This window comes from Dromiciops gliroides, chromosome 1 (genome assembly GCF_019393635.1).
Source record: "Dromiciops gliroides isolate mDroGli1 chromosome 1, mDroGli1.pri, whole genome shotgun sequence".
Classification (NCBI taxonomy): Eukaryota; Metazoa; Chordata; class Mammalia; order Microbiotheria; family Microbiotheriidae; genus Dromiciops; species Dromiciops gliroides.
Genome location: NC_057861.1, coordinates 60,419,101 through 60,491,189, shown reverse-complemented (window position 1 = coordinate 60,491,189; position 72,089 = coordinate 60,419,101). Strand labels below are relative to the sequence as shown.

Sequence of the window (72,089 nt, the reverse complement as noted above, 5' to 3'; positions counted from 1 at the left end):
TGTCTGATACAGTAGGAATTTAGTAAATGTTTACAGAATTGAAGTCAAAGGAAATTTGAATTCCTTAAGCTGAACAGTAACAGTCCCCATTCCCATCAATCAAAAGATGAAAAACAAGACTGAAGGGATACATAATATTCCTAATGAAATATTCCCAAGTGAATTGCCTGGTACTTTCTAAATGCTATATATCATAAAGATTCATGAAACATTAGAGTCTCCATTTAAGAAGTTAGCTGTATGAGGGGCAGCTAGGTGGTGAAGTGGATAGAGCACCGGCCCTGGATTCAGGAGGACCTGAGTTCAAATCCGGCCTCAGACACTTAACAGTTACTGGCTGTGTGACCCTGGGCAAGTCACTTAACCCCAATTGCCTCACTTAAAAAAAAGTTAGCTGTTAGGCATAGTGAGATAAGATGAAGCTGTTTATTTCAAATTTTAAAGAAAATCAAAATATTTTCCATCCTTAGTTATGACAGATAATTACATCTTAAAATAAAGAGCAAGGGGGCAGCTAGATGTCCGAAGTGGTTAAAGCGCTGGCCCTGGATTCAGGAGTACCTGAGTTCAAATCTGGCCTCAGACACTTGACACTTACTTACTTGTGTGACCCTTGGGCACTTAACCCCCATTGCCCCGCCAAAAAACCCCCAAAACAAACAAAATAAAGAGCAATGAAGAAGAGACTTATAACTAGATCTAAAAATTTCATTGCTTTAAAATACAAAATAAATTTTGCTTTCCTTTTTATAACACCATGGCCAAAATTTGTGAAACTTTTTCTTTCAGTGATTCAATAGCAAAGAGAACAACTGAAGAACTTAATACTGCATTTTTTTCTCCTACAGTAAAAATACAATATTGACAACAATCACCCACTGCTGGTGCACAAGGGCTCCTTTCAGAAACAATTTTTTTTTAAATCCTATCTTGCTTATTTAATTCCTATTAAGTACAATTAGAATTCATAACTAATTTCTACACCCAACTTTAAGTTTTGAAAGGAAGCACTGTCAATGACCGTGATAGTCTAAGGATATTTTTAAAAACAGACGCTGTCACAATTTAAACTTCTTTCAAAAAGCAGGGACTAATTATCAGTTAAACTCACAAAATCTCAACAAAGGCAAAACAAGGTTGGTTTTCACCCAGAGGAAACACTTTATTCTTATTTTCCATTGAAATTCCATGCAAATTTAGTATTCTGCTTCCCAATATCTCACAATATTCAATTTATCAATCTGTCCCTAAAGTTATCCTTCCATGAAACACTCAACAACTTTCAATCTTAAACCAAATAGTTTTCATTTTTTAACATAAGAAAAAGCACAAAAGATAAGCAAAGGCAGACTTTTCTGAGTTTTCTGTGTTAAAAAAACCATTGTTTTAAATATAAAGCTATTCGATTTTCAGAGCCACTGAGAAGAGTCTATGGCTATTGCGATCCCACCACAGCAATATTCAATACTTGGACGACAATGAACTTATCAAATCATGACTTTTCCAAAGAGTTTTCTTAAACCAAATCTTACCAAATTCAAGGAAAATTAGCTTCAATCCTAAGGACAACAAACACTACTGAAAATTGGATGTATTTTAACTGACACAAACATAAAGCAAAACAACCCAGACAGCCTACATCTAAACCCTTCAAAAATTCTAAAAAGAAATAAGCAGGCTGTGCCAAAAAAGGTTCAATTCAAAAAACAGTCACCACAAGAAATCATGTTTATAAGCATGTCAGTTAGTCAGAGAACCACTTAGGTCAGAGAGCCACTTAGGAAAGACAGATGACTCATTCACTAGCCTTAAAAATATATATTTACTCGAATTCGCAGATCAAAAAGATAACTTCTCTCCCGTTCACAAAGCTGGATTCCATTTTAAGAAAAAATTAATTTCTTAAGATTCTCCTATTCTTTGAGGATTCATAAAAAATACAGCCACATTCTAATTGTAGAAACACAAGCGATTCCAAACGCTAAACAAAATCAACAAGGAACGGAAATGGGGCTCTCAACGGGTCCCAAACCGTCGTCCCATTACTGCCATTTCAATGCCACTCAACTTGGGGAACACATTCCTTCTCCCCTCCCCACCCCCGCCCCGGTCCTGCAAAACACCTCAAGGCCCCTCTGATACATAAGCATTCCAAAAGGCTGGGCGGAAATAGGAATACAGGGAAAGCGCAACACAAGAGGGATGCAAGGCCAAGCTGAGTCGGCCTCGGAGGCCGGGTCCGCACAGGCCGCCCAGCTCCCGGTCTGGGTGCACGCCTCCACCCCGGGAAGGGCATCGCGGGGCGCTAGGCCCACGTGAGATATCTGCAGAGATGGAAGAGGACCTCGGGCCCAGGGGTGGGAAAGTCAAGGCCGAGGCCCTGCCCAGGCGGGCCGATCTCAAGCAGATGTCGCGGGGATGAGGGTGTGGGGAGAGGGGCCAGCCGGGCCATATCCCTCCCCCCAGCCCCGTCAACCGCCGCTCACCAGGGGCAGCAGCGGAGGCGGCTCCCGGCTGGGTGCCTCCCGCCGCAGCACAGCCAACCGCGCCGCCGCCGCTTCCTCCTGCTCACTTTACAAAATGGCGGCGGCAGGAAGTGCCATCAATCTCAGCCCGCCCCCTGTCCCCCTCGCCTCTCTAGAACTTGGGCCCGGCGTTCTCCGCGCCCCCCGACCGGCCCCCGAGCTTCCAGCACAGACACGCACCCTCCCCCGTCTTACGCGGCCGGCGCAGCCCCGGGCGGAGGTCCCTCCTCACGTGCGCCAAACGGCGGCGAGCAGAGCACTCGGAGGGAGGGAGACGAGGGGGGGAGGAGACAGCACTTACGCTAACGCGCAGCGACGAGCGGGGGAGACCTCCCCTTACGCCAACGGCGCATCGCCCCGTCCCGGCACGGCTGTGCGCAGGCGGCGCAGAGTAACCCCCGGTGGGCCCGACCCGTCTGCGTAGAGGACATAGCGGGCTTCAGGCACCCCCGTTATGGAGGCAGGCCGGGCGGCGGCCGAGAGCTTGGATGAATTGCGCTGAGGGAAAGGTGTCCCGGTCCCTCTTTCCCGTGCAATGCCCCAGGCTTCTCCCATCTCCCCCGCCCGCGTCCCCCCGACCCTCGGCGGCGCTGCGCAGAATGGCGTAGGTGTGTTTGGCGCACTGGCCCTATACGCAATGCAGGTTACGTTTGGCAGGAGACGTAGTAAATGTCTAGAATCCGACAGCCTTTCCCCCCACCCTCCCCCCGCCCCACTCACCCGGGAACCGCTTCCTGGCCAACCCTGCTGAGCTTTGAGGCCCGGTCCCCAGCTCCCCGCCTGCCCGCTTCCCGCGCGCCGTCCTTCAGTCATAGGTCCGTTGCCTCCCTCCCTGAAGGACAATACATTCGCCTTACCTGGGACTAGGGCCGCACACTGCCGCCGCCTCTGCCGTCGCCTCGTCCGGGGCTGCACGGCACCGGGGCCCAGCCCCGCGGCCGAGGAGCGCGGGGCCCGAGAGGCGCCGCCGCCGCCGCCTCTACGTGCACACACAGGGCCCGGGCCCGGGCCCGGTCCCCCAACTCCACGGGCACCTCCGGGAGCCGCTGTTTCAGCTCTCGGGAGCAGGAGCCCAGAACAAACAGCTCCGCCGCCGCCGCCGCCGCCGCCAGCGCTCTGCCGTCACGACGCACGCACTCGCGCGCGCACGCAGTCGCTCCACTTGGACACGCCCCTCCAAAGCCTCGGACTCCGCGAGGGCGCGCCTTACGCTGCCCTCGCGCAACTGTTCTCTGTAGCGTCCGCAAGTCGGCTGACTGCGCATCTGCCCCTGATTCTGCGAGCTGAGGGAGGGAAGCTGCGAGGCTAGAGCCGCCTCACCCTGGCGTTAGAGGTTTCCCAGCCTGGAAGGAACGAGTGAGGAGCCAAAAAAAAACCCCCCAGGGAATGGGGGGGGGGGGGAGTGTCAAACCGGCAGCCAGGGAGACACAGAGATGGGGAAGGTAAGGGAAGCGAGTAGAGGGGCAGGAGGGAGGGAGAGGAAAGGAGGAATAGGAGAAAGAAGAGGGAGGACGGAAAAGAGAAGAAAAAGAATGGAGGGAGAGCAAGAAGGAAAAATAATGGGAGAGAAAGGGGAGGAGAGAGGGCAGGGAGAAGGAAAGAAAAGAACAGCAGAACGGAGAAGGAGAGAAAGGAAAAGAAAGGAGTCTAGGGAAGAATAGGAAAGGAAGAGGCATTGGAAGGGGGAGGAGAGGAGAAGAGGGAGGAGAGAGTACGGAAGAGTGGAAGAGAGTAGGGGAGGGAAGAGAAAAGGGGGAGGACAAGGCAGAGAGCAGGAAGCTGGAAGAAGAGGAGAAAAAAAGGAGAGGGGAGGGAGGAGAGAGGAAGAGAGGGGGGGGAGGGGGGGGGGGGGGGGGGGAAGAGGGACAGGGGAGGGAGATGAGGAGAAAGAACCAGAGGAGGGAAGAACTAGAAGGGAGAAGAGGGGAGGAAGAGACATCATGGGAGAGGTGAGGGAGAGAGATAAAGAGGAGAAAGGGAGAATGACAGAAATTAAAGGAGACAGAAAGAGAAGAGGGATCCAAGGGAGAAAGGAAGAGAGAAGATAAAAAGCGAGAGAAGTGAAGAGGAAGAAAGAAGTGAGGAGAGGGAAAAGAGGAGGGAGGGGGTTGAGGAAGTTAGAGAGAAAAGGGTTAAAGGGGGGGAGGAGGAAGAAAGTTGAAAAGAGAATAATAGGTGGGGAGGAGGAGAGGAGAAAGGAAGAGACATCAAGAGGGTATAAGAGAAGTGAGGAGAGGGAGGGGGTATCATAGCGGGGAAGTTGAAAGGGAAGGATTGGAAGCTTAAGTGGAATTTTTAAAATTTTTAGTTTAAATTTGACTTGGACATGCTTGGATGGAGAATGGCAGAGGGGAAGGGGAGAAATAGGGTTGTTAAATAGTTGTTGGGATTCTTTTCAGCCTTAGATTTGAAACAATCTTAACTGAATTCAGAAAAAGGGTTTTGCTTAGTTTTTGTGAATAGAAATAAAGAGGGGCGTGTATTTTATAAATACACACTGGAGGAAACCTAGGAATGGAAGGGTGAAGGACAAATAGTGAAGCATTTATTTAAAATCAACGGAGAGGGACAGCTAGGTGGCATAGTGTGTATAAAGCACTGGCCTTGGATTCAGGAGGACCTGAGTTCAAATCCAGATTTAGACACTTGACCCGTACTAGCTGTGTGACCCTGGGCAAGTCACTTAACCCCAATTGCCTCACCAAAAAAACAAAACAAAAGATAAAATCAACGGAGACAAAAAAATAAGTGTTATAAAGGTGCTGCATAACACCCAGACAGAAAATAAGGTCTAGATAAGTTTTGGAACATCACAAGCCTAGCATGAAAACATCATTAAAACAGTGATAAGGGATTTCACAGTAATCAGGACCAAAGGTGCTAGGGTTATTTGTCTGCCCAAAAGAAATCAGGTAAAAATTTCTTGATTTGCTTTGATGATAATGTTATCCTTCAAAAGATAGAAGAACCAGTGAATGAAAAGAACTATTTTGGTTCAGATTTTTCAGCAACCAGAGAAACTGAATGCTGGGGATACAAAGAAATATAAAAACTTCCTCTGCCCTCAAGAACCTCACAATCTAATGGCCAGAGACAAGATGCAATGTCCCAAAAACACACATGTCTAGTATATATATGTTAAACTTCCTAAACTGAACTTGCTGTCTTTTCCCCCAAATCGTCCCTCCAGCCCCTCCTTCCCTATTACTGTAGAGAGCAACACCTTTGTCCCAGTCCCCCGAATCGACACCCTAGGAGTCATCCTGGATTCCTCACTGTCTGTTTGCCTCCCATATCATTTATTTGTTGCCAGGACCTGTCAGTTTCACCTTTGTAATTATCTGTGGCATACACCCACTTTTCTCCTCTGACACTGCTGCCGCTCTAGTGAAGACCCTTATCAGTCCTGCCTCTACTATTACAATATCCTGCTGATAGGTTGGCCTGCCTCAAGTTTCTCCCCAGTCCAGTCTATCCTCCAGCCACCAAAGCAATTTTTCTAAAGCACAGGTGTGACCATGTCACTCCCCTCCTGAAAGTGGCTCCCTGCCCCCTCCAGGATCAAATACAATTATCTCTGTTGAGCATTCAAATCCATTCATAACTCAGTTCTCCTCCTACCTTTACAGCATTCTTGCACCTTACATCCCCCTCAATTTACTCTGTGATCCAGTAACCCTGGCCTCCTTGCTGTTCCTTGAACAAGACATTCTGTCTTAGCTCTGCCTATTTTCTCTGGCTGTTCTCTATTTTTGGAATGCTCTTTTCCTCATCCCTGGCTTCTTTTAAGTCCCAGCTAAAATTCTATTTTCCACAAGAAACCTTTCCCAAACCCTCTTAATTCTCGTACCTCCCTCCTAATTTCCTATTTATCCTCTGTATAGATTGTTTATACATATTTGTTTCCTTGTTATTGCCTTCATTAGATCGTGAGTTCCTTGAGAGCAGGGGCAGTCTTTTTGTATGCCCAGTGCTTAGCACTGTGCCTGGTGGTAATGCCTAATAAATGTTTATTGACTGACTGCAAATCACTGTATATAAACAGGATATATGCAAAATAAAGTAGAAATCATTTCAGAAGGCATTAACTAGCATTATTAGGCGATCAAGAAGGACTTCTTTCTTAGAGAAGATAGGGTTTTTGTTTTTTTGGGGTTTTTTGGTGAGGCAATTGGGGTTAAGTGACTTGCCTAGGGTCACACAGCTAGTAAGTGTTAAGTGTCTGAGGTTGGATTTGAACTCAGGTCCTCCTGAATCCAGGGCCCGTGCTCTATCCACTGCACCACCTAGCTGCCCCTTGAGAAGATAGGATTTTAACTGAGACTTGAAGCTACAAGGTAGAAGTGAGGAGAGAGAAAATTCCAAGCATGGGGGACAGCCAGTGGAGTCAAATGTCAGAAGAGGTGCAGACTGGTGATTGGTCAGCTTTTGCCTGAGGTCTTGTCAATGAAGAAGAATCCTGTATCAAGGCAACTCATTCCACTTTTGGATAGCTCTACTTGTTAGTAAATTTTTCTTTATATCAAACCTAAATTCCCGTCTGCAACTTCAACTCTTTGCTTCTGGTTCTACTCTCTGGGACTAATTAATTTAATCTCTCTTCCACATTATAATTCAAATACTTGTAGTTATTTCTTCCCTTAGTATTGCAGGCTAAATGTCCCAAGTTCTTCAAGTGAATATCTGTGTATAGCATAGAATTTAGGCCTTTCTCCAAGGTGGTTACCCTCTTTTTGATTTTCTTTGGCTTATCAATGTTTTTCTTAAATTTTGATGTCCAGAATTAAACAGCATATGAAAGAAATTCTAAAGACAAAAAGACTAATGTAGATGCACAAGGCTCTTGTCCATTAACTTAGACAAAAGCAGGGTACTAAGAAATACCTTTCTCTGCCAAAAAGAATAATCTCTTGCCTAGTATGGACCAGACAAAAAGGGGTAATAGGGAGCTGCTACCCAACCAAGATAAGTTTTTTTTTTAAATGTTTTAACATTTTTGTTTAAACTTTTGAGTTCCAAATTCTATCCCTCCGGGGGGCAGCTAGGTGGCGCAGTGGACAAAGCACTGGCCCTGGATTCAGCAGTACCTGAGTTCAAATCCAGCCTCAGACACATGACACTTACTTGGTATGTGACCCTGGGCAAGTCACTTAACCCCCATTGCTCCACCAAAAAAACACAAATTCTGTCCCTCCTTCCTCTCCCCTTCCCTGAGACTGTAAGTAGTTAGATATAATTTATACATATGGAATTATATAAAACATTTCCATATTACTCATTTTGTACAAGAAGACTTGAATAAAAGAAAAAATGAGAGAAAATGAAAAATAGCATGTTTCAATCTGTATTCAGTCAATATCAGTTCTTTTTCTGGAGGTGGATAGTATGCTTTATCATTAGACCTTTGGGTTTGTCTTGGAGAATAGCTATGTCATTCACAGTTCTTCAACAATATTACTGTTACTGTGTTCAATGTTCCCCTGGTTCTGTTCACTATGCATCAGTTCATGTAAATCCACATTTTTCTAAAATCATCCTGCTTGTCATTTCTTATAGCACAATAATATTCCATTACAATCATATGCCACAGCTTATTTTTTTATCTTAATAGTATTTTAGTTTTTCCATTTACATGTAAAGGTAGTTTTCAACATTCATTTTCATAAGATTTTAAATTCCAAATTTTTCTCCCTCCCCAAGACGGCAAGTAATCTGATATAGGTTATATATGTACAATCACATTAAACATATTTCCACATTAGTCATGTGAAAGTATCAGAACAAAAGGGGAAAACCTAAAAAAAGAAAAGAAAAACACAAAAAGTAAAAATAGTATGGTTCAGTCTTCATTCGGATCCAAATGGAGTCTGCAGACAGAGGTCAGTTGGCTTGACTTCCATTCCTGATAAAATTTCTAAGCACATTATTAAAGAGATGATTTATGAATATCTTAAGAAAGTTGTGATCACAGATACCCAACATAGGTTACCAACAGGTCACAAAACTTCTTCTCTTTTCAGTATGAATTCTCCTTTCTTGTTTTTGGAATTACTAAGAACTAAGAAAACTGGAAATGGGTTTGGTGAAAAAATATGCTACATACTAAATGATTCCACATAGTATAATTCCAAATGGATTTAAAAAATATTAAGTATTACAAAGTTACACTATAGAAGATGGAAGAAAAAAAGACAAAACCATCCTACTTATTTAAAATTTAAGAACTTTAATATTAATTAAAATAATCCATTGATAAAAGAAAAAGCTTGGGGGGATCTTTGTATTAAATATTTGATTAAAGTTGACACTAATCTGTGAAACTGACCCATTCCCCAAATAAATGTGCCAAAGGATCAGCTCAGAAACTATGATATATCAATATAAAGGAACATTACAGCACTATAAGGATTGATACCTATAAAACATTTAGTGAAACATAGGTACACTTGTATGAAGTGATTCTATGTATTGTCTACAACAATGTAAAAACAATCAACACTGAGAACAAAATATTCAAATAGAATAGTCAATGTTAGCGTGTTATCATTGTTAAAAGACACCTCCACTTTTCTAAGTGATAAATATTTTAGGAAATGTTCTTTGCCAGGTATGTGTCTTATAGAGATTGGGTATATTTTTGTAAAGTAGGTTCTGTCAGACAATGATCACTTTGAAAACTTTTAAGATCCAGGTGTGGTAAACCTGCTTTCCATTTTTGAGGAAGTAGTATATCAAATGATAATCAATAAAGTTCAGTTCAATTTTAACGAAGCATTTGAAAAAGTCTTGATATTCTTGTGCAAATGATGGAAACAAGTGGACAACCGTACTAGATCATTGTCCAGTTAGGTGGGTCTGGACATTCCACTGGAGACTTCCTGCCAAGCTATCATCAGAGCATTAACTAGCATTCTTTCAGTTTGCCCATTAAAAGTTTGAAATATATCTGACCATGATATAATCCAGCTCATGTCTCTCTTTCCTTTCCACAAGAATATCATGATGTACTTTATCATACTTTTAGTGAAAACCTATGTAAACTCTATATGTGGCATTCCTGTTCTGCTAGTTTAGTAATTGTGTTCAGATAAGGAAATAAAATTTGCATTATCTGTGAAAAAGCCATACTGGCTCTTTGTGATGCACCTCTTTCTCTAGATATTCACAGAATAGACAGGAGTGACAGTGGACAGAGCTGACAAGTCAAAATAAATCATCTTGATCTTGTGACATGGGAATCATATTACTGGGAAGCCTTTGAGCATCCATCTCGACCTCCAACAGAAGAGGCTATATAATTTCATGTTCTCTATCTTACCCTGGCAGTCTACATTTCCCCACTGTATTCTAAGTATCCCCTGAGAGCAGAATGGTGTGTGAGTTGTCCATCTCACAGCCATGATTTGGGGAAGCAGCCCCTGTGGAGAAGGTGCCAATCATCCCTACTGTAAGCCAGCCTAACTGAAGCAGCAAGACACTCTGAGGACAAGACAGGAAAGTCACTTTGACCACTTTCTTAGGTTGTGATAGACAGCTGAGAGCCCTGTATCCAAGAGCATTAAGAATAGAAATACTTCTAGCACCGTGCCTGTTACCATCATCCTAAGAAACAGCTCCTTTGCAGATGTACCCTGGACCTGTTTGTGCAAGTTCTAGTGAAAGTCCTTGGCACTGTCAAATGGCTCAGCATCAGAAAATAAAATATTGGTGGAAATGATATTTAAAGAAGAGATTTTACCACATGTTTTGTTGTTGCACTCTAAGGATCATGGGATGTTTTTGTCTTGAAACAGAAACTTATGTGTATTGTCTCCTCTACTAGAATGTGAGCCCCAAGAGAGCAGGGAATGTCTTTCTTATTTGTATTTGCAGCACTTAGCACAAAGTGCTTTTTGCACATACTAAACACTTAATACTTTTACATTCATTCGGTAACAAAAGTTTGAATATATATGTAGTTTTGGTATATGATAGTTGAAGTAATCTTAGAACAGAATTTGGAAGAGAACATGTATAAACAGGCTTTAAAGGACAGCCTACCATTTTAGAACAGTTTGTGAAATTAAGGTTCAAGGAAGAGTTTTAAAAGGTACAAAGACAATGGAAGATTAATTTTCTTATCTTGATGCCTTCCATATCCCAGAATGGCCCGAAGGCAAGCTGCTCTGGGTCTACTTGGCCCTTAGTGAAAAATTTGAGCCCTACACCATTCCTTTCTTTCATCCTTAATCTATAAAATTTATACAGTATGTTAGATAGCATTTTCGGAGTATTATAAAAACAATACTACATAGGGAAGCTAATTCTAGCTCTTTCATTAGCTAGCAATATGATCTTTGAGAATTTACTTAACCTTAACTGACCTGTTTCACTTGTAAAATGAATGTATGAAATAAATTATCTTGAAGGTTTGAAATTCTGCATGACCCTGCTGCCATTAAAACAATAGAATTAGTTGTACATTCCCCTACTAAGCCACTATCGACCATAGGTTAAAAGGAGAGAGCAACAAATTCCATTAACTAAGGAATAGTTATTAGCTTCTCAAGTAAGTATTTTTTATAGCATCAGATCAGAGGGAAGTAGACCTTTATCTACTCTTAACTTCTCAGTTATTAACACAATTACTAAAATGTTCAAAAACAGTGGCTGTACCAGCACAATAAAATCTCTGCATTTGCATAAACCATCCTACATTTGGGAGTGCACTTCCTTTCATTTCCATTTTAGAATAGTTCTGTTAAAGCCTAATCCCTAAATACCTTCCCCAAATCTCCAGTTGAAATACCTCTTGGGTTTTCCTAGAGCATGCTCTCTGCCTCTCTCCTCTCCCTCTGTCACTTCCTACTTTATTTTCATTTATATATTTCCCTCAGTGAAATCTATTTTCCCTGAGAGCAGTAACTGTCATTTTTAATCATATTTGTCCCCCAGTGCATAGTGTTTTATACATGTTTCTGAACTGACTTAAATTATACGGAGTTACTCTCAGAATCCTCTACAAAAACGACTTTTCTTATTAGAAAAGTATAGGATAAAGCATTTACTTAGCACTTATCATGTGCCTGCCACTGTCCTACGTGCTGGAATTGCAAACAAGACAGCCCCGGCTCTTAGGGAACTTGCATTCTATTGGAGGGGTGCTAGAAATTGGATGTAGGTGGATGCTGTGGAGATGTCCAGGAAGCAGCACGCAGGTCTGGATCTGAACAAGCTACGGTGCAATTTCACTATTATCAGAACCTGGTGTTCCAGAGACCAAGGTCAAGGTTCTGACCTTCCAATATCATCATCCTCTATTTACTAGGCTTTTACCACTTACTTTAACTGAACTCCATTATGCTAGTAAGAGCTATAGCCCAGATAAAATATGTAGTTAATACTAGGGATGATATGAACTTAATTATTGCTCTGCCCTTCATTGCATCTGTTCTTTACGTCCTTCTCAGTAAATGTTATCTTCACTTTCAATTTCTGGTCAGAGAAGGCCCATAGCAAGAGCATCTTTAGAGAAATATTACAAATATGGCAGTTGCTCCTATCTGGAGAGTTCCCCAGGTTTATCAGTAAAATAATATTAATGAATGAAGCCTATCAATTACTTGACAGCCTTAGGCGACTTCTTCCCTGTAATCATCCAGATCTGGAAAACCCATTTTATGCACTTCCATTCAGGTAGTTCTTATATCCACAGTATCCACCAGGAAGCTAGGCAGTAGACAGGTCTTCAAGCAACGTTTTCCAAACAGATTTGGCCACTGAATACTTCTAGGCTTGAAAAAGGTGGAGCCTATAAATACTAGGCTTAGAATATGGAAAGCCTTTGGGATGAAAGGCTCTAGGGGGTGAAGGAAATTTTATAGCATAATAGAATTCAGACTTAAAATTTGCTGATACATATCTGTTTTTAATATTTCGAGTATTAAGATATGACTAGCATGGAAAACTTTCTCATAGAACTCTTCTAATGTAGAACATCAGTGCTACATGAAGTATTTAGGAAATGTTACCTTAAAGTGAATGTAACAATTTACATTTATATACTTCTTCAGATTTCACTCCTCCCTGTGGGATGGATAGTTCTTAGTATTGTTACCCTCACTTTATAAATGAAGCTCAGTTCAATTAACTTGACCTTGGTCACACAGTTAACAAGTACCACAAGCAAGATCTGAATCCAGGTAGCCCAACTTAAGCCCAATGCCATTATAACCAGGCCATCTCCACCAGCCATAAAGGTCAGTGTCAGAGAAACGACTGGCCCCTGAAAATAAAAGTAAGGCAGTTTACTGCTGCTAAGGAAACCATTATTATAGAATATTTTTATGTGTTACTGTTTCACAGATGTATTTACAACTTTAGGATTCATTTTTGTATTGTGGTATATCCAAATATTTTTCTTGATGAAAACCATGGGGACTAATCTTTTCTTAGGGTATAAAGCATTAAGGAAAAGTTAATAGAAACCCAGTATTTCCACTTCTTGCTTATTGAATAATTATTTCATTTATCTATTATATTGTTTAAGTTGTCACTTGTTTGTTTCTTCCTCCATTAGGTGATAAACTACATGAGCCAAGGACCACTTCTTATTCTGTTTGCTGTACAGTGACTATTTGCATGTATTCAACAGGCATTGCCAATCAATAATTTGTTTATCAAATAATAATTTGTTTCTTTCTTTTACACAATGTAGAACCTCAGTAGTTATTTGGAAATACTTCATTCCAGGCAGTCAGAACTAATCAAAACTCTGGTAATGTTTCCAATAAGCAAAACAATTCTAAATTAAGTCATTCTATTTAGATTCCAAAATTTACTTAAGACCTATTATTCTGGCTTTGGTTCTTAAATCTGGTCAGAAAGGATTAGTTTGACACCTGTTTAAGTATTGTTAATCCTTTGAAATATTTTAATGTTCCCTGCCTAAGAAGAAATTGTATTTTCAATATTAATTTCTGCTCTCAAGCTGGTACCAATCTCTCATGAAAAGAAATAAATCTCCAAAAAGAGCAAAGAAAAATGAAACTAAGGGAGGTGTACTCCTATTGGGGATGGTCAAATAAATTCTGTTATATGAATGTAATGGAGTGTCGTTGTGATGTAAGAAATGATGAAATAGTTTCAGTTTCTATGAAAAGATGCAAAGTGAAAGGAGAAGAAATAGAACAATTTATACCATTAAAACAACATGGGGGGGGGTGCAGCTAGGTGGCGCAGTGGATAAAGCACCAGCCCTGGATTCAGGAGTACCTGAGTTCAAATCCGGCCTCTGACACTTGACACTTACTAGCTGTGTGACCCTGGGCAAGTCACTTAACCCCCATTGCCCCGCAAAAAAAACCAAAACAAAAACAAACAAACAAACAAAAAAAACAACATAGGGGACTGATCCAACCATTCTGGAAACCAATTTGAAATCATGTCCAAAAGGTTTTAAAACTGTGCATACCCTTTGACCCAGCAATTCCACTACTATGTCTATATCCCAAAGAGATCATAGAATAGGGAAAAGGACCCACATGTACAAAAATATTCCTAGCTGTTCTTTTTGTGGTAGCAAAGAATTGGAAATTGAGGGGATGCCCATCAATTGGGGAATGGCTAAAAACAAATTGTGGTATATGAATGTAATAGAATATTATTGTGCTGTAAGAAATGATAAGCAGATGGATTTCAGAAAAACCTGGAAAGACTTGAACTGATGCTGTGTGAAATGAGCAAAACCAAGAGAACACTGTATACAGTATCAACATTTTGTGATAATCAACTGTTATAGATTTAACTCTTCTCAGCAACACAATGATCCAAGACAATGCCAAAAGACTTATGGTGGAAAATGCCCTCCACATTCAGAAAAAGAACTACGGAGTCTGAACACAGACTGAAGCATACCGTTTTCACTTTTGTTGCTTTTTTGTTATTTTTCTTGTTTATTCTTTCTTGCATTTTTTCCCTTTTGTTCTGATTATTGTGGAAATATGTTTAACATGATAGTAACGTATAAACTATATCAAATTGCTTGCTGGCCTTGGGAGGGGGAGAGGAAAGGGAAGATGGGAGAAAACTCAAAAAAATATATATATCTTTACATGTAATTGAGAAAAATTTTAAAAACATCCCCCCCAAAACAAAACAAAACAACACAGGGAAAAAAATACCTTTGAAGGACTTTAGAACTGTGAGCAGTACAATGTTTTGTTTTGTTTTTTAGCTAGGCAATTGGGGTTAAGTGACTTGCCCAGGGTCACACAGCTAGTAAGTGTTAAGTGTCTGAGGCCGGATTTGAACTCAGGTACTCCTGACTCCAGAGCTGGTGCTCTATCCACTGTGCCACCTAGCTGCCCCGAGCAGTACAATGTTAAACCCCCAGACTTAAAATGCAGACATACATTTTTGGAAATGGCCAATGTGGGGATTTGTTTTGCCTTGAACTATGAAAATTTGTTGTGAGGTTTTTCTTTTTTCTTGTTCAATGGGGAGGAAGGGCAGGGGAAAGATAAGTGCTTATAAAAAAGAATATTTTAGGGGGCAGCTAGGTGGTGCAGTGGATAAAGCACTGGCCCTGGATTCAGGAGGACCTGAGTTCAAATTTGACCTCAGACACTCGACACTTACTAAGCTGTGTGACCCTGGGCAAGTCACTTAACCCTCATTGTCCTGCAAAAACAAAACAAAACAAAAAAAATTTCGTAAAAAAATAAATGAGCCAAGATGGCGGAGGAAAGACATTAAACCCACAGGACTCCTGATACAGTCACCCCAAAAATAGCAATAAAAGAACCCTTGGGGCAGAAAAAACACAAAAATACAGGCTGAGAGTTTTCTCCAGCTATAGATAGATCTCAGGGGGCTGTGCTGGGTCACAAATAAAAGCCTAACCCTGCAATCAGGCCGACACACCAGACACCCCAGACACCTGCCAGAGAAATTTGCCCCAGTGATTCTGAATCGGCTGCAGCGGTGTCTTCTGGAACTGAGTGCGTGGTCGGACTGAACGGCTGGCCCCGGGGAGTAAGTGCAGAGGTACCAGTGGACTGGGGGGAAGGATTCAACTATATTCCTTGAAGTTTTCCTTTTGAGGTCTCTTTCAGGAGATGATTGGTGGATTCTTTCAATGATGATTTTATCCCGATTCTACAATTTCAGGGCAATTCTCCTTTATAATTTCCTGAAATATGGTGTCTAGAGTCTTTTCTTGATCATGGCTTTCAGGTAGTCCAATAATTCTCAGATTATCTCTCCTGCTTCTATTTTTTCAATCCTTTGATTCTGCTTGACAGATTCTTGGTGTCTCATGGAGTTATCAGCTTACATCTGCCCAGTTGAAGTTTTTAAGGCCTTATTTGCCTCAGAAAGCTTTTGCACCTCTTTTTCCATTTAGCCAATTTTTTCTCCCATTTGGCCATCCCAGCGGGGAACTAGGAAGAAATCCTGAGTGGCAAAGGAACTGGGACTTCAGCCAAAAATCATGTACCCAGCAAAACTCAGTATAATTTTTCAGAGGCAAAAATGGGATTTCAATGAGAAAGAGGTCTTTCAAGCATTTGGGTTTTGTGTTTGTTTTTTTTTTTTTAGTGAGGCAGTTGGGGTTAAGTGACTTGCCCAGGGTCACACAGCTAGTAAGTGTTCACCTAGCTGCCCCCTCAAGCATTTGTGATGAAAAGACCTAAACTGAATAGAAAATTTGACTTTCAAATACAAGATCCTGGAGAAGCATAAAAAGGTAAACAGGAAAAAGAATTCATGAGGGATATTAAAAGATCAAACTTTACATTTCTACATGGGAAGATAATACTTCGAAATCATAAGAACTATCTCAGTAAGAAATTCATAGAAGACAGGGCTGAACTGAATATGAAGGGATGATATCTGTAAAGCATTTATGTTTTGTTCTTTGTAGGGCAGACAGGGTGGGTGTCTTATATCTCGGGCTGGATTTGGGCTTGGGGCCTCCCGGGTCCAGGGCTGGTGCTTTGTCCACTGTGCCACCTAACTAATCCATGACATCATTAAAATAAGATTGAGGTGTAGGAGGAATAAACTGGGGGAGGGAGAAGGGGAGAGATGGTCTGGGGAGAGGTAGTTCACATGAAGGAAACAAGAAGAAAGCTTATGGAGGAGAGTAGAAGAGGGGGAAGGAGTTGGGGAGTTAGTGAACCTTAATATCATCAGAATTGGCTCAAAGAAGGACTAACATACATACTCAAGTAGGTATAGTAATATACTTTTGCCCCGGGGGGGGGGGGGAGGGGGAAAAGGGAGGGGGAAAGAAGGGAAGGAGGAAAGGGCAGATTGGGGGAGAGAGCAGTAAAAAGCAAAACACTTTCAAGGAAGATGAAGATGTTCTGCATTACTGCACCAGTATGACATATTGAATTGCTTGATCTCATAGGGAGCATTGAGGAGGGAGGGAGGAAGAAAAATTTAGAACACAGAATTAGCTCAAGGACCCTGATCTCATTGGAGTGGGCTCATGGAGGGAAATAGCTTTCATATCCAGTTGGGAGGAGCAATCTATTTAACCCTGCAGGAAATAGGAGGGGAAGAGGATAAGGAAGGAAGGGTGAAAAAAGGGAGTGCAGAGCAAGAGAGAGGATAGTCAGAAGTTAAACACCTCTGAGGAGGAATAGGTAAAAAAAAGATACAGTAAATGTTATGGGAAGGGAGTGGGATGAAGGGGAAATAGTTATGATGATTATAATGGAAAAATGTATGGTACCCACACTTTGCTGGGATTTTATGAAGAAAATTCTCTGTCAAGCTTAAGGTACTATATACAGGTTATGATGAACAAGATACTATCAGAAAAACCTGGAAAGACCTACATGAACTGAAGCAGAGTGAAATGTACTGTATACAAAATAACAGCAATAGTAGGGGATGATCTTCTGAGAAGCATGTGGTTATTTTCAGCAAGGCAATGATCCAATATAACCCTGAAAGACTTATGAAGATTGCAGCCCATCTGCAGAGAAAGAACTGATAGTATCTGAAAACAGATGGAAACACATTAAAAAAATTTTTTTTTCGGGGCAGCTAGGTGGAGCAGTGGATAGAGCACTGGCCCTGGATTCAGGAGGACCTGAGTTCAAATCCGAGCTCAAATACTTAACACTTAACTAGCTGTGTGACCCTGGGCAAGTCACTTAGCCCCAACTGCCCCACCAAAAAAAAAAAAAAATTTCATTTCCTCTTTGACAATTCCTTAACCTGAAGTTTTGGGTTTTTTGACTGTTTTCTCTCACAACTAGCTAATATGGGGATTTTTCCATCACTACTCATGTATAACTTATTTTGAATTGCTTGAGTTCTTGTGGGTGGGGGGTGGGAATGAAGGGGGGAAGTTGGAACACAAAGTTTTTAAAAAATTGATGTTAGGGGCAGAGCCAAGATGGCGGAGGAAAGACATTAAGCTCACTGGGCTCCTGATACAATAACCCCCAAAATAGCAATAAAAGAACTCTTGGGGCAGAAAAACACACAAAAATACGGGCTGAGAGTTTATCCAGATATAGAGTTCAGGGGGCCATGCTGGACCACAAATAAAGCCTAACCCCACAATCGGGCCGACACACCAGACACCCGCCAGAGGAATTTGCCCCAGTGCTTCTGAGTCGGCTGCAGCACTGGCGTCTTCTGGAGCTGAGCGCACAGTCGGACTGAACGGCTGGCCTGGCGGGGAGGGGGGGTGGGGTAAGTGCGGGTGTACCAGTGGATTGAGGGTAAGGATTCGACTGTCCCACCCCAGCGGGTAACCAGGAAGAAATCCTGAGCGGCGGGAGACCCAAGTTGGGGAGGGGAACAGGGGAGCAGTCTCATAGGAAGCTGAGAACCACACCACAGAAAGCTTTGCCGGTTGGTTTCTTAGTAAATAGGCCTGAGGTTATCTCCCAACCTGAGAACAGGCCAGGTGAGATTAAAGCCTGCCCCCCCTCAACCCAAAATACCTGGGACCCTCTGAAGCTGAGAACAGGAGTGGAGCTGAGAAGCACCCCCCCCCCCTCCCACCCCGCAGTGGAGAGTTTAAAATCAAACCAAAGTGAGGCCAGGCAGGCTGAGAAGAAGCCAAATCATCCCCCAGGCCAGGCTGTAGCTTGAACTGTGTGTCCTGGAAGCAGCATCACATTTAAAGGAGTTAAAAGCCAAGAAATAGTAAGTCAGGATGAGCAGGCAGAGAAAGCAGAAGACCATTGAAAACTTCTTTGGGGGTAAAGTAGACCACAATACAACCTCAGAAGAAGAAGATAATAACAGGGTCAAAGCTCCAACGTCCAAAGCTTCCAAGAAAAATATGAACTGGTCTCAGGCCATGGAAGCTGGCCTGGGGGGGTAAGTGCAGGGGTACCAGTGGACTGGGGGGAAGGATTTGACTGTCCCACCCCAGTGGGGAATCAGGAAGAAATCCCGAGTGGCGGGAGACCCAGGTGGGGGAGGGGAGCAGGGGAGCAGTCTCATCGGGAGCTGAGAACCACACCACAGAAAGCTTTGCCGGTTGGTTGCTTAGTAAAGTAGGCCTGAGGTTATATCCAGACCCGAAAACAGGCCAGGTGAGATTAAAGCCTGCCCCCCCCTCAACCCAAAACACCTGGGAACCTCTGAAGCTGAGAACAGGAGTGGAGCCAAGAAGCAGTCCCCCCCTCCCCCCTACCCCGCAGTGGAGAGGTTAAAATCAAATAAAAGCAAGGCCAGGCAGGCTGAGAAGAAGCCCATCCATCCCCTGGGCCACGTTGTAGCTTGAACAGTGTGTCCTGGAAGCAGTGCCACACTTGAAGGAGTTAAAAGCCAAGAAATAGTAAGCCAGGATGAGCAGGCAGAGAAAGCAGAAGACCATTGAAAACTTCTTTGGGGGGTAAGGTAGACCACAATACATCCTCAGAAGAAGAAGATAATAACAGGGTCAAAGCTCCAACATCCAAAGCTTCCAAGAAAAATATGAACTGGTCTCAGGCCATGGAAGCTCTCAAAAGGGACTTTGAAGAGAAAGTAGGAGAAATAGAAAGAAGATGTAGAGAAAAGGAGGAAAGAATGGAAAGGGAAATGAGAGCAATGCAGGAGAGTCATGAGAAAAAAGTCAACAGTTTGAAAAGTCAAATGGAAAAGGAGATTAAAAAACTGATGAAAAGAACTGCCTAAGAATTAGGATTGAACAAATAGAAGCTAGTGACTTTATGAGAAACCAAGACACAGTAAAAGCAAATCCAATTAAATGAAAAAATAGAGGGCAGTGTGAAATATCTCCTTGGAAAAACAGCTGACCTAGAAAATAAATCTAGGAGAGAGAATTTGAAAATCATTGGACTACCTGAAAACCATGACCAAAACAAAAGCTTAGACACCATCCTCCAAGAGATTGTGAGGGAAAATTGCCCTGATAAGCAGAAGCTAAAATAGAAATTGAAAGAATCCACCGATCACCTTGTGAAAGAGATCCCAAAAGGAAAACCTCCAGGAATATTATAGCCAAATTTCAGAACTCCCAGGTCAAGGAGAAAATACTGCAAGCAGCTAGAAAAAAGAAATTCAAATACTGTGGAGCTCCAATAAGGATAAAGCAAGATCTAGCAGCTTCTACGTTAAAGGACCAAAGGGCATGGAATTATGATATTCCAGAGGGCAAAGGAACTGGGACTTCAGCCAAAAATCACATGCCCAGCAAAACTGAGTATAATTTTTCAGAGGCAAAAATGGGATTTCAATGAGAAAGTGGTCTTTCAAGCATTTGTGATGAAAAGACCTGAACTGAATAGAAAATTTGACTTCCAAATACAAGATCCTGGAGAAGCATAAAAATGTAAACAGGAAAAAGACTTCATGAGGGATATTAAAAGATCAAACTATTTACATTCCTACATGGGAAGATAATACTTTGAAATCATAAGAACTATCTCAATAAGAAATTCAGGGGCAGCTGGGTGGTGTAATGGATGGAGCGCCAGCCCTGGACTCAGGAGAACCTGAGTTCGTGTGACCTCAGACACTTGACAATTAATAGCTGTGTGACCCTGGGCAAGTTGCTTGGCCCTGGTTGCCTCACTAAAAAACAAAACAAAACAAAACAAAAATTCTTCACAAGAAATTCACAGAAGACAGAGCTGAACTGAATATGAAGGGATATCTGTAAAGCATTTATGTTTTGTTCTTTGTAGGGCAGACAGGGTGGGGCTGGTGCTTTGTCCACTGTGCCATGATGACATCATTAAAATAAGGTTGAGGTGTAGGAGGAATAAACTGGGGGAGGGAGAAGGGGAGAGATGGTCTGGGGAGAGGTAGTTCACATGAAGGAAACAAGAAGAAAGCTTATGGAAGAGAGTAGAACAGAGAGGAGTTGGGGAATGAGTGAACCTTAATATCATCAGAATTGGCTCAAAGAAGGACTAACATACATACTCAAGTAGGTATAGTAATATACTTTTGCCCTGGGAGGGGAGAGGGAGAAAAGGGGGGCGGGGGGAGAAGGGAAGGAGGAAAGGGCAGATTGAGGGAGAGAGCAGTAAAAAGCAAAACACTTTCAAGGAAGATGAAGATGTTCTGCATTACTGCACCAGTATGACATACTGAATTGCCTGATCTCATAGGGAGGGTTGAGGAGGGAGGGAGGAAGAACAATTTAGAACACAGAATTAGCTCAGGGACCCTGATCTCATTGGAGTGGGCTCATGGAGGGAATAGCTTTCATATCCAGTTGGGAGGAGCAATCTATTTAACCCTGCAGGAGAATAGGAGGGGAAGAGGACAAGGAAGGGTGAAAAAAGGGAGTGCAGAGGAAGGGAGAGGAGAGTCAGAAGTAAGGCACCTCTGAGGAGGAATAGGTAAAAAGAAGACAGAGTAAATGTTATGGGAAGGGAGTGGGATGGAGGGAAATAGTCATGATGATTGATTATAATGGCAAAATGTATGGTACCTACTTTGCTGGGTTTGTGAAGAAGATTCTCTGTCAAGCCTAAGGTACTATATAGAGGTTGTGATGAATAGGATGCTATTGGGAAAACCTGGAGAGACCTACATGAGCTGAAGCAGAGTGAAATGTATTGTATACAAAATAACAGCAATAATGGGGGATGATCTGCTGGGAAGCATGTGGTTTTTTTCAGCAAGGCAATGATCCAGTGTAACCCTGAGGGACTTATGAAGATTGCAGCCCATCTGCAGAGAAAGAACTGATAGTATCTGAAAACAGATGGAAACACATTAAAAAAATTTTTTTTCATTTCCTCTTTGAAAATTCCTTAATCTGAAGTTTTGGTTTTTTTGACTGTTTTCTCTCACAACTAGCTAATATGGGAATTTTTCCATCACTACTCATGTATAACTTATTTTGAATTGCTTGAGTTCTTGTGGGTGGGAATGGAAGGGGGAAGAGAAGTTGGAACACAAAGTTTTTTAAAAATTGATGTTAAAATTTTGTTTTTACATATATTTTGGAAAATAAAATTCTATTAAAAAAACCCCCAAAACTTAGGTGTTCTTCCCTATGGAGTCATCCCAGAATTCCACTGTCAACAGTCACCCACTTCAAATTGTAAACCACATAATTATCTGTATACACTATATTCCCTCTTCCTCAGCCCCAGAGCAAGGACCATTTTTTTTTCTTTTTCACCAGAACCTAGCACAGCAGGGTGTAGATAGCAGGCACTTAATAAATGTTTGGTGAACTGAAAAAACAAAAAAGAAATGAACAATCCAGGGGCTATATTTAGTGATGAAACTATCAAGTTTTATTTGCAAATGATGCTCTTCAATTGAAGGTCAAAAGGAGAACTATAGTTTTATTATTTCTTAAGAAATGTGCAACTTTGTGCAATCTTCAACCTAAAACAAAAGGATGTAGAAAGCATAGCATTACTAAGCAAATCTACAGAATACACCAGTGAAACAGCCCCTGATGGGTTCCTTCGCTGAAATCCCATAATGTCTTCCAGCAACGTACTTGAGTGTTGCATCCAAAGAAAACACATCCATGGATTCTATAGTCAGGCCCAATAAATCACCTTCACAGAAAAAAACAACCACCCAACAACCTTATTCTACCACAATCTCATCTTCTGATTCTGCTTCTTTTTCAAGAGCATTGACAGATCCCATGCCATCCCCATCTGGGTCTAGCTCTCTGCTCTGGCTGTCGTCACTGCTGGTTCCGATACATGTATTCCCATTCTCACATGTTGGTTTGCTTACTATTTCTTCTTCCAATGGCTGGATGGAAATATCACCATTTCTAGCATCATCAGTATCAACAATGCTTTGTCCTTCGGTCCTTACTTCACTGTTCTCTTGTGGTGGTATGGCTTCTTCTCCATCAACTGCCCTGACGGCTGCAGCAATGACCTCTGCTAACACTGCTGTAACGACCTCTTCAGCAGTTTCCTCTTTGTCTTCATCTCCTTCAACATCTGGATCCACTATTTCATCTGTGAAGGGATCTTCACCCTTGGTGAATGAATAAAAACATCAGTGACGTGTCATAGAAAGTAGAACAAAGAACAGCCAGAAATCTAAGACCATCAAAATAATTGTGATATGGCCTACGTTTTTGGAATTAGTTAGAAAAACTTAAGAGATTTTACTTTCTAAAACATATGAGGCAGCTAGGTGGCGCAATGGATAAATTGTTGGCCCTGGATTCAGGAAGACCTGAGTTCAAATCCAGCCTCAGACACTTGACACTAGCTGTGTGACCCTGGGCAAGTCACTTAACGCTCACTGTCCCTCCCCCACCCAAAAAAGATTATAAAACATATGAAACAGAATAACATAGATAAGCAAGATCATACTGCTAAAGCAGTTGAGTTAAATTAGGGAAAAAACATTCTTCCACAATACAAGTTTTGTAAACAAAAATCAATTCCTTGCCCCACCCTCAAAATCATAACCATCTCTTTATGAGGTGTAACTATACAAAACAATGTAAAATATATGTGATCTTAGTAAAAATTACAAGAACCTATACCTAATAGTTTCATGGATGAATTTATATCATCTGCTCATGTTTCCTTTCACATTTAGGATTAAAACATGAAATTAATCTTCAACTTTCTACTTAAAGAATTATTTCTAAATATATTTAGATTACTTGAAGGCTCAATTCTGAACCTTGAGACAATATTTTTGCACATCCTAAGGCGTCTACACACATATGCTTCTGTTTACTTGGAGGACTGTAAGAGTTATTGACAAGAAATGAGTCCGTACTTTAATAACTGAAAAAGGACAAAGACCATCAGGTGACATGTTCTTAAAAGCCTTCATTTCTTATACTGTAAAAACTAGGCTAATCCAGGATTTCCTTAAAAGGCTCTAATCTAAATTTTCCAGTGTATATTATCTAGCAAGATTGGCATTCCAAAGACAAAATGTGCTCTTTGTTCTCCTTTCTACAAGCAACTTCTCTGAAAGTCTGCATCTTCTGAATTCTAAAAATAATGGGAATTTAACGAACTGAAGAACTGTATGGATACTTTGGAGCTAAGAGATAAATAAGCCATCTAGTTTGAGAATTTTTAAAAGGATTACCTTTAAAAATCACTAGGGATGGAATATAGAGCCTAACACATTTTCATGGATATACTTTCTAGACCCATGAAAGCATTATGTTAGTCTTTATAGTACTAGAAATTCTCAGTTCTTAAGTAAACAGGCTGTCACCTAAAAGCACTGCATAACTATAAATTATTTTTTATTATTATCTTAATCTATAGACATACACAAAAACAATTAAGTCCTTTCAGAGAATTCCCTAAAGCTGGGTGAAGTCAAATGTTACTATACTTGTGCACATCTAAAACCCAGACACACACATCTTTTCTAGAAAATCCACTAATTGCCAAATATTGCATCGTAGGTACATCTACACAATGGACAATCCTGTTTTTCAAAAGGTTCTGCTTACCCACTGACATGTCTTCCCCTGCCCCCAACCACAAACCTTGAGGTATTTTTCAAGCATTTTCACTATATGTCTGTTGTTCAAGACACTCTTAGCCACATGTAAGCTTGTCTTCTTGAATTGTTCAGCAGCAAGCTACAGAGGAAGGCAAAATAGGTTACTTTTTGAAAATTTGCACTGAGGGAAAGGAACCAGATTACAGGCCCACTATAAAAGATTTAGGTTCCAGAGGTGCTGATCTGGATTGATAGAGGCAGTCTTCTCACTGGGAAATCAATATACTAATGACATTACAAGTCTTGTCTACAGGCAGCTAGATGGCACAGTGGCTATACCATTGGGTCAGGAGTCAGGAAGACCTGAGTTAAAATCAAGCCTTACACACTTAAATGTGACAATGAGAGCAAGTCACTCTACCTCTGCCTGCCTCAGTTTCCTCATCTGTAAAATGGGGATAATAATAGCAATTGCCTCCCAGGGTTGTTGTGAACAAAAGCGCTTGGCACAATTCCTGGCACAGAGTAAACACTAAATAAGTGTTAGCTATTATGTTAAAACAAACAAACAGAAAATAATCATTCTTCTACAGAGGGAGGCAGTAAAACATTTTACTTTGATTCAGAAGGGCATGGTGATAAAAGTACTGGCCTTGTAGTCAGAAGATCTGGGTACAAATCTAACATCATTAGGCAAGTTGCTTAACCAACAATGGTTAGGGTTTTTTTTGTTTTAAATGGAGGTGAGGAAAGAGGAATGAGAGGGAAGCTTTTTAGATGTTAAAAGAACCAGAGAACTGAATATTTATTGATTCAGGCAGTCATCAAGACATGGAGGTTGGTGTATGAGAATTTGTACCATCCAAGGTCAGTTCTGCAAGATACCATGCTGAGTGCTGTAAGGACAAGGACAAACCCCAAATATTCCCTGCCTTCAAAGAGCATATAATATGATATCTTAGCTACTTATAGTCAGGTTAAATATAACACACTTCCAGAAGATTGTAAGGAATCTCTTGACTTTACAGGAGGAAAATTCTCCATCTCATAGAAATTGCAACCAAGCCTCTGTAAAATGTCTAACCTCAAATGACAGGGTTAATTTTAACCTTAGAAAATAAAAGCTCCCTTCCAATACAATCCCTCAAAATGACCACAAGATGTTTTGATAATGAGAGAATACCACAAGGATCATGACTGTCATCAATTTTCCACCTTCTAAACTGTAATAGTTGATTTCAGAATAGGGCAGGGAGCACTTACACGGCGGTTGTGATTGTGGTCAGCAGAATAAAGGTGCCGCTGAAGAAGATGGTACTGGGCAGGAATTAACATGTCACAAGCCATACAATGCGCAGCTTCAATCCTTTTAAAAAAGTGTTCCTGGCCAATTCCTGTAGATCCAAATGCGGGTAAATGTTTAATATTTGCCTATGTGATTGGAGTCGTTCTATGGCCACATAAAATTTGTAACCTCTTCGCCTCCCACCCATTTTTCTCTTTAAGCACTTTGATGTCACATAACTAAAGAACGTTAGTTAATATTGTTTCATGTGTGAAATAAAATGTGCTCCCTTAGTTTCTCCTTTTGGCCAAAAGGAATAATTATAAATTCTGAAAAAATCTTTGGAAAATAACAAATTCTCTCCTTAGTTGTCTCTATGTTTATTTGTCTTCTGCTAAATATACTAACTTTAAATAATCAGAGCTTTGGGGCTCACTTTTCAGCCTTCTATTTTCACTCCATCTATGTTGAGGTGGACAGAAAATTTCTGAGCATGCTAGGTGCTATGATGCATATATGGATCTTCTAGCTCCTCTTTCACTAAAGCCTCTCAACGCACCTTTGAAAGGGTCTGGTTTCTGCTTTACACTTTCCTTCTCAGTCAGCTCCTGACGACGCTTCTCTATTTTCTTATTCCTGTTCACAATGTATTCCTAGAAAGGTTGAAGGACAACATAAAGGGGAAAAGGGCAATTTATATGTAAAAGCAGCTTCAGTAAAGGGCTTTTCACCTTTTCTATGTCTAGCAGCCTGGTGATGCCTATCAACCCTTTCTCATAATCACATTTGTAAATTAATAAAATAATTTTTTAAAAGAAAACCAATTATATTGAAATACAGTTATCAGAATATTAAAAACAAAAAAGCAGCAGGTTGAAACCCTGGCTTAAATATTTGCATTAAATGTACATTGATGGTTCCCTAAAAAACCGTCTCCACGGCAGTATCAAAGACAGGCAGGTTTTGTTCCTTGAGATCATTTAGGGTACTTGGAAAAGAGCTGAGATTCAGGAAACCAATTAATCTCTTCTCTTTGCCTCACTCTGGTAGTCACAAAATGGAGACAAATATTAGAGTAACTTTATGTATCAACATTGTCAGAAGACCGCCTACCCTATGTTACACCGTACCTGTAAGAACGCCACTGTCTTGTCAGGTAGCTTAGTACCAATGAAGCGCAGTGTGTCTTTATGGAACTTGCTCTGTAGGTGCTTATGGATTTCTTCATCTTTAAAACTACGAAACTTGCATATGGAACAGGCAAATTGAATCCTAAAAGGGAACAAAGAAATATTAAGCATAGTAGTGAACCAACAACTGAGTTTTCTTCCTATACTGGGCACTACTCTGAGACGATCTGAAGAACCTATGAAGATCCTGCAGTAGTTTTCAGGGGGATAAACTAACACATAATGCAAGCACACTTTTACATAGCAAATGAAGATGTTTGACACTATAAACAGTGTTTTATTTATTTTCCTACCCCTGTACCCCAATAGCATTTAACTTAGACATATCCCTTGAATCTAATAATTTCCTCAATTTGGATGTATAAACGACACAATAACCTGAGTAAGGTGGAAGAGGAAACTGACTCCTAATCCCTATCTTTGTTGATGGACTGACACTTCCACTTGTAACAAATGGGATAAAAAACATTGAGTATATATATTATGAACATTATTAAAGCTTTTTGACAATTCATCTCTTGGCATAAGCAAGTTGCTCATTCCAACTCTGGTGCTATCGAAAACTAGTGGAGAAAATAATCACAATTTTAATAGACCCATCACAAGTTCAAGTAATTTTTCAACTGAGATGGACAAGGATTCTTTTATTCTTCCCTATCACACTTATTCCAACTGTTCCAAACTTCTAATTCAGTCCCCATACACCACCTGATTTTCTCTACTCTTCACAAAACAAAGAGATTATTACTTATTGAGAAAATTAAGACCTTAGTTTCCCTACTTAATAGGTAAAAAACACTCTTCAGGGGGCAGTTAGGTGGTGCAGTCAATAAATAAAGCACAGGCCCTGGATTCAAGAGGACCTGAATTCAAATCCAGCCAGCCTCAGACACTTGACACTTACTAGCTGTGTAACCCTGGGCAAACCACTTAAACCTCATTGCTCCACAAAAACACACACAAACACTCTTCATCAGCAACTTAACCCCCATTGTCTTTTTTTTTTAGTGAGGCAATTGAGGTTAAGTGACTTGCCCAGGGTCACACAGCTGGTAAGTGTTAAGTGTCTGAGGCCAGATTTGAACTCGGGTCCTCCTGACTCCAGGGCCGGTGCTCTATCTACTGCGCCACCTAGCTGCCCCCAGACATATTTTTCTTGTGCTGCTTTCATCTTCTGGCACTAAAGAAAACATGGATTTCCCCTCCACTCACCAGAACACAATGTGTCCCTGGCCATCCTTTTCCACAGTGGTTACATGTTATTTTAAGTATTGTTAAGGCTAAAATTCTAGCTAGTCTGTCTAAAATATCTAATGAGTGGTCACCAATAAATTATAAGCTTTAGCAAGAGTTAGGCTTTTAAGCATTTATTAAGGAGAATAAGAATTTGGTAAAGAGAGAGAAAGGCCTACATTCATCTATCTATTAAAGGGAGAGAGCATTCCTAGCTCCACTCTCTGCCAGAGTCCAAAGGAAAAAAAGTGAGTCAGAGCGCTAGCCTCCCCCTTCTTCCTCCCACCAGCAAACGTCACTTCCTGACACCAAAGACAAGACGCGTGGTCTTGCCCTCAGAGATGTTCACCTCATGGCGGAGCTTTTCTACAGTAAGTCTCCAGCAGGTGGCATCATTCCAATCGTTACAGTATATATTTTGTATGTGTCAATCAAGCACTATTAAGTACCTGGTATGTGTTGAGCATTATACTAGGTACTTGAGATATAAAAGACTAAAAGGAAATAGCCGCCAATAACCTTAAAAAAACTTTTGTTATATTGGAGAAAGTACCATATACATACAAGAGTGTTCAGAAAATAAATACAAATGAAGACTTTCAGATCACAGGACCAACAAGATGGAAGACTAGACATTTTCTCCAATCCTCACTATCTCTAAATTCTCTCAAAAATAGGAATTGTGTGCATGAGATAAAGCAAATTCAGGTCTCCCAAGACTCGGACACCAAGAAATCAAATGAAATAACAGTTCAATGAACTAATAGCGAAAAACCCTATTTGTTAGCCTCTACTGCGCTCAGTTAATACCCCCTTCCCACAACCCACCATGCTTCTGGCAGCAGGGCTGCACATGTCAACCTGAGGGTTTGCAAGAAAGGGCAGATGCCTGTTCAGGCCTGGAGAGAAACATGGCAGTGTTCTTGTGCAACAACATGGTTTAATTATAACTGAAAACACTAGGGTAGGACACATGTGTGATTAGTTGTGTGGTGCTCCCCTAAACCTGAGGGAAATGAGCCCAACACCTAGCTGGGCCCAGTTCTGTTACCCCAGTAATCATACTGGGCAGAGGCCTGGGGAGGCTGAGACAGCTTTAAGGTCCAGTCCCCAGAGAAACTTCTGAACAAAGAAAATGAAGTGCCAATTGAAAGAATCCACACATTGTCTCCAAGGGGGAAAAAAATCCCTATGCTGCAAACCCCAAGACATGTAATAGTTAAATTTAGCAATTCTGTTAACAACAAATTCAACAAGTGACCTTCAAATACAAAAGAAATGAAATTCAAATAACGTAAGACTACTGTGCATCCACCAGAAACGAGGGAATGAAGCATATTCCAAAGCTCAAAGGAGCTCAAGATGCAAACCAAGATCATCTATACTGCAAGTGTGAATCCAACCATTAATTTAAAAAAGAGGAATGTAAAGAGGCATTCAAAACATTCCTAGACAGAAAACCAAATCTGAAGAAATAATTTTCTTCTCAAACACAGATATACATGGGTAAACAAATATAGCAACCAACAACAACATAAGATTAGACTTTTTTTCAAAATGCACACAAGAATGAAAGCTGAAATCCAATAGAAGTGATGGTGGCAAAAGAGGCCTGAGACATTATGAACTAAATCTCACAAGATCCCACCTGCAAATGAATCAATGATTTTTTTGGTTTGTGTGACTAAACTACAGAATGGGAGGGCACAAAAAAGGGCAAGGGGAGGAAGAAGATAAAGGGGAATCTGTTGTGTACCCAAAGGCTAAAAATGAGGAAAACATAACTCCTATAGTCTTTCAGGAAGAAGACAGTCTAAAGAAGAATGGGCGAAGAGGCAAAGGGAGGGATAGAAAGAGGGAGAAAGAAGTGCAGAAATTTTGTTTCAGTGATGGGAGGTGGTAGCATTGAAGAATGACAGTTATTTCTTAGAGTGAAGCACCAAAAAAAAAAGGAGATAGGGGATGAGATCTAGAAGGCAATAATAAGGATCCTGTTGAGAAGGAACCCAAAATAGCTACCTTAGGAGCTCTAATTCCAGTATGAATACAGAAACTAAAGAAGGATTAAATATAAATAAAGGCCATGAATCAAAGAATAAAAGTCTAGACAGAAAGAGGAAAGAAATAATAAACAGAATGAGGGAAAGAAATCCTTTTTAGTAAAAGGCACAGAAAATTAAAATTTAAAACTAACTTAAAATAGAATGGAATTAAAATAACTGAAAAGACATAGTACTGTGTTTATACAAAGGGGAAAAATCCTAATTTAGGAAAAAAAACCTTTTTGAGACAAATGGAGGAAAATATAGACCTAACTCATAATTTTAAGTGTGAATGGATTAAACAATCCAAGAAAATGAAAGAGTGACAGATTGAATAATAAAACTAAATCCCAAAATCTGTTGCTTAGAAAAAAAACTTGCTTTAAAAAACCAAGACAAAAAAAAATTAAGGCCCGAGAAAAAATTTCCTATGAATCAAATGAATCCAGAGAAATAGGAATTATAATCTTGTTATTAAACAAAAGCAAAAGCAAATATGGGCAGCTACAAAGAAGATGACTTTCAGAGGGGAGAGACTGAAGGCAAGGAGAGAGGCTTTTGCAATAGGCCAAATGAGAAATGCTGTGGGTCTAAACTAGGGTAGGTAGGAAGGGGATAGCTATGAAAGATGTTAAGGAGGTGCCATTTCCCTACTTGCCCTTTCATTTCTTTTCTTTCATACCTCCCTCCCCCAAATCAGTCACACTGGTTTGAGAGCTACTCCCTTTTTACTACTGCCATTTTTGTCCACTCCCCCAGCATAACTACCTTCACAGTAAGCAACTTCTCATCCCTTGAAGTTAACACTATCCAAATTTATCATCCAATTCAGAATCTTGGGGTCGTTCATAATAGCCCTCAGAACACTCTCCTGTTATTTGATGATTTTGGTTTCTGGTTTGCAGTCTTTCTCTTCCTCATCTTCCTGCCTTATACTTAGGGAAATTTAACATACAAATTGATAGCACCTCAAAAATCCTGATGTCTCAGTTCAATGTACTCCATTACCATAATCTATTATTCCACTCCAGATAGAATGATTACACCTTTGAGCTTATTATTGCCCACAAATGTTCCATTTCTATGATGCTCATGAACATTGAAATTCCCTTATCTCTATTACTTCATGTTTCCCTATTGCTTACAATCCTTAACCCTGTTCACATGTTCATCACAACCTCCATTTCTTGAACCACACGGTAATTTCCCAGAACAACAATGATCACTCTCTTCTGTTCCCTATCTTGACCCCTTGGTCAAGCAACTCAACTTTATCCTGTCCTCCATCTTCAAATGCCTTGCAAACCAACTCTGGATTGTTTCTACCATCTGCCTCTTTTGCTCCTATTTGCATACTGCTGAAGAGTTAAAAGAAACTATTGACTGAACCCACTAAAACTTTGTTATTTTAAGTAGGCCCTCATTTCTGCAAGTAAAACATTCTAATCATCTAATCATATGATTTTCTATCTCACTTTCTGCAGCAATTGTTCTAGAGCTTCTAGTCTCTCGTCAAGTCTCTCTCAAGTATCCCACAGTATCTACTCCCAATAAATCTTTTTTTTTTTTAAAGTGAGGCAATTGGGGTTAAGTGACTTGCCCAGGGTCACACAGCTAGTAAGTATCAAGGGTCTGAGGCCAGATTTGAACTTAGGTCCTCCTGACTCCAGGGCCGGTGCTCCACTGCGCCACCTAGCTGCCCCCTCAATAAATCTTTAAGCTAAGAACTTTATCTCATATGTCTCAGAAAAAACTGGGACCACTTGCCCAAAGCTGCTCCTCCTCTCATTCACTTCAGATATTTCTCCACTATCTCTTTCTTCACTCTGGTCTCAGATGAAGAGGTGGTTCTTCTCCTTGCCAAGGCAAAAAGTTGTATATGTGCCCTTGATTCCTATAATCTTCAATTTTCCAAGAAACTGTCCCCAGTACCATCCCAAATTACTCTTATCTGTGACTATTTCCTGTTATTTACAAACATGCCTATGTTTTTCCCATCTTCAAAAAAAATCTTTGTTTGATCAACCCATCCCTAATGGCTCTCCTATAATCCTCATCCCTTTTATGGCTAAACTGCCTGAAGAAAGAAGTCTGTAACTCTCCTCACCAGAGTCTAAACCCTTGAAAGTTGTGTTGCTGACCTCATTGTTTAACTGAAACTGCCCTGTCACTAATCATCTCTTAAATGCTATATCTACTGGCTTTATCTCAATCCTGATCCTCCTTGGCTTCTCTGCACTTGACACTTATTGCTTCCTTCTGGATAGTTTCTCCACTACAGGTTTTGATCACATTACTGTCCTGATTTTCATCAATCAGATCCTTCTCAGTCTCCTTTGTTGGATTCTCATTCAGATGATGCCCACTAATCAAGGGTATCTTTTTAAGCACATACTGTATCTCTTTCTTTTTTCCCTCTATATTAAGAGTTCAACTTTTTTTTTTGTTTGATGGGTTACTTTGGCAGTCTGGTAAAGCCAATAGACTCTTTTTTTCTAAGAAAACTTTTAAATGCATAGAATAAAATATGAAGAATCTCAAAGGAAAACAACTATAATCGCAACCTCAGCATCATCTTCCACTGTTTATTCACACTCACTCCATATTTGATCCACTGTAAAATCTTGTTTCTATCTTCACACCATCACAAACATACATTCTTTTTCTCTCCACTCATACAGGTACAACCTTTAGGCCTCACCATCTCTCAAATGGACTATTTGCAATAACCTAATTAATTAGTCTCCCTGCCTCAAATCTCTCCTCATTCCATTTACCCTCCACCTAGCTTCCAAAGTGATTTTTCCAATGTGTAGATGTGACCTTATCAGCTTAAAACATTTTTTAATGTTAAGTTTTTATATTTTTTCCAAATTACATGTAAAAACAATGTTTAACTTTCATTTTTTAAAATTTTGAGTTCCAGATTCTTTCCCTCCTTCCCCTTAACCCCTCGCTGAGATGGCAAGTAATTATAGATTATCGATTATACATGTGCAGTCATGTGAAGCATTTCCACCTTAGTTACATAGTAAAAGAATACAGAGATATAAACATTTATTGTTGGTTTTTTTGCAGGGCAATGATGGTTAAGTGACCTGCCCAGGGTCACACAGCTAGTAAGTGTCAAGTGTGTGAGGCCATATTTGAACTCAGGTCCTCCTGAATCCAAGGCCAGTGCTTTATTTACTGCGCCGCTTAGCTGCCCCCAGATATACACATTATAGCACAACAGTATTCCATCATAATCATATACCATTTTCCCAAAATGATGGGCATTCCCTCAATTTCCAATTCTTTGCCACTAGAAAAAATGGTGCTACAAACATTTTTTTGTACAAACTGACCATTTTCCTTTTCCTCTGATCTCTTTGGGATACAGACCTAAAAGTGGTATTTTCTGGGTCAAAGGCTATGTAGTTTTACAGTCCTTTGTGCATAATCTCAAATTGCTCTCTAAAATGGTTGGCCCAGTTCACAACAATTTTTCCACATCTCCTCCAACATCTGTCATATTAGCTAATCTGATAGGTATGGGATGGTATCTCAGAGTTGTTTAAATGAGCATTTCTCTAATCAAGTGATTTGGAAGATTTTTATATGACTATGTGGTTTTTATTTCATCTGAAAACTTTGACCATTTATCAACTGGGGCATTTCATGCTTCCCTAATTTGCTGATCTTATCACCCTTTATGTCTAAATATCTTATACCCATCCTGAACTTATCTTGGTATTCAGTGTAAGATGTTGGGCTATACCCTAGTTTCTGCTAAACTGCTTTCCAGTTTTCCCAGTAGTTTTTGAGTTAATGTACGAGAAGCTTGGATCTTTGTGTTTATCAAACACTAGACTACTATGGTTATTTATTATTGTGTATTTATTCCACTGATCCATCACTCTATCTAGTAGCCATTACCATATTGTTCTAATGATTACCCCTTTATAATACAGTTTGAGATCTGGCACTGGTAGACCACCTTCTTTTTTTTTTTTTTTTCCCCCACCAATTCCCTTGAGATTCTTGACCTTTTATTCTCCTAAATGAATTATATTACTACATCTAGCTCTATAAAATACTTTGGTAGTTTGGTATGGCACTGAATAAGTAAATTAACTTAAGTAGAATTGTCATTTTAATTATATTGGCTTGGCCTAACCACAAACAATATTTGTCCAGTTGTTTAGATATTGCTTTTTGTGCGAAGTATTTTATAACTGATGTTGTTCCTAGGTTTGTCTTGGCAGGTTTACTCCCACATATTTCATGTTTAGTTATTTTAAATGAAATCTCTTACTGCTGGGTTTTGTTGGTAATATACAGAAAAGCTGATGATTTATGTGGATTTGTTAATTATTTCAACTAGTTTTTTGTTAATTTTCTAGGATTCTTTAAGCATACCATCCTATCACCTGGAAACAGTGATAGCTTTGCTTCTTCATTGCCTAGTCTAATTCCTTCAGCTTCTTGGCTAACATTTTTTGTATGATATTGAATAATAGTTGTGATAACAGACATCCTTGCTTCACCTGATTTGTTGGGAAGGCTTCTAGTTTATCTCTTTTAACTGGATCTATTTTTGCTTTTTTGGTCTGAGATCATGATTGTTACCCCTGCCTTTTTTGTTTAACTTCAGCTGAAACAATAGATTCTGTTCTAGCCTCTTACCATGTCTCTTTCTCTGCTTCAAGTATGTTTCTTGTAAACAACTCAGTGTCAGATGCTGGTTTTAAATTCACTTTGCTATCTGTCTGTTGTAATCCTAGCTCCTTTGCTCTTCAGAATATCACATTCCTAGCCCTTCAACCCTTTAGGTAGAAGCTGCTAAATCTTGTGTTATCCTCACTCTGGTTCCATATAGGTGAATTTTTTTTGGGGGGGGCTGTTTTCATTTTGGGTTCTCTTTCAGGAGGTGATAAGTGGATTCTTTCAATATCTATTTTACCCTTTGATTTTAGGATAACAGAGCAGTTTAATTTGGTAATTTCTTTAAATATGTCTAGGCTTTTTTTTTATCATGGCTTTCAGACAGTCCAAAAATTCTTAGATTATCTCTCCTTAATCTATTTGTTAGGTCGGTCATTTTTTCGAAGAGATATTTCACATTTTCTTCTATTTCTTCATTCTTTTGATTTTTGTTTTATTGTTTGTACATGTCTCATGGAGTCATTGGCTTCCACTTGCTGAATTCTAATTTTGTAGGAATTATTCTTCAGTGAGCTTTTGTCCTTTTTCCCATTTAATAATTTTTTCTTTTTAAGGAGTTCTCTTCAGTAGATTTGTGTGCCTATTAATCAAGCTGTTGACTCTTTTAATGATTTTCTTGCATCTCTCTCATTTATTTTCCTATTTTTAACTGTACCTCTCTTAGTTGATATTTAAAATCTTTTTTGAGCTCTTCCATGGCCTGAGACCAGTTCATTTTTTTTTTTTTGAGGCATTGAATGTAGCTGCTTTGATTTGTCTTTTTTAAAGATTTGTGTCTTGATCTTCTCCATCACCACAGTAACTTTCTACAGTCAGGTTATTTTTGTTCTTTGCTCATTTTTCCAGCCTATTTCTTGACTTCTACCTTCATATTCAAGTTGGGCTCTGCTCCTGGGACACTATCCCAAGGTTCAGGTTTTTGTGAAGCTATTAGGGGGCTGTGTGTGTGTACAATTCCACTCCTTTTAAGGTGGTGTGATTTAAAGAGAGGTTTGGACATTATTCTCCTGGCCTGTCCTTGGTCTATAAGTGACCATAAGGACTCTTCCACCATGGAAATGTGACAAGTCCCAGCTTCTCTGGGAAGACAAGCATGCTAGTGCTCCTCTTCTCCCTGTGGCTGCAAAGTGGAACTTCAACAGAGTCCTACACCTAATTCCAGCAAAGGGTCCCCTGTGATATCCTTTTGATCATTTGTCTGACCCCTCTGATCACTTTCTGTTGTCTAAGAACTCCAGAAGCTGCCACCTCCAATGCACATACACCTAAATCTTGCTGCTGGCCTGTACTGGCAGTGTTTGTCTCAAGCCAGTGAGACCTTTTCTGACAACTTTCTAAACTGTCTTGAGCTGGAAAATTATTTTAACCCTGACCTTTTGTTGATTCTGCCACTCCAGAATTCATTTTGGGGTGTTATTTTTAAGTTATTTATAGGGAAATCTTGAGAGCGCAGGTGAATCCCCAGCTTTTAAAAAAACACATCATCTTAGCTCTGCCTCCCCACTAGTTCATCCCTCACTTTCTTAATAAACTCCAGAGACTACCTATTACCTTCAAAGGAGAGAGACAGAGAGGAGAGAGAGACAGAGACAGAGAGACCCTTCTGTTTGGTATTTAAAACTCTTCATAACATAGTCCCTTCCTCCTTTTCCAGTGTTCTTATATAATTTTTGTCCCCTGAACCCTCTCCTACTTGAAGTTCCTCTAACATGTCATTCCATGGTCTGACTCTGTACCTGTGCAATGGCTATTCCTCATGCTTGGAATGCCCTTACTTCTGCCAGTTAGTTTCTGACTTCCTTAAAATCTCAGTTCAAATTTAGAAGAGGGCTTTCTTGGTCCCCCTGTTCTTCTTTCAATTACATTCATCTTTTCTGTATTAATTTTCTATGTGTTAACTTCTCCATTAAAATGTGGGCAGCTAGGTGGCACAGTGGATAGAGCACTGGTTCTGAAGTTGGGAGGACAGGAGTTCAAATCTGACCTCAGACAGTTACAAGCTGTGTGACCCTGGGCAAGTCACTTAACCCCAATTGCTTTAAACATCTGGGGCCATTTCCAGTCATCCTGATCTGTATCTTACCACTGGCTCTGGAGGAGAAAGTGAGGTTGGTGACTGCACAGTCCTGTCTCACTTAAACTCAATTCACTGCAAGTCATGCCATTACCCTGATGTCACAGTCCTCTTCAAGAATGAGGGACAAACAGGGGCAGCTAGGTGGTACAGTGGATAGAACACTGATTCTGAAGTTGGGGGGAGGACAGGAGCTCAAATCTGACCTCAGACACTTACTAGCTGTGTGACCTTGGGCAAGGCACTTAACCATCATTGCCCCACAAAAAAATTAAATTAAAAAAAAGTATGAGGGACAAACAACAACACATTAGAAGTGATGCTGGGGGGGGGGGGGGGCAGCTAGATGGTGCAGTGGCAAAGCATCGGCCCTGGATTCAGGAGTACCTGAGTTCAAATCCGGCCTCAGACACTTGACACTTACTAGCTGTGTGACCCTGAGCAAGTCACTTAACCCTCACTGCCCTGAAAAAAAAAAAAAGTGATGCTGGTGGGGCAGCTAGGTGGCGCAGTGGATAAGGCACCAGCCCTGGATTCAGGAGTACCTGAGTTCAAATCTGACCTCAGACACTTGACCACTTAACTAGCTGTATGGCCCTGGGCAAGTCACTTAACCCCAATTGCCCTGCAAAAAAAAAAAAAAAAAAGAAGTGATGCTGGTGACTTTTTGCCTTTCTTTGTAGATCCATTGCTTAGCAGAGTACTCTGGCACAAAGTAAGGGCTTAATAAATCTTTCTTGGTTGCGTGGAGTCCCAGAGAGAAAGACCTTTTATTTCCCTTTCTAGACATAAGTGATTTCACCACAAAACAGGTTTCACCATCTAATTCTTGGTATGTGGGAAATATTCTATCCATATCAGAGAAAAACAATTCACCCTGTTCTATGTGCAAAGTCAACCACCAGCATGAAATAAGTTCTTTGCTCTATTTGTAAGACTGGCCATCAACAAATGCAAGATGTTGTTCTTAGAGTATAAAATCTTGCTAAATGTTCTGTTGGGGGTGGGTGATGGGTGGATAGAGGATTGCATCATTTCATTCTCTGTAGTAACCTATTTCTGAATGAACATTCCTCTGACCTAAACCCTAGAAATGTAATCTGTGCTTTCTGCCCTTACATTTGGTAACTGATTGAACATGTATATTGTATATACATTTATGTGTGTACATGTTACACATGCTGCTTCCTCCAAAGAATGTAATCCTCCGCCCCCCCACACACACAATTGGGGTTAAGAGGACTTGGCCTAGGGTCACACAGCTAGTAAGTGTTAATGTCCTGAGGCCAGATTTGAACTCAGGTACTCCTGACTCCAGGGTCAGTGCTCTATCCACTGCGCCACCTGGCTGCCCCAGAATGTAATCTTCTTGAGGGCAGGGACTGAGTTTTTTCTTTGTATCTCCAGTGACCAATGGAGTACGTACAGTAAAGGAACATACTGACTGATCCTTTCCATAAATATCTCTGAATAAAAACTGATTATACTCATTGCTTCTATCCTTTTCCTTACTGGTTCACATTTGTCCTTCTCACATGCCTGAAAGATATTAGATTTCATATCTACCTCTCAGAAACTCCATGTTCCTTTAAGTCAAATGCTACATCGTCATCCAGATCATATTAATTTACAAAAAGCAGGATTTCAATAAATGCTAGCTGAAATGAAAGGAAGCTGAGTAAAGAAAACAATAAGCATCCAAGAAAATAATGACAAATATATGGAAAGCAGCATGGTGGGAAAGCAAGAGAATTAGATTTGGAGTCAAAGGGACTAGGTTTAATTTCAAGTTCTATTACTTAGTACCTGTGTGACCTTGAGCAAGTCTCTTAACTTCCCTGGAACTCAGTTTCCTCATCTGTAAAAGAAAGGAGTTGGGCTAGATGATCTATGCTATGATCCACATTCAGCAGCTTCATAGATAGCTCCTTAGCTTTCTTGCCATGGGGCAATGGTTAGATGTTTATGTCTGTAGAAATTTACTCAGAGTGGAATGGATTCTTCTTTGCAGGATTACCTTTACTTGGATATTGTGCTGAGACTAGAATGTTCTCAGCATTGATCTGGAGAGGCTATATCCCAATATAGTTACCATAACAGAAGCTTAGAACCTCAAATTGTTTCACTTGGTGTTCATTGGGGATTTTTGCAAATAAAAAGGAAGCTTCATGCTTCTAAAGTTGCTTTCCAGAATGATTAGACTAGCTCACCAGATACTTCAGGGTCAGGAAAGGCTTTGTAGTGCTCAAAATGATCATGGGAATCCTCTCTTAATTATACTCCAACCAAGTAAGAGCCCGAAAGGAGTTCAAAGATAACAAAGAAAGAGGAAAAGGACCCAAATGTACAAAAATATTTATAGTAGCTCTGTGGTAGCAAAGAATTGGAAATCCAGGGGCCCCGTTCATTGGTGAATGGCTGAACAAGTTATGTTGTGGGAATGTGATGGAATTGTGGTGTAAGAAATGATAAAGGGGACGGTTTCAAAACAACCTGGGAAGACTTTTATGAAGGACAAAAGTGAACAGAACCAGGAGAACAATTTATACAATAACCATAGTAAAGACAAACAACTTTAAAAGACCTTAACAATTTTGATCAATGCAAAGGAAGCCAAGTCAATTCCAGAAGACTAATGGTAAAACAGGTGAGAGAAAAACATTTGGGTAGTGTGGCTACTGAAGGAATACATGAGCTTCTCCCAATTTTCCAAATGGAACTGAGAAAATTGAGCACCATAAAAAAAAAGAATTTAGATACTTTCTCTCTTTTTTTTCTTCTTCATTTTACATGAATAGTTCTAGGGAAGGGAAAAGTTTATGCTGGGAAATATAGGTTATATAAAAATAAATATAAACATTTTTAAAAACAGCGATTCTATTTCTTAACAAGGATTAATCCACACAAGAATGTCTTAAAAACTACATTTCTCAACCTAACTTAGCTTTTGCTCCTGTATAGCTCAGTAAATTTTCATCTTGATTCTTAGAATAATTACTTGACATCTCTCTCACTAAAGAAATTAAGATATTAAATTCGGGGCAGCTAGGTAGTACAGTGGATAGAGCACAGGCCCTGGATTCAGGAGGACCTGAGTTCAAATCCGACCTCAGACACTTAACACTTACTAGATGTGTGATCCTGGGCAAGTCACTTAACCCCAACTGCCTCACCAAAAAAAACCCCCCAAACACTATAAGATATTAAATTCAGAATTCTAAAGTCTACTCTGTTCTAATAGATCCACTCAGATTCAATTCCTATTTTTATTCCTAAATTCAATCTTTACTTTTCCACATCTCAAAAGGCAAACACAAATTACTACTCCAGGATTACTAGCAATTGTCTAGTCCTCAATTCATTTCCTCTCTCATACCTGTCTGCTGTTCGGTCCCGCATTCTGTCCCTTCTTCGCTGTTTCTCTCTCTTCTTTTTTACTTCATCATCTTCATCACCCTTATCCCCTGCAACAGAGAAACACATTTCAAGTCAATCTGAATAGAAATAAAGACAAACTAAGCATTGAAGACCTTGTTATGTAAAGAAATTCTGTCACTTATTCCCTGATTTGTTTAACGGTTTGGAAAGACAGATTCTCCTTCTCTAATAGCAGGGTTAAGAACTTTGGTACCACGGAACTTTCAAGGCTTGGTCTCCTCTGGGATTCTGATGAGAAATGCGGTGTTTCCCAAGGGAAACTAAATCATAAAGATGCTACAACATTAGGGCCTGCCTAGGCTTCTCTCCGGAACCCTCCCCAAACATGTGGTGTCTTCCAGCTATTAACAACATGCCTCCAAAACCTTGTTCATTTCTCTTTCTCCCTTCATTTCCTCTTTCCCTATGCTAACTTCTCTTGCTTCTCTTGCTTTTCAAATCTAACAATATTTCAGTTTTCCAGACCTAAAATCTATAAACTGTATTTCCTTTAAAAAACAATTAAAAGAAAGCCAAATTTCCTTGGAGATAAGAAGAGAGTTGCTTCAAAGCCTCAAGGAGGTTACCTGTTTTATGCACCATCTCCCCCACCCCCAGTCAGGCCTCATCTATTCTTCTAATTGATCTCAGCCTGAACTATAGCAGCTTGGGCAATATTTGCTGGCCCAACAAGTGTCTTCCTCCATTCACGGAAGTTATGCATCTATAACTTATCCAGGGTCAGACGTGTCAGGGGGTAGGGAAGAGCAATCCTAGAAATGAGAGATGGAAAAGACCAACAGGTGCTCCAGTCCATCCCCTGGGGCCAGTGCAGGAAGCCCCCTCTAAGAAAGGTATAGCCCAATGCCCCAGCATTGGGGAGTCAAGGAGCTTAGCTCACATAAGCTAGTGACAGGGATAAGGGAAGACCCTGAAGACCAGGATCTCACAAAGAGGGCTAGGGAAAGGGACAGGAGACTGGAAAAAGGATCAATAAGCATCTGAACTGTAACCCCTACCCCTGATGCCAGTCACGAGACTGTCCCACGAAGATGGCGACCGGCGTGCGCTGCTCAGAAGCCTCTCAAAAGGGCGTGGGATTTTTGGCAAGAGGTCACTGCCTGAAACTATTACTGCTGTTAAATAGCAAAGTCATTCCGGGTACCAGGACCTGTGCGCAATAAACATTTCACCTTCGCTTTAGCATAGACCCCACTGCAAGAGCTGTTTAGTGCTCTGTATGGTCCCATGCTATAGACATAACCTCTTCAATAAACATGGATGGAAGAATCTCAGAAGGGTCAGCTAAGCCCTGAAAATATAAGAGAAGGAAAGTCTTAAGGGAGGATCCTGCACAGAAACAGGTTCATATGAGTGGAGGGTCAAGAAGGAATCAACCTTTGGTCTTCCAAGGTGTGTTCATATAGAGAGGGCCTAGAGAGAAAGTAGAAAGAAAGGGGTGTTTGGAAAGACCTCCACCAGCTCCAAGCTCCAGTTTTCTATTCCCCTCTGAAGGGTCCACTGCTTAGTGTGGTCTTACAGTTTAAGTTGAAATCTCTTCAGTGCCACTTCCCCACAGTGGGGCTGATGAAAACTACCAGCCAGTTAGTAGTCTCTTGTGACCCCAAGGCTAGGCCCTCCTTGGCTCCCAGGAGGAAAACGTGGGAGAAGTCAATGGGACAGATGGAAAGGACTTGATCCAAGTCCACTTGCCCTCCCCAAAGCCCTTGCTTGGGCAGGTATTTCCCGCCACAGCCACTAAACACAAAGGAAAGGGATAGAGACCCCTATACTGTAGCTCAACACATTGCACCAAAGGCAGTAAAAATGGAAATCAAATTCAAATCAGCAACCAAGGAAATAACAGACTGAATGAAGCTCAGGAAAAAAAAAAAAATAGTTCAGGGAACCTGCATTGGCCAAGGGGGAAAACAGACTGGATGGGATAGATTGAACCTCTTCTCTCTCTGATTTCTGTGATTTCCCCTGTCACTCCTAAGAAAAATCATTTCAGACAAGCTGAGGTAGGCTCTCTTTTTCTACCGCCCTATGAGAAACTTGCTCCGATATCAATTGTTGGAACAAATGAAACTGTTTCTAGTAGGTGTCACATCAAAGACATCTGAGCAAAGCCTTTGTGTGATCCCCTTACCCTCACAGCCTTGCCCAAGCAACTGTAACCCTTCCTGTGTCCCATTTCACAGATCATCAGTTCCATACCAGACCCAATACTTGCATCCCAACCCCTCTCCTAGCTACCACTGAACCCCACTAGAAGAGAGAGGGAGCTGGAGAGTACAGGGGGGTGGGGGAGGGGCGGGGTGGTGGTGGTGGTGCAGAGCTAACATACAGAGAAGCTCTAAGAGCAGGAAGATGCTGGGTAACTCCTACCTCTCCTCCTTCCTTCTTCATCCAATTCCTCATCCTGAAAAAGATACAAAGTTTGAAAATGACACAGTGTCTTTAGACAGCCACTCCCTACAGAGAAGAAGACTCTCAGACCTGTTAGCCTACTCCTTCTTCCAGGATTCTTACCTCAAACTTTCACATCTCCATAAAATAACTTAAGGGATCTTGGCATTTGCTAAATTTTAATACAATAATTCAGCAAATGCACAATACAGGTTTAGGGTTTTTAATGGGGCCATGGATAGTATGGCTCAATTCCAAATAGGGCTTTGGGGAAAATGAGGGAATACAGAAAGTGGTAATTAAATGAAGAGCCCTCGTACTAGTTCTGATGCTCATTGGTTAAAGTAACATCCATAAACTAACTCTCATAAGTGATTAAAGAACAAGAGTTTGAGCTAGAAAGAACACTTAGTTCAATGCCCTCATTTTAACGATGAACAAACTCAACATCCATAGAGAGGTGATTTACTTAAGGTAATATACAAGTAACAAGTAGCACAGCCAGGAATATGGAACTTAAAAAAAAAAACTCAAAACAACAACAAAAACCACACCTTCCTTCAGAGATCTACAGGCTCAATAAGCAGGCAGATATGTCAAAAGAGTTCCCATAGTGGATTTCCTGAGGGAGAATCTAACCTCTCATTGATCATTCTTCACTCATAATTTGAACATATCCAGTAACAATGCTCTACACACACACACACACACACACACACACACACACACACACACACACACACACACACATATGTGCGCACACCCCTTCACACACACACACCTCTTGTTGAGAATGCTGCCAGATCTAAACAACTTAATGCAAACATCTTCCAGTACCAACAGGTCTTTGGCCTGAAGCATCAGTTACCAGCCCAGTAACACTGGGGCAGGAACTCATTCCATATGATAAAGCTGCTACTGAAACTAAGATTGTTATAATGTTAAAAGGGAACTTCAGATAGTATTTAGTTGTCTATGCCCCAAAGAGATAAAAGAAATTGGACCCATATGTACAAAAATATTTAGAGCAGCTCTTTTCTTAGTGGCCAAGAACTGGAAACTAAGGAGTACCCTACAATTGGGGAGTGGTCTCTCTATGTGAAGGAATGCTATTGTGCTATAACAAATGATGAAAGGGGTGGTTTTAGAAAAATCTGGGATAACATTTACAAACTGATACAAAGTGAAGTGAGCAGAACCAGGAAAACAATTATACAATAACAATTTCATACTAACAACTCCGAAAGATTGGAACTCCTCATGACAAAACATACTATCTCCTTTAGACAGAGAGGTGATGGACTCAAGAGTAAAGGTGAAAGCATACTGTTTTTGAACATGATGTGGGAATTTGTTTTGACTATTCGTATTTTTAATGTTTTTTTTTTTTTTTGCTTTCTCAACAGGTGATGAAGCAAGAAGGTAAAAAAGTGAGAATTCAGAACTGAAAATAAAACTGAATTAAATTTAAAATACTATGTAGTATAGCCATCTCATTTTATAGATAAAGTAACTGCGGCCCAAAGAGAAGTGTTTCCTTCAACATTAGAAAGTCGGTTAGTAGAGGAACTGGGACTAAAACACAGATTTTCTGGCTCCAAATCTAAGGCTTTTTCTACTGCACAGCACCTAGACTACAGAATTATTGGTAAGTTGGATAATATACCCACATAACTTTTTTTTTTTTTGGCGGGGCAATGGGGGTTAAGTGACTTGCCCAGGGTCACACAGCTAATAAGTGTCAAGTGTCTGAGGCCGGATTTGAACTTAGGTACTCCTGAATCCAGGGCTGGTGCTTTATCCACTGTGCCACCTTGCTGCCCCGCCCCCCCATAACTATATTTTTAAAATGGGCATTTCTAATTTTATAACAAAGGCTTGAGGATAGATGGAAAAAAGATCCCATCACAGGTCTGAATCTCATCAATAAATATCAAGATCAAATGCACACTCATTGATCCAATCAAGAGTTTTGCATAAGAACAGAATAGCAGTTGACTGGTGCTCCAGGGATCAGTAAGAAGATGAAAACCACTACAGAGAAGAACTTGTTGGCCTAAGGATTTTCAATGGGCAGAACATATAAGAGGCTAAGAAAATTATATCATCTTTCAAATATCAGCTAATGGATGTTACCACCATCATTGGAAAGAGATCTTTTAGTACTTGGAAATTATTTTCATTTAACATATAAGACGCCCAAGTTAAATGATTTGATATGGGTCCAACAGTAAGCCACAGAGTAAGGAAAAGAACCCAAGAATGTTGACTTTTAGTTGAGTGCTCATGATCCTTGTTTTGCTCAAGGTTTGGGGAATTTAGAATCCAGGATATCTGACAGAAAGCCAGGATGTATGTACCAAGGTAAATATCACTTAAGGATTTCAAAGAGCTGCATGCTGACAAATGAAGCCACTAAATTAGGTCTAGATACAAAAGAAATTCAACAAACAATCTAAGAAGACTAGTTCTTTATGTTAATATCATAGAAAGGCAATGACCATAAACATAATAGCTGCAGAAGAGAAAGACAAAGGTACCAATTAGTAAATCTATAGAGATCTACAGTTCTGGACCTAAAAGAAATAAAAACGTAGGCAAGTAAGTATATTAGTGAAAAAAGAAAATATAATTCTGTCACACTGATATTAATGCTTGATACCTAATGCATTATTCCTTCAACAGTTTCTTTCTGAAGAACTAGGGAAATTTTGTAGCACAGTAATGACTCCTATAATCTTGAAAAGAATGTTTAGGATCTATCCAGTCTGCAAGGTTGGATTAAATCCACTCATGGATTTATTTCTGTTAAAAAGTCCATAGAAAGAGGAACAAAATGAAGTCTACACCAATAGCTATTTCTTTCTCTTTTTGAAAGTCAAGTAACTAAGAAAAATTGGAAGATAGAGGTAAGACAGAAGATCTATAAAGATCACTTACACCCCTGTTGCCTTCATCTTCCAACTGGTAATCACCATCTCCACCATCTGCCAGACACAAAGAAGAGAGTCAACACGGAGTCAAGAGTTTTAGTTCTTTCCAACCAAACACTGCATTCTGCTTTGCTTTCATATGCTCCCTATCCAATAACAAGTGGTAATTCTCCTAGTCACACAGTCAAAGAAGGTGCACACAAATATATATTAAATAGAACAAAATAGCCTTGGGCTTCAAAGATTATGCTAGCAGAAAATAAGTTTTGGTAGTTATTATCAGACTAAAGGCTTTAAGGATAAGCTTGGTGGCAGGCTATGCAACAGCAGCCAAGTTAAGTCTGGGATGACTCATGACCAGAAGGCCAATCATAGAATGACTATTTTTTGGTGATGGCACTACACTTTTACAAAGATGCAAATGAGTTGCAATCTATGGTGGAGGGAGTACTCACACCAACAAAATCATGGAATTCTGGAGTACTAACAAAAACAGTAGGACTAGTTGAACTAGAGACAGAGTGTAAGGCTCTTGCCAAAGAGGAGAAAGCTGAATCTTCAGAGGGGGAAGCAGATCCTTGTCTTCCAAGAAATGATGCAGATTCCTAAGTGCTATCAACTGAGAGAACATTCAGGAAGAATCTGAAAAGGAGACCAGAAGTGGTGACTGGTGAATGCTTTCTAAGCAGTCCTCAATGAGTCAAGAACACACTACCAAAGTCGGTTATGTGGTGTGAAGCCAGCAGGTGAAAGAGATTCTCTGAGGTTGGTCAAACCCATGACTACAACTCCGAATGAGCCTAAATGATGCTACCAAAATGGCAGGAAGCCTCATGAATGAGTTCAAAGAATTAGTAAAGAAACAGAAAACTTAAGGAGAGGGATAATATTTTCATCTTTTCCACCAATCAAAGCCAAGGGCTTCAAAACAGAAAGGCAGCTCGAAGAAGCAACAGCTAGTGAAAATGACCGTATCTGAGCATGGGATCTGGATATCTGGACCACTGGTTAAAATATAAGAATGATGGGCTCCTGGAATGCACCATCTAATAAGGTAAGAATGTATTTGCCGAAAGAATATGAAACAAAGTAGATGCCTATCAGATGGCAGATAGGTGGTGCAGTGGGTAGAGAATTTCAAATCTGGCCTTAGGCACTTACTGGATGTGAGAAATGAACAAGTCACTTAACCTTTATCTGCCTCAGTTTCCTTAACTGTAAAATGGGGATAACAGCACCTAATTCACAGGGTTGATGTGAGGATAAAATGAGATATATGAGAAATGCTTAGCACACAGTACCTGGCACATGGTAGGCTCTCTACATATGCTTATTCCCTAACATCTTCCCATCAAATGGGGAATAGCTAAACAAACTGTGGCATGCAAATGTAATAGATTATCCCTGGGCCATACAAAACAATGTCTATGAAGAATTCTGAGAAACATGGGAAGACTTTTAGCTAATGTGGAGTGAAGTCCTGAGAAATATACATGACTATAAGAATGGAAATAATGTCAAAACCCCAAAGTGAACAAAAACTCTATAAATAAAATGACCAATGAACTCCTCTCCCTTTTATATATGTAGAACATATATATTTTTAAATTTTCTTTTTTATTCCCTTTACAAGGGATAGCTGGCAGTGGGGTGGGGAAATATTTTGAAATGAAGGTGCTACCATAACAAAAGATAAGAATGTAAACTTGCCTAGAGTCTTGCAAATGGAAGCACTAAAAGGAGGGGATGGTGGTAAAAAATATCTGTGTGTGTGTGTGTGTGTGTGTGTGTGTATAAAATATATAGTATAGCTATAACTTAAGGATATCAGGAGAAGAGAAAAAATAGTTTTCAAAATAACTTTTAACTATAAGAAATCATATGAAAGGGTGCACCTTCCTGCTACACTGAATCCTCCTCTCAATGGAACTTCAGCGTCCAACCAGGAGTCGTGTTTACTAATAAGAGTTCATAAGGGGGGGAAAAAAAGTTCCATATGTCTAGTAGGCTGCACTTACACATTGACTTACCAGCTGAGTTGCACCCACCCCTCCTTCTACTGTTCAGTTCTAGCTCTGTGAACAGTATGATCAGATAAATGCTACCATTGCTTCTGGAAAGGGTATGTCAGTAGATTACCTGATGGCTCCATTCACCATCACTGTGACTTCATCCTTCCCTATATGTTTTCTCCTCCCCACCCTTTCTTTAATCCCAAACACCTAGTACAGTACCTAACACACAACATAAATGGTTAATAAATTATTTTTTTCATTTGTTTAATTTACTGATTAGAAAAATGCAAAATAATTCTAAGGCTTCACACCTCACACTCAGCAAAGTGGGAAAGATGACAAAAGATGGGAGTAGTCAGTCTCTCAAGGGTTGGAGAAACATGGGCAAACTCTAATGCATTGTTGATGGAGTTGTGAATTACTCCAACCATTACAGAAAATAATTTTGAACTGTAAGAAGAGAATAATTTAAATGTCTGTAACATTTTAACCCAGAGATCCTATTGCTGGGCATATGCCCAAAGAAGGTCTCTCTGATCCTGATGCTCTTTAATAAATACCTAAACACTTAAATACTCTTGCTAAAGCTTATAATTTATTGGCAACCACTCATTAGATTTTAGATAGTATAGCTAGAATTTTAGCCCCTTACAATTCAAGACTATACTTGTATAGCTATGCAAAAAATCACACAATAAAAACTATAGAGCTTATGGGGGAAATGGGGCTGGGGACACAACACTCAAACTTGGTCCTGGGAAAGCCACTGCAGCCTTAACACAAGGATGTCCCACTTTGGAAACTGGATCACTGACAAAGCTAGCCACTGCCTCATGAGGCACATGGGTGGCATCCCTCTGTGTCTTGGAAAGGAAGATCTTGAAACAGTTCCCTGATTAAAGTGGTGCACTGAAAACCATCTCTGTCTGTGCTTTTCCCTCAGCAGGATGCTCAGGGATAGCAGGGGTCAAACTTGCATCTGTTAAGGTTTCCCTGTATTCCCTTCTGTTTTGTGTCTGCCTTTCCAGGTTCCCACTTCTCATTCTCCCAAGTGTTACATCCCTCACCCCCTCCAGTAGCTCTCACCTAATCCTGGGTCAAGGAAGAGGACCACTACACATTTCCCCGAGTTGGTACCAGACTTCTCTTCTTCCCACAGGCCTCCCCTCCTCCCATCAGGAGAGGTCACTTCCCACCCTGATGCATGCCCTACCTCTGTGTGCATCACTGGTGCAGTTTTCCTTGATGAAACATCTCACATAAGCACATGTAAAAATCATGCTCTGCTCAAACTGTTCCCTAATATATCAATTGCAAAGCAGAACTATACTATAGAGGCACCCTGGTGTTCAAAGGAAAGTAGTATCTAGTGCTGCAGATATATAGAAAAAAGGGGAAAAAAACAAAGAAAAAAAAACAAAGAAAAAAGGGCAGTTGCTAACAAAGCCAAATGCAGACATTTTAATTTTTCCCATGATCTTTTGAGGAGCTCTTGGTCTATCTGGTCATCAGTTCTGGCATGAGGTTTAAGAAAGCTCAGTACAAAGAGAAACCAATAAATTACACTGGTGACCCCAGCAAACGAAATGCCAAAGTAATGATAATGAATACTCCCCAAGCATGATTTCTGTATGGACATTTGGGGTTTTTTTGCTTTACTTTGTTTTGTTTTGTTTTGTTTTGTTTTGCAGGGCAATGGGGTTTAAGTGACTTGCCCAGGATCACACAGCTAGTAAGTGTCAAGTGTCTGAGGCTGGATTTAAACTCAGGTACTCCTGAATCCAGGGCCAGTGCTTTATCCACTGTGCCACCTAGCTGCCCCCTTGTATGGACATTTGTGAAAACTGCTGAGAATTTAACCTCAAAAGGTTTCATGTTTCCTGGACAAGTACTATTTTCTCTATATTACAAATGAAAGCAAAGTAAAGAATGTACTAAACAAAAAATAAGGCAAGAAACTGACCTGTCATTTCTTTCATATCAGGAACCACCTCTAGGAAAGCAGGCAATTTATGCTATTAGAGAGATACTGAAAGAACCAAAAGGCAAAGTGGTAGTGCTCAGACCGGAATGCCCTGGGGCCCTGAACCTCAAAGGTTGAGGTGTGCTTAAGGCCTGGAGGCAGAGCTCAGGGAAGGAACTCAGGCAACAAGCAAGACCAAGCTAAGGACTGAACAACCAGCCCAACCACAAGCGCGACCAAGGGAAGAGCCTGACTGACCCTGGCACAATCTCACAATTCCAGAACTGAGGCAACATCAACCAGCATAAAAATTTATCATAAATCTAGAGATGTCCCCAAAACTAGCCTAGGAAGAGACAACTGTCTGCAGGAATTGGATGCAGAGACTCAAAGGGAAAAATGGGTTTTCCACAAGACTACATGAATACCTAAAAGAAATGAAGAGATAAAAAGAATTCAATGCTCTGTAGGACAAAATTGGAAGGCAAATAAATAGTAAAATGGATTCCCTGAAAACTAGAATAAACCAAACAGAAATTACTATTTCTGTAAACCAGCAAGAAACATTAGAACATAATCTAAAAATTACAAAGAAAATGCAGGCAGATATTAAAAAGAAAAAATTGATCTGAAAAGCTGGTCAAAGAGAGCTATTTAAGAATCATCAAACTCAGGGCAGCTAGGTGGCACAGTAGAAAAAGCACCGGCCCTGGATTCAGGAGTACCTGGGTTCAAATCTGGCCTCTGACACTTGACACTTACTAGCTGTGTGACCCTGGGCAAGTCACTTAACCCCCATTGCCCCGCAAAAAAAAAAAAAAAAAAAAGAAGAATCATCATCAGACTCTCTGAAAACCTTAAGTTCTTGAAAACCCTGGGAACAATAATTCAAGGAATCATCAATAAAACTGCCTATCTATTAGAAATGGGCAGAGTAAAAATAGGAAAAAAACATGTAATCATCTCCTGAAAGAAATGCCCCCAAAGGACAAGTCCCACTTAAAGATACTACAAGCACCCAGAAACAACGATTTTAAGCATGAAAAAATTATAGTCAGTCACATATAATACCTGGTAGTTTCTATACACAAGACATCATGGAAAACAATTTTCCAAAAGGCAAAGCTAAGTATAACCATATGGGGGAAAAAAGGGGAGCTCCCCCCCACATTTTAACGGAAAAGAGGAATGTCAAGTACCTCTGATGAAAAGAACAAAGATGAGTAAGAATCTGGAAATACAACATGAGTGTATGTGTAAATTTATTTGAGCAATTGGAAGAAGCTGTACGATGATATAGTGCTAACATTCTAATAGGAGAGAAAGAAGCGTTCCTTTAATCAATAAACATTTATTAAGCACCCACTGTGTGTGCCAGACAAAAATTTACTATTTTCAAAAGAATAGTTCTGGGGAATGGACTGATTGTGTACTGAGGATTACAGGAACAGAAAAAGAAGGGAGAATAAAAGGAATATACTAGAACAAAAGAGGAAGAAGAGGGTAGAATTGACTACTTTTCATAACTGGAATGTGTAAAGAGAAGTAAGGTGGGGGGGGGGGGGCAAGAGGGACCAAGTATCAGTTGAACCTAACTCTTAGTTGAAACAGACAAAAGAAGGTTGAAAACACACACACACACACACACACACACACACACACACACACACACACACACACACACTTTGCCATAGAAATAAATAAAACTTAATGGGAAAGAAGTGAGGCTAGAGGCTATGGAATTAAGAGGAAATATGATGCCAGGAATGCTATAATTCCAAGAAAAACAAACACTGTAAACCTCAAGATGAGTGTGGTGGGGGAAACGTGATGGCTTAAAACCTTTAAAGAAAGAGAAAAGAACCAGAATCTAATGAGGCTCCCCTCAACTAGGGTTAGGCTGATCCAACAGCAGCAAAGGAATATAGTGAAAGAGATATTTCAGAAAACTTTTAGTATGACTGATGTCACATCAAGTGAGCAGAACCAAAATTATTTATACAAAAGACTATATAACATCATAAAGTAAAACAGCTTTGAAAGACAAGAACTCTGAAAGAAGCAAAGAACTCTGACCAATCACATCTCCAGAAGACCCATGATTATATTAAGACCCCTACCTCCACCCCCACCCGGGTCAAACTCCTGATAGAGAAGGGAGTGACACTGGGTAATGGAAAAAAGACCTGGCCAATGAGTGGTAAATTTTGCTTGACTATGTTTATTTGTTACAAGTGTTATTTTTTTCCCCATCTCAGTTTTCAATTGGGAGGGAGGGTTAGGCTGGCTACTAGTAATACTGATGCCAAAAAGAGGGCCAGTGAAACATATTTTTAATGTACAGAAGAGAACAGAAGGAAGTTTAGAAGCAAGTAGATAAGCAGGATAAATTTGAAAGTAATATGTGGAATTTATTATATACTTTTTTTTAAAAGTAAGCTCTATGAAACAGATTAATGGTTTCATATACAGTCTTCATTTTGTATTTTGCTGTGTTTGGATAAATGCTTATTTGGGGAGTGTTTAATTTCAAAATTTTTAAATGCTTTTAAAGAAATTAAATCAACTTACCATTATCTGAATCATCTCCTTCACTATCTGTTCGGGCCTGCTTGTAGTCTGGCTCTTCACCACTTTGGGACTGCTTACGTTTTTTGCTTATGCCATCTTGTCCAGAGTGATTAAACCCCCTTCTTCTGGACTAAAAACATAAATAAATTTAAATGGTACTGTTCAACTAACCAATAAAACCAATCAAAGAAAAAAAATGAAGCAAGAAACTGGGATCATAATTGAAAAGGAAAACCAAAGCCTAATCAACAATCAATTAATTGGTATTAAGAAGCATAGAACGCACCCGGTCTCTCATTCTGTTCCGTGACCTGCCACATCCATAAGTATGTTGCCAAACCTGTTCATTCCTTGCATGCCCATCATGCCATAATCAGGGACCACAGCTTGTGAGAACAGAGAAGGCAGTCTGTTGGGCAGGGTCCTCCCATTCCCCTTCCACCCATATAGTTCAACTCATTCCAGCGAGCAGACAAAACGCTCTGTGCTTGAGGATGGCATGAAGTGATCATTGCGCATATAAGTGTTGGGATGACCCCGATCCCGGAACTGATTCTGACACTTTTCCTGAACAATGCCCATAAAGAGACGCTCGGCTTGTGAGACAGGTCTTGGTGGTCATCATACTGACTTCAAAGCCATCACTCTGATCAGAGCCTGAGGTCATAGTCATAATTGTAGCTTGAGCGGTAGAGATTGTGATCAGTCATTGGGAGCCCTGGAGTGTAGGAGTCGAAAGACTCAAATCTGAAAGAAACTGAAGAATAAGCACAGAGCCAGGTCAATAACTATCCTGCTAAACAAACTGCTCAGAGAAAAATGAAAGCTGGTCTCATCATGGCACACACACCAACATCCCAACACAAAGCATGAGCCAAATATGCACTGGCCCCTTTCCAAAAGGACTGCTTTCATTAGGCCTTGTTTGTGTCTAGTTAAGAGCTCAACAAAAAAAGATTTTTCCTTCATAAAATAAATCACACCTATGAGCCAAAATGCTTGAAACATACAGGCAGCACTCCCAAACCTCACCCCCAACATACTCGATTTGTTAGTTTCTTCAATTGACAGGTGCAGAAGCAGGTGGTATTCCTCTCTGTTTGATTTCAGTGACAGTGGGTTTAGTGTACAGTGGAAACATATGAATTCAGTAAATTCAGGATCCAGAACTAAGAGTTTTAGATGTAGATTAGGTCGCTGCCAAAAGCTAAGCCACATCAAGAGTTAACAAATCTTTAACATAGACCTGCTTAAGATGCCTATACCCTGTCAGGTGTTTTTACTTCATTTACTCCAAACTGAAAAGGGACTCAAGAAGCAGAAAACTGTTTGGGGGAATAATGGACCCTCTCATTCCCAAAAGGGAATACAAACGCCCAGTTTCCATACTGATGCAACTGGTACGAGCTAGCACTTGGTGCTGGTCCTTAAACAAGAAAGCCTGTAATCACCTCTCCTGGTCTTCCATGCCCTCCCCACTGCCGCCGGCCCCGCCCCTGCTTCCTTCCTTCGACATCATGTCCAAGCGTTGGTTGATCTTGGCAATGAGAGAATCAGAATTATCAGTGATAGTCTCTGTCCCATAGGTGGCAATCTGCATGGTAGCACTCCCATCTCCAAGGCTTGTACCGTCTGTCTTGGGAGCCTCCCAGGAGGCTGTGCTGTAGTTATATGTAGCCCCAGGAGTAACACCAGTGTTCTGGGCACCATAATAATTGTAACCTTCATAGCCTAATGGAAAAAGAGAGCAGCAGAATGAAAGCTCAATAACCAGGAAGCTGGTCTTTGCTTCAAATAGATGAATTGGGCTTGGTAAGGGGAGTGGGTGGGGTGGGTGAAACAGGTATAATTCAACAGAAGCCAGACCTGAGATGTAAGAGAATGGCCTGGCAGCCAAGTTCTAGAGAGTTCTTGTTCAGCATTAAGTGACTCGAGAACTATTACTCATTCTATGAGGCCTAGAGGAGCAGTATAGTAAGGAACAATTACAAAGGAGCTGACTCAGGAAAGATTCTTGGGAGCTAGGAATAACCCTAGGCATTCCTGGAACTGGCCTCTAACAGTGTTTCTTCTCATTTTTTAGCCTCTTTAGTAGCCATGGGAAAGATTCCCTTCCAAGATAATCTGGCTACATGTATGTTACAATGTTTCCCAGACAGCTAACTTTTCCAAAAGGGCTATCTTCAAGTTTTTGATGTTATCCTAAAAAAAATTTTTTTAAATCAAAGCTAAGAAAACATAGTAAAAAAAAATTGCTACTTGAAATTTTCCCTATTTCCCTCTGTTTTCTGAGGTCCTGAGGACCACCTATACTTGAGGAGACCTCCAAGGACCAAAGCAAGGAAGAACTCCCAATCAAATCATTAGAATTCAGCTTATATACCCATCATTCAATGGGACAGTGGCAGAAGCACTAAGCATGGAGGTTTCCTTTTATATTGTTGTACTTAAAAGGCAGAGCCACAGCAGACAGAATCATCCCACGATGTGGGTTGGCTCAAAGACCTAGTTAGTGAGATACAGTGGTAAAAACACTAGATTTAGGTGGCGCAGTGGATAAAGCACTGGCCCTGGATTCAGGAGTTCCTGAGTTCAAATCTGGCCTCAGACACTTGACACTTACTGGCTGGCGTGTGACCCTGGCAAGTCACTAACCCCCATTGCCCACAAAAAAAAAAAAAAAAAAGAGAAGAACACTAAATTTAGAATCAGAGTACCTTAGTTTAAATATTAGCTCTTTAAGAAAGTAGGCAAAATATAACACGAACCTGTTTTCTGATCAACAAAGGGAAAGAGGTAGTATATATCTTAGCTTCTTAAATTGTGGGTTGTGACCCCATATGGGGTCCCATAACTGAATGTGAGGGTTGTGAAGAATTTGGCAACTGTAAAAGGTTATACATACCCATTTTATATACCTACATACTCAGGGTCACATAAAAATTTCTCGGGTGAAAAGGGGTTGCAAGTGGGAAAAGTTTAAGAAGCTCTGATATATATGATCCCCAAGGTCACTTCATTTCTCAATCTATGATCCTATGAACTACATTAGCACATGATTCTTTCCTGTGACCCAGACCCCAAACCCAGCTAGCAGCAACTAGCAAGATCAAACTAAAGTTTAAAAACTCGGGGCAGCTAGGTGGCACAGTGGATAAAACACCAGCCCTGAATTCAGGAGTACCTGAGTTCAAATCCGGCCTCAGACACTTGACACTTACTAGCTATGTGACCCTGGGCAAGTCACAACCCCCAATGCCCCGCAAAAATCCCCCCAAACCAAAAGTCAACCAAAAAAAAAAAAACCTTAACCCCCAGAGACATAAGCATAAGTACATACCTTGCCAGTTGGCTGCACTGGTCCCATATGCACCTTAAAGGAAGTGGGGGAAAAAATACACAAAACCTTTGTTTTTAGATATCAGAAAATGGCAGATATCAGAAATACATTTTACAGAACAATTACATATATCCATTTTATTTTCACAAAAGAAATGGTAGTAACAGCATCCAGGTCCAGGTGTCAGAAGCTCCTAATTAGCAATAGCGCTTCAGGGCAAAAAAGAATGTCACCATGTCATTTACTGAAGCTAGAAAAGACATGTAGAAATTTTAACTAAACTTCTCATAAAACCAGCAGGAATACCAAAAAGCTTAGCAAGGTTGAGCCAATATTTTAGGTTACTTCTCAACTCCTCCAGGCAGTTGGACAGACCGAAGGCTCACAAATAGAGCAAATAAACAACGGCCATTTTTCGACCCCCAAAAAAGAGTAGCTTACATTAAGTATTATTTTTTATTTTTGGAGAAGATTGAAGAAATCACTTCCCTAACTTAGGAGAAAGAATGTTACAAAGCACTGAAGACACTAGGCACATGAAAGACTTTTTGAAACACCATCTTATCAAATTCAGCTACTAAAATCGGACCAAGGAAAAAGTGAAAATGCCACCAAACAATATTAAAGTTAATATATAGCACACTATTCAAGAAAATGAAGTATTCTTCATTCTCTCCAAGAGAAGAAGTATTATATGAAAAGTTAAAAACAAGCTACCTGCAACACATAGCACTAGGAATGAATGTCATTCCTCTCAGAAAAAAAAAAAACTTTCTAACAGATAGAAGCTATATTTATTGGCTAAGCATCTGGCCAAGCAATTAAAATGGTTTCCAGACCAAAACTGTATCTGTCAAAAAAATTAAACAAACACACCAACCACAAAAAACATAGTCTCAACAAAGCAGAAAAACTCACCCTGAGTGTTAGGAGCTCCAGTGCTCCAAGCCCCATAACCTGTAAGGAAAAAGACATAAAGTTAAGGACCTTTTTGTCCAAAGGAGGGTAAAAAAATTATTTGGGATTATGAAGCCTCTAAAAAGACTTTATAAGGGGCGGCTAGGTGGCGCAGTGGATAAAGCACCGACCCTGGAGTCAGGAGTACCTGAGTTCAAATCCGGCCTCAGACACTTGACACTTACTAGCTGTGTGACCCTGGGCAAGTAACTTAACCCCCATTGCCCCGCAAAGGAAAAAAAAAAAAGACTTTATAACACACAATAGGGCTTGGTAATGTTTGATGAATGAAAAAATTAAAGTGTTATCATGGGCACCTTTTTTTCTACCCATTAGCTAAGAGCTGCTCAACTGAAAGTATAAGACTGTGATTTATGAGTCTGAAGCACTTAATGGGAGGGCTCAGACATATAAGGGTAGCCTACAGAAGGAGGGAGTTTAAAGGAAACAAAAGATCACAAATAGGACTCTCAGAAATCTAGAAATCATGTCAAAAGGAAAATGAGAGATTTCAAAATCCCAGTTGAAATAATTTCTGATTCCAGAAAAAGGAAAGAAAAATCCTTTTCTCTCCTTTCCTACAACACAGGGCCCTCTGTTACAAGAATCTAGAACTGCTATACAGGCAGTCTTGGCATTCAGACTAATTCTGAAGGAATGATCCATCCACAGGAATAGCTACAACTCCATAAGATAATACCCTCTTCCCACAGCTATTCCCAGACCTGCTACCAGGGCTTTGGAGAAAGAACTCCATGTCTGGGCTATCAAAATTATATGGGGGACGGCTAGGTGGCACAGTGGATAGAGCACTGGCCTTAGAGTCGGGAGTACCTGAGTTCAAATCCGGTCTCAGACACTTAACACTTACTAGCTGTGTGACCCTGGGCAAGTCACTTAACCCCAATTGCCTCACTAAAACAAAAAACAAAAAACTATATGGGTCACCCACCTCAAAAGTAGCCCTGGATTCAATGAGTTCAACTTGCAGACTAACAAGCATTTTTAACATTGTTTCTAAGGAACAAAACATTATTAGCTGTGCATTACTAGTTCTAAACCAACCATCATTTATACAACAGCAATGATAAACTGGGAACTGCCTGTACCTGCCTCTCCATAGCAGGCCCTTTTATCAGACTGATCCCTTATGAGATTATATTACCACTGAGGTTAAAGGAACACTGTGGTCTACCTCCCACAGTAACCAGCAGAATCACAGAATGTCCAAGTCCCTACCTACCTCAAAGACCACTGAATCCATAGTCCTATGTATAAATGAAAAAGAATCCTTCTAAAAGACATCTGACCAGTGAGCCTCCAATCTCCAATGAAAGACCTACAGTGATGGAAACTCACTACCTCTCCAGAGAAGGATGCTACAGTTGCTAGGCCTACAGTTGAAACACTGAAACGTTTGCCCATTACACCCACTTCTGCCAAGTAGGATCAAACAACCAATGAAAGTCCTTCCTTGAAGACAACCAACTTGTCCCTCCAAGTCTTCTCCAGGCTGAGTTCTTTTATATGGCATGGTCTCCACCCCCTTTACCATCCTGGCTGGCAAACACTAAACATTCTCCAGCTGGTCTGTCTTTCCTCAAAGCACCTAGAATTAAACCTCTAACACAGATATTCTGACACAATCAAATTACAGTAAAATCCTCATCACATGTCATCTGGGGTACTGCAACAGCTTTCTCATCAGTCTCTCATCCGTTCTTTCCCTTTTATAATTCCTCCTCCCAAGAGATGACAAATTAATTTTCCTAAAGCACAGACTGATTATGTCACCCCCCTGCTCAAGAAGCTTAAGTATATCTACTCATGTATAAAACTTTGTTTTTTAAACCATTTTTAAAATCTGTTATTGAAAGTCCTTTACAACTGGACTCCAGTCTATCTTTCTTTCTGGGCTGATTACACATTATTCCTACTTCATTCCTGTCTCTCTGAAAGCATGAAATTCCTGGCAGGAAACATTAGAGTGGTAGTTACATAGAGTCAAGAGATGAGGCCATAAGAAGTGTGGCACAAGCAGACTTGACAATAGAGAGCATAAGACTTGGATAAAGGACTCCAAGGACATAAATATGGGTAACCGGAGGATGGATGGATGGATGGATGGCCTCAGCAGAAAGAGAGCTTTCAGGGAGAAAATAGTAAATTATGTTTTAGACATGTGCAGGAACTTGACAATGTATGACTAGCTAGACTTCAGGAAATATATTAAACATGACAGAGATCTCCAAGGGAGAGGATGAAGTAAAGGAAGACCCAGGACAAAGCTCTGGGTTATACTCATGTTAAGCGGTTGGGAGATGAATCATGATTCAGCAAAGGAGACAAAGAATGGTGAAACAAGAAGGAAGAGAACAAGGAGAGGGCATGTTACAAAAACCAAGGGAGAAGAAAACAACAAAAATGATAGAGAAATCAAGGAGGTTGAGGCTAGAGATTCAGCAGCTGTTCACCTTGGAGAGAGCAGTTTCATTTGAGCTGTGGGGCTGAAAACCAAATAGCAGAAGTCTGAAAATGAAGTGGTAGAAGCTCTAAGTTCTAAATAACCTTCAATAGGAATCTCTCTGTGAAAGGGAAAAGAGAAATGAAACAACAGCTTGAAAAGATGACAAGGTCTATTGAAGGATATTGCATATTTTGTGTGTGTGTGTGTGTGTGTGTGTGTGTAGGAAAGACTAGACCAACAAAAAGGGAACCAAGAGATATATTAAAGATAAAGAAACAGAAATAATCAATGGATCAATGGATCAACTTTTTGAAGATGAGATTGAGAGTATAAAACTCTTCCTCAGCAGTCTGAAATAAAGAAGAAAAGAAGGGGGATGATCTGAAGTGTTGAACAGAGGCTTGAGGGCAACCTCAATTTTCTAGGACAGGGTAGTAGGAAAGGTTTTATGGAAAGGGAGTTAGAAGAGGAGAGCAGTGAAGATTTGGAACAACGACTGGGCTGAGAGGGAGAGAAAGCCAATTAGGAAATAAGAAAAATGTAAATCAGCTGTGCAATTTCACCTCATGGCCAACAAACTGATAAAGATGAAAAAAGAAATAGTCAGTAGGGTTGTAGAAAGATGGCCTAATAGTGGAACTATGAAATTAATACAACCATTCTAAAAAGTAATTTGGGGGGGCAGCTAGGTGGCGCAGTAGATAAAGCACTGGCCCTGGATTCAGGAGGACCTGAGTTCAAATCCGACCTCAGATACTTGACACTTACTAGCTATGTGACCCTGGGCAAGTTACTTAACCCCCACTGCCCCACCAAAAAAAAAAAAAATTTGGAATTATGCAAAGAAAGTGACTCAAATGTTCAAATGTCCACATGCTTTGATCCAGAGATTACATTGCTGGAAAAGCACCCCAAGAAAATCAATAACAAAAAGAAAAGCTCCATATACACCAACATATTTATAGCAGCACTTTTTTCTAATTGTTGTGTTTTGTCCTTTGTTTTTCAAAGAGGACCATGGCATCAGGGTGATGTCATGACCTGCAGTAAATTGGATTTAAGTGAAGCAGGGCTGTGCAAACTCACCAACCTCACTCTCTCCTTCAGAGCCATCTGGTTCTAGTGGTAAGACCTATGTCAGGATGACTGGATATGGCCCTGGATGTTTAAGGCAATTGGGGTTAAGTGACTTGCCCAGGGTCACACAGCTACCAAGTGTCTGAAGTGAGATTTAAACTCAGGTCCTCCCAACTTCAGGGTCAATGCTCTATGCACTGAGCCATATAGCTGCCCCCAACTTTTTGTAGTAGCAAAGAACTGGAAACAAAATAGATGTCCACCAACTTTGGGAACAGCTAAACAAGTTTAACATAATGCTACATTACTATACTGTTAGAAAGACTGACTAGAATGAATGAAGAGAAGCATGAGAAAATGTATATGAACTGATACAAAATCAAGTAAGTAGAACAAAGAAAATAACACACACAATGAGTGTAATTATGAAAATGGAAAAAACAACTACAAAAATAATGGAAGTTGCAAAACGTTAATTATAATGATCAAGATTGGTGTCAAAGGGATAAGAGAAGGTATTTTCTCTCCTTAACATCAGACCTTTTCATATGTTAATATGGTTTGTTGAACTGTTTTTCCTCTTTTAAAATTTTTTTTTATTGTCTGGGAGAAGAAGAAAAAAATACAATGGGAAATGTAAGTGATATAAAGAGATTGATAAGGCAGAACAAACCAAAGAAAAAGTCAATCAAGGAATAAGCGGACAGTTTGGCAGCAGTGAGGGCTCAGCTGATATAAGATGACATAAATGAATAGTGGGCTCAGTCTCCAGGTGAGTTTAATAGTAGGCAAGAATGGGAGATGGCAGGAGGTGGGGTTACTCCAGAGGTGAAGTCTGGTAAAGCATTCAAAGTGGAGGCTTTTTGTCTAATTTAATTAGCTAACTAAAGAAATTGCATGAACAGACAGAACTGGCCTTGTCCCTGAGAGGTGTCTCTGGATACATTCAGGCTAATGAACCTGGGCAAGTGCATTAATATTTACCTCTTAGTGATGTATGCCAGAGGGGTCAAACTTTGGAGTGCAAACCAAATAATTTTTTTTGTTGTTATTTTTTTATTTTTTGCTGGGCAGTGGGGGTTAAGTGACTTGCCCAGGGTCACACAGCTATGTTGGAATGACGCCACCTGCTGGATACTTACTGTAGAAGAGTTCTGCCCATGAAGCGAAGGTCTTTGAGGGCAAGACCAGGAGTCTTTTCTTTGGCGGGAGGAAGTGATGCGGACTAGTGGGAGGAGGAAGGAAGAGACTGGCGCTGACTCTGGGGCTCTTTCCTCTGGACTCGGGTGGAGAGCGGAGCTAGAAATGTGCTCTCCCTTTAAATAGATAGGAATCTAGGCCTTTCTCTCTCTTTACCAAATTCTTATTCTCCTTAATAAATGCTTAAAAGTCTAACTCTTGCTAAAGCTTATAATTTATTGGCGACCACTCATTAGATATTTTAGACAGACTAGCTAGAATTTTAGCCCTTAACAGCTAGTAAATGTCAAGTGTCTGAGTCCGATTTTGAACTCAGTTCTTCCTGAATCCAGGGCCAATGCTTTATCCACTGTGCCACCTAGCTGCCCCCTAACTATTTTTTAAATACAATATAGATGATGTTAATTTGTAGTTTATGTAGTTTTTCCTACACCCTTAAGGAATCATCAATTTCTATTAGAGTTTGACACCATTGCTTTAGGCAATTCTCTTAAGACTATAAATTCTTGATACGGTGCTGATCTGTATTACAGCACTTCTCTATACCAATGAAATCACAGCTCTAATCCCTATCCCTAAATACTGGGTTAAAACCTATGCAGTTTAAAGTGAAGCTAGAGCAGAGATGAAGAACTAAAAGAACAAGGAGGGGATATGGGCTGGTGGTCTCAGGGAGGACTAAAAATAGTTTGAGGAATTTTGAGATGAAGGAAGAAATGAATGATAGGAGCTCACTATCAGAGAGAATTTCAAAATTCAAGATTATAGACATTTATGGTAAACAATGAGATCTATGGGACAATTGTCCCTGTGGGGATGAAGCTATAAACCATAGAACTGGGTAATATGATGCACCAAGAGACCATTTGTTCAAGGGGACATCAAGGCTCATAGTGAATATGATGGCGCAGGACTTGTGTGGATTTTTTTTTTGGATGAGGCAATTGGGGTTAAGTGACTTGCCCAGGGTCACACAGCTAGTAATTGTTAAGTGTCTGAGGCCGGATTTGAACTCAGGTCCTCCTGAATCCAGGGCCGATGCTCTATCCACTGCGCCACCTAGCTGTCCCTTGTGTGGATTTTTAAAAAGTTTAATACAGTTACTGAAGGAAAAAGAAATGAGAAAAGAGATGATAGCCCAGAGCCCAGATGATACCTGCAGCAAAGATCTGGTCAAGGTGATACAGATAAGGAAATATTGCTGAGTGATGGTGGAAGGAAGTTCAAGTGGCAGTAAGGAGCAAGGAGTATACCTATTACACCTTCAGGGTTCAAGGCATAAAGAGAGTATAAGAGAAAGAACATCCAATATCAAAAAGGGTAATCAGGGATTCTGTATGTTTTGGAGGGAATAATTTTTTTCCAAGTGCAAGAACATGTCAAGTATGAAAGGAAGAATAGTACCTCCACATGTAGAAGTCAGTTCTGGCTTGAGTGTATTTCCAAAAACAGACTCTAAAAACCCAAAGTTCAGTGATGGAGAAAAGAAGTGAATGTTAGTGAACCCTAAATAAAATTTTGGTGACCCAAAATAAGAGGTATTCTCTCCACACTTGGCAGTAGGTTATTGGGCACAAATGGAGATTATCAACAAAAGTGTACATTACCAACAAAATCCAGCAGGAAGATAGAGAAATTACATCTAAAATAACAACAGATAGGTTAAATACTTGGGAGTCTACCTACCAAGACACATATAGGAACTGTTTTGTTTTTTTTTTTTTTGTGAGGCAATTGGGGTTAAGTGACTTGCCCAGGGTCACACAGCTAGTAAGTGTTAAGTGTCTGAGGCCGGATTTGAACCGAGGTACTCCTGACTCCAGGGCTGGTGCTCTATCCACTGCGCCACCTAGCTAGGTGGCCTCACAAAAAAAAAAAATTACAAAACATTTATTACACAAATAGAGATCTAAGTAACTGGAGAAATATTCATTGCTCCTGGATAAACCAAACCAATAGAATAAAAATGACAATACTACCTAAATTAATTTACTTATTCAGAGCCATACCAAACTACCAAAGGATTACTTTATAGAGCTATTAAAAACAGTAACAATTCATCCAGAGGAACAAAAGATTCCCTCTATAAATATGAAGGGAAAAAAGGAGGCCTAATAGTACTAGATCTCAAACTATAACTACAAAGCCATACCATCAAACAATTCAGTACTGGGTAAGAAATAGATAGATTGGAGGAAAAGATTAGGTATGCAAAAATAAAAAAAAATGAGTACAGTAACTTAGTGTTTGATAAACCCAAAGATCCCAAGTACTGGAGCGAGAACTTACTATTCAGTTGAAAACTAGAAAGCACTCTCACAGAAATGAGGTCTACACCAACATCCCACACCACAGACCAAAACAAGCGCTAAATGGACACATGATTTAGGAATAAGGGGTGATATTATAAACAAATTAGAGAAGCATGGAAGAAATCCATGACCAAAACACAGAGAGGTTCATGGGGGGAAAAAAATAAAGTTTTTATTTCTACCTCTACTACTTTCCCTCCTACACATGCTAAACAAAGCTAGAGAAAAATCACAAAATGATGTTGTGTCCTCTATTTTTTATATCTCAACTGGGCCCTCACTACTCTAAGGCAATCCCTTCCCACCTCCCTACTCATTACCCTATCCCACTCACCACAGTAGCTCTTCCAAACCTTTCATCCCTCCTCAAATCTTCCATGGTTTCCTCCATGGATCTTGCCTCATTTTAGTGGAAAAAAAAATTAAGGCCATTCAACAATCCCTCTCCTCCCTTCCTCACCCCACCAATACGCCTTCTGACATTCTCTTTTCCATCACTCTCCTCACGTTAAGAGGTAGCCCTTTTTGCAGAGATAACCCCCTGTACAAGGCACAAGGATCCCAGCTAATCCTGTCATCTCCAGCACATTTTTCCTTCTCTCACTTACCTTCAATGTCCCTGTTTCCCTACACATCCCATGTCTCTTCCATCCTCAAAAACAACAAAAACTCCTTCACTTGCTCATCTTGGCTAGCTATCATTTTATATTTCTCCTCCCTTTTGGGGCTAACCTCTTGGAGAAAGCTCTCTAAAAGCAATGCTTTTTACTGCTTTCCTGTCCTTCTTAACTCTCTACAGGTTAGCTTCCAAGCCTCATTCAACCTGCTCTCTCCAAAGCTAATAATCTCTTCCTGACCCTTGACACGATCCATCACCCTCTTTTCCTGATACTCTATTTGCTCTGGGTTTTCACTGTAACCTGGTTTCTCCTGTCAGACACCTTTCCTTTGCTGGATCTTCATTCAGCTTGTGCTGGCTAACAGGTGTCCCACAGGGCTTTCCTGGGTTCTCCCTTCATTTGGTAATTGTAAGGGACTAAAATTCTAGCTAGTCTGTCTAAAATATCTAATGAGTGGTCACCAATAAATTATAAGCTTTAGCAAGAGTTAGACTTTTAAGCATTTATTAAGGAGAATAAGAATTTGGTGAAAAGAAAGAGAAAGGCCTAAGATTCGTCTATTAAAGGGAGAGCGCATTTCTAGCTCCCTTCTCCACCCAGTCCTGAGGAAAGAGAGTGAGAGTGCCAGCCTCACCCCCTCTTCCTCCCACAAGCAAACATCAATCACTTCCTGACGCCAAAGAGCCCTCTTTGTCTTGCCCTCAGAAGCCTTCTCCTCATGGCTTTGCTACAGTAAGTCTCCAGCGTCATTATCTTATCAACTCCCAGGCATTCAACGCCACCCTCTAGGTGATGACAGCTCTGCAGCACTGCAACTTGGAAGCTCCTCATCCATTTAACCCACTAATTCCTCCCTTTCGTTCATTCATTCATTCAGTCAATCAACCAATCAATCAGCATTTATTAAGCTATTTGCAAAACACCTTGCTAGGTGATGGGCATTACAAAAAGAGGCAAAAAACAGTCCCATTCCTCAAGGAGCTTCCAAATCTAGTGGGGGAGACAAGCAAGCTACATACCGGATAAAGGTAAATAATGAACAAGGTAGGCACAAGAATTAAGAGGGCTTGGGGGAAGGCTTCTAGCAAAAGATGGGCTTTTAGTTAGGGTAGCTGCTTGATTAACTTAAAGTGATTGATTCACTTAAAGCATTCCAAACATGGAGACCAGTCAGAAAAACTGCCTGGAACTGAGATGGAATGTCTTGTTTGTGGAAGCAGGAGGCCTTTGTCAGGGACTAAGGTATAAGAATATAAGAAGACTGGAAAGGTAGGAGGGGGCTAAGTTTTGTAGGGCTTTCAATGCCAAACTGTATTTTGTATTTGATCCTGGAGGCAATCCCAAATTTCCAAACAGTTCCCAAATTTCTTCTCAAGATCATACCTATACTGTCCCCTATTCCAATAATGAGAACCATCCCATTACTTAGAAAATGATACTTATGAAACGAATTTTTTGCATTATTAACTTATTTACCTTGTTAGTACCCATTCTGTTTATATTTATAAACAGACTTTCAAGTCATTGGATCATACACTTAAGAGATGGAAATGACTTTCAAGTTATTCTAGTCTATAGGTCTCAAACATGCCGCTCTCCTGGGCAAGAACCAGATGAAAATCAATTTGGAAATATTTAACAAATATAGATAAAATCCAATAGAACATAATGTTAATCTGTGCTTTTCTAAGTCAACATGCAGCCTGCAGGATCCTTCCACATTCAGTGGCCTCATTTCTGAGTTTGACGCCAATGGTCCAGTCCAACGTCCTCATTTTTCAGATTAGGAACTGGGCTCAGAGATTTGCCCCAAGTTACACAGATGGCAAGCGATAGAACTGAAACTCAAATACAAGTAAAAAGCGGATGCCTTCTGGCCAGAGGATTTACATTGCTGGATCTCTTTTTTTGGTGAATTACTTGTCCTCTCATTATTCTTTTTTCTATTTGTAGAAGAGGTAGCATAGCATGGTAAAATAGGGAGCTGGCCTTGGAGGAAGGAAGACTTGAATTCAAGATTTACCCGGCTACCATACTGGGCTTTATGTTCTCTCTCCCAACTAAATTTCAAATAACCCTTAGCTTCTTTCAAAGCACAACGCAGGTACCACCTACTTCAAAGGTTTTTTTTTTTTAACCAGATCTCCAGTTAGCCTCCCCATACCTCCAGAGAAAATTATTTGGTAATTTGTATAATACAACCTCACACATTATTAGCTGTGACCCTGCACACAAGTCTCTTAACTATTTGCCTCAATCTGTTCATCTGCAAAATGGGATTAGAGGATCTCTATACTCCCCTAATCTTAAATAGATTCCCAGAAACTGTGATTAAACTAGCATTCAAGCTCCTCCTTGACCTCTCCTCAGTTTACTCAACGGACACCCTCCCCATTTCTTTTTTTTTTTAATTAATATAGTATTTTATTTTTTTCCGTTACATGTAAAGATAGTTCTCAACTTTTGTTTATACAAGCTTACAATTTCAGATTTTTCTCCCTCCCTCGCCCTCCCCTAGACAGCAGGTAATCACCCTCCCCAGTTTCAATCACGTCAATTTCCTTCTGACAACATGATCACGTCGTTCTCACTTTCATCATAGTCCCCACTCCGTCAGCACCAGTATTGGAGAGGGGGGACTCAACATCTCTTTGGAGTGAGCCAGAGTGCAAAAATTTGTAATGTCTGAGAGGGTAAGAGATGCAGTTCAAAGAATGCTCGACTTTAAGTCCTACCTAAAACGCTTACTAGCCTGCTGACCATGGCACGGGTTTTAATCTCTGTCCTTTTCTCATCCAGAAACTTGGAAAAAAACAATAGCTATGGGGGGAGGGGGAGGATTAGGGGGAAATTGTTAAGGAAAAAATGAGATATGTAAAGGGTTTTGGAAACCTTTAAGGAAGCTTATAGCTCAACTCAAAACAAATGCCGCAGCCAATTAGCAGCTGTTGACTGGGGCAAGTCCCTCAATTGCCTATCCGCCTCAGTTTGTTCATCTGCAAAATGGATCTATGGATCTCTCGAGTTTCCCGTTGACACTCAAAGCACGCGGGAAGGAGACTCGAGAAGGGGGCGGAGTCCCGCCTCGAAGGAGGGGCCTTCGGCAGCCGCCATTTGTGTCGCCTCCAGAAAGGGGAGGCGTCCATTTGAGTCCCCGGCGAGGACAGAGGGGCCGCTGAGGCCGCTAGACATCCCCAGTTGGACTAGCTCCCTCGGTCCCCCCTTGACACATCCCTTCCCTCCCCTCGCTCGCTGTTCAGCCCTCAAGCAGTAAGGCCTGGCAAGGGCGCCTGGACACCTCGGCCCAGAGCCCGCCAATCCGTACGATGTCCGGCGGAGAGACAGCGGGTCCTCACCAATCAGAAAGCCGATGAGATTCCCTCACCCCCCCCCCCCCGCCCCGACACACACCGTAGGATAGGGTTTTTCCCCAATGCTGACATAACCCCGACTCCTATTGCTGCCCTCCTCCGCCTCGTACGACCCTTTGGGTGCCCCGCAGCTGTCCGGCTAGAAGCTGGGAGAACAAAGTCCCGCCTTCCGCCGCTAACTCCCTCCTCTTAGACTTACCTCCGTACACCGGTCTCCATGTCGATTCCACCGCCAGCCAAGAGTTCCTGTTCCTCGACAGCAACACCGCGCATGCGCTAGTCCAGCCTCCCTTCCTCCCCGCCCCCGCCCCGTCGAAAGGCTACTGGGCTGCCCCACGCACCGCCTCCTTCCGTCGAAATAGCACTGGCTATCTCGTAGCGCTTGACCCCGCCTTTCGAGGGTCGAGTGCGCAGTCTCCACAGGTGTTGGGGAGGTGGAGCGGGTGCTTCCAGGCTGGTACCACTTCCTTGAGGTAGGTCGGATCAAGGCAAAGAGACGGATCGTGGAAAGTCGGACAGTTAAGGTCTTGAAAACGACGTACTTTCAGGAGCGTTTAGGTTCAACCCGTCCCAAACTATGGTACCCCCCGCCCAGCAGTCTGGAACAAAAAAGCAATCGTCTTCTTTCCCATAATGCCCAGGAGACAGGAATTATGCAGACCCCCTTGACAACCCCCGAATCCAGCCCTCGAATGCAACGTATCAAGGTTCGGCTTTTCCATAACCTTCTCCGTTGCTATGCTTCCCAATTCCTGGACCCCCTCCCACAGAATCCTCCAGACCAGGTTCTAAGTCAAAGGGGAAGGGTTGGGCTGCCCCTAGAAGGGAGCATCTAAGTAAGGGAAGTTGGCATTGAGTAAACTATTAAGGACAGAACATTTATTTAAATGGAAAACCTCTTTCAACCTTCTGAGAGTCAAGAAAATTTTACTTTTGACGGCTGTTAGGAAATCTTCCTTATCTCAGTTCTAAATGTATATCTGCTCAGTGTTCTAGTATGTTCTGAGACTAAATAGAACAAGGCTAATCTCTTTTCCCTATGGTATGCCTTCAAATACTTGGAAAGATAGCTATCATGTGTCAGCCCTGTACTCAAAACCCCTCTCTACAATCACCCCGACATGATTACATATATGCCCTTGTCCTGCCACAACCTTCCTCACATGCTTGTGCCTCTGTTAATTGTCAGCGCCTCCCCCTCCAGAGTCAGCCTAGGCTATCTTACATGAGTCTCCCTTGTATGGAGCCAAACCTCAGTACACCCAAAGGGGATTAGAAGCAGGCTCTACCAATTAAAGGGCATTTTGATTTTTCTGTCAGAGCTGTCCATTGTGGAGGACATTACATCTAGTTTACCTACATGTACCTATATGTCATCTCCTTGTGTCACTTCTGTCTGTTTATTCACCTCCTTCTTAAATCCCAACTCGAAACAGAAAGCATTTCCTTATAAGACTTCATTCCTTCAGTGCAATCTTCTCCATCCTAATTTTACAACTTCTATTTTGATGCATATCTTAGTTTAGTTTGGACTATGGGTCTACTAAGTGCAACCAAAAAGTGCTCATGTCTTCCTCACCTCCAGTTCAGTATAGAGACTCTGAATAGAAACTATTAAAATAAGTATTTTTGATTGTTAAAAGTTATTTCCGAAGATTGCCCAACCTCACACAATTCTTCCAACCAAAAAACTAAAATTTAAGGTTAAGACTTTTACCAGTTCTGACTGAACATTTATTTTAGATTTTTACAAACAATATGATGCTGACTCTGGCTTTGCAGCAAAAGGAAGAGATTAAAACAAAATGACTAAATAGGCAGTTGTTGTGGGGGACCTAGGGCAGAACTAAAACACAAGAACATTTCTTTACCAGAGCCCTTTCTTTTCAAACCCAGAACCAACCTACCTTTTAGTTACATACAAAGCTGCCTAAGGAAGAGGACCAGGAGCCCATACTTCTTCATATACCCTGTTGCAGATATTATAAAAGATGATGTTCCAGAAGAAAAGGTACCTTAAAAACTCAAGGGGCACAAAACCGAGATGTAATGGAGTTGGGGTTTCAAAACACTCAAATCATCTATACCCCTTCCTGTCCCATAACCTCCCACTACAAACAACCAAAACAATCCACACTATTTCCATAACCATTTACAAAAAAAATGCTAGGTTTTCAAGGGCCAGAATGAGAACAGGTATCCAGGTGGGTGTTAGCAAGTCTCACACCCCTCACTATTAAAAATATTGAATGATGGCTCTGTAACAGGTCTGAGCTCTCTCTCATTTCTTCTCTGAAATGGGGCTCCTTCATTCCTCATCTTCATCAGCTTCCACATCCAGGCCAGGGATACCCCGGATCTGCTGCTGCAAAACACCCCCTAGCAAGGGCACTGGGTTCCTCCTCTGGAGGGAGCTCCAAGCCCGACTGCTCCTCCTCCAAATTCTTTGCTGAGGTTAGCGCTCCAGTCCCTGCTGTTGCTTCAGGCAGCTGGTTCTGTCCCCTGCCTGAAGCTCAGGTTGTCCTACTGTGCTTTCTCCTGGATTTTGTTCTCATCCTCCCCTTCAGCCACTCCTTCTTCTACAGCACTGCCCTCTCCTTCTTCCTGCTCCTTTTCTTCTTCAGGGTCATCCGTGAAGGGATTCTCACCCTGAGGGAGACAAACACACACCAGTCTATAGGTATCTCTCTTTTGCAAGCAATCCTGTTTCCCTAAATCCCCAAATTCCCCTCTACCATGACTCTCATCATCTCTACCTGCTCTTCCCAGGGGGAAAAGCCAGGATCCTAGCTGCCTCCATTCAACTAGGGTCTTCTCGAGCCACTACCCCTTTTTCCAGAAGACCTGAGGTCATATACCAATTTGGAAGAGTGAGGCAAACTGTGACTTCCCATCCCAAAGATTGAACCCAGCCCAGAAGAGTACTGGGCAAAAAAGGTTCATGTGCAAAGGGCATACGTATGGGGGAGGGCCAAGCAAGAGGCTTCCCTGGGCCAGTCAGGCCTGATTACCTTAAGATAGCGTTCTAGCTTCTTGCTAATGAGCTTATTGTTCAGGATACTTCGAGCTACCATGAGTGAGGACTTCTTGGACTGTTCCATCATGAGCTAAAAGAAAAGAATGGAACCCTCTTGAGCAGCGGGACTCATCCTAAACAGTTCAACTCCCAGGAGCCTATCACCTAAGATCCTGTCTCAAAAAGTCAGAAGCTTCACATGACTACTAATACCCAATTTATTATCTCGACAGCCTGCAAAGTTTAGAAAGCACTTAAACAAAACAAAACAAAAAAAACCCCAAGCCTGTGAGGTAGGTAGCACAGTTTTAAGATAAGCCAGCTTCAATGATTGCCCATGTTCAGAAATCTAGTAAGTGTTCAAGGCCAAATTATAATTCAGGTCACTACACTTCAGCACCTTCTACTATACCTATTACAACTACTACATAATGTCTCTGCTATGGCTTTAAAGTCTACCACCCTATGGGGTAACCCTGGTATTTGCCATTCCAAGTACAGCTGATCCTTAAAGATTATGGTCTGTCAGGCAAACCCAGAACCTAAGTCTTTCCAATGCGGGAGGTTCTGCCCACTTGGCCTTGGAGAATCTCAAATTATCACCATAAAGATACAGAACAGAACTTTAGCAGAGGCAAGAATTAGTTCCAATTTTATAGGGGGAAAAAAGGAAACTCAGAGGAAAAGCAATTGTCCATGGTCCCCCAGTCAGTAAGCACTGTAACCAGATGTAAAGCCAAGTTGCCTGCCATTGAAACCTAGCATGTCTCCCACAACTCAATGCTTCCTTGACTAGGCAGAGGAAAGCCCCAAAGCACTCCACTCACTCTTCTGTTTCGGTTGTGTTCCATGGACTTGAGGTGCTTCTGTATAATACCAAACTGCATGGGAATGAAGAGGTCACAGGCTGCAGCAATGAGCTGCCTCCACTTTCTTCACAAAGTGCTCCATGGCAATCTCTGCAAGGGGAAGGAGCTTCCTGTTTCCAATTCTACCAGTATCCCGATTGATTTTTTTTTTTTTTAGTGAGGCAATTGGGGTTAAGTGACTTGCCCAGGGTCACACAGCTAGTAAGTGTTAAGTGTCTGAGGCCACATTTGAACTCTGGTACTCCTGAATTCAGGGCCAGTGCTTATCCACTGCGCCTCCTAGCTGCCCCCGCAGTATCCCTATTGGGATAGATTTAGTCCCCAGAGTTAAAGAGGGGCCACTAATTGCTACTGAGAATGTCCCTCTCCAATTTAAAAACCAGAGAGGTCTTTAGGTCCAGTCACTGAACAGATGCCCTGTCCGATAAATTGCCTCAACAAACCTAGTTTTCACTTCTTTCCCCCTCCTTTTCCCCCAAAGAGTTACCTCCAGGTACTTCAGGCTCTGGAAAGGCTTTTTAGTTCTCATAAAGATCACGGGATTTTAATTTGGATCCAAAATAAGGTCCGGAAAACAGCTTAAATGGACAGGTCCAAATCAAGGCAGA

The 72,089-nt window shown here is 40.8% G+C and overlaps 1 protein-coding gene across 1 annotated transcript; it reads right to left on the bottom strand.

The window, feature by feature from the left end:
- Window positions 1–22,219: 22,219 nt before the first annotated feature.
- On the bottom strand, window positions 22,220–67,417 carry AKAP8 (A-kinase anchoring protein 8). Its single transcript, XM_043990422.1, is given in 20 exon segments — window positions 22,220–22,958; window positions 24,454–24,549; window positions 25,674–25,804; window positions 26,255–26,348; window positions 26,826–26,967; window positions 40,318–40,405; window positions 42,750–42,783; window positions 45,711–45,757; window positions 52,253–52,382; window positions 52,539–52,582; window positions 52,585–52,659; window positions 52,662–52,746; window positions 52,748–52,816; window positions 52,818–52,911; window positions 52,913–53,008; window positions 53,704–53,983; window positions 55,593–55,625; window positions 56,511–56,549; window positions 66,961–67,045; window positions 67,274–67,417. Coding segments are annotated over 20 exon segments (2,214 nt in total). The 3' UTR covers window positions 22,220–22,550.
- Between the last annotated feature and the right edge of the window lie 4,672 nt (window positions 67,418–72,089).